Source organism: Stenella coeruleoalba (assembly GCF_951394435.1).
Source record: "Stenella coeruleoalba genome assembly, chromosome: 20".
NCBI classification, from domain to species: domain Eukaryota; kingdom Metazoa; phylum Chordata; class Mammalia; order Artiodactyla; family Delphinidae; genus Stenella; species Stenella coeruleoalba.
Genome location: NC_137166.1, coordinates 38,041,982 through 38,114,070, shown reverse-complemented (window position 1 = coordinate 38,114,070; position 72,089 = coordinate 38,041,982). Strand labels below are relative to the sequence as shown.

At 40.2% G+C, this 72,089-nt stretch overlaps 1 protein-coding gene across 1 annotated transcript; it reads left to right on the top strand.

Moving 5' to 3' along the window:
- Positions 1-42,069: 42,069 nt before the first annotated feature.
- On the top strand, positions 42,070-50,912 carry UQCRFS1 (ubiquinol-cytochrome c reductase, Rieske iron-sulfur polypeptide 1). Its single transcript, XM_079908021.1, has 2 exons — positions 42,070-42,361; positions 46,181-50,912. The coding sequence occupies exons 1-2, from the start codon at positions 42,148-42,150 to the stop codon at positions 46,789-46,791; spliced, it is 825 nt and encodes a 274-aa protein (XP_079764147.1). The 5' UTR covers positions 42,070-42,147; the 3' UTR covers positions 46,792-50,912.
- Positions 50,913-72,089: the final 21,177 nt, after the last annotated feature.

The window sequence follows — 72,089 nt, the reverse complement described above, 5'->3', positions numbered from 1 at the left end:
TAAACATGGTATCATAAAAATGTTTCTGAAGAATATACAGATAGGGGAATGCTTATGAAATAATGTTAAGAGAAAAAAATTGGGGAATAAAATTACATAAAAAAGTGTTTATAACTAAAAATTATCCTTAAATATAGAAAAAAATGGACAGGAAAATTGGTAAAATGTTAATAGTGGTTGTACTGGATGGTAAAATTATGGCGTTTTTTTCTTTCTACTTATATACATACCCCCAAATTTTCTGTAATGAGCAAGAAATACTTTAGTTCCAAAATCTGCTTTTCTATATTTGTGACTTGGCGGAGGAAGACAGTGGCTCAGTGCCAGGACCCTTGGGTTCTCATGCTGGTGTACACTGGTGGTGTTGCCCAGAGAGAGTGACTTAAAGTTTTGCAGCCTCAGTTTTCTCATCCGTTAAATGAGAGAAATGGGCACACCAGCCCATATAGCCCCAAATTGCTCTATGATTCTCTTATTCTTCTCTCTCTTTTTTTTTTTGTTTTCTCTTTGCTCCTTTCTTCTTTCTCTTAACTTCCCCCTCCTTTCCTTTTTCCTTTGTCTCTTGTCTTTCCCGTTCTCTGACCTGCCTCAATGTCAAAACTCTTAACACGAAAACATCAAACAACAGCAAAATTCCAACCAGCCTATAAAACAGACAAGATTTTTTTCCTCCTGGAATAACTTTCTGGAATTCAAGGAAAGCATGGCTTCAGGAATGGCATGATCAGGACGCTGTATTTCCCTGAAGTTCTCTCTGGGCCCTTCTCTGTTGGCTTTGTCCCTGAGTTAGTGCCACCTCAGTGGTTCCCATGATGCTGGGTTTCTTGCCTGTACACCACCCAGTCCTGATGGTGAGAATGTTTCTGTCTCTACATTCCAGAAGAGCCCTGAGATTTGTTTTGATTAATAGGCCTAGTTCACATGCTACCTCTGAACTAACGACCAGGACTGGGGAGTGAAATGTCTGTATTTCTTTAAGCCACTCAAGGCTCAATCTGGAATTGTGGGTGCGGTCACTAGCTGCAGTGTTAGCAAGTGGACAGAAAAAGAATTCTGGGTTGACACCTGTCAAATGCTCACTGCATCAACTGGCAGGTGTCTTGAAGGGTCAGCCAATCTCCCAGCACAATGCTAGGCTCTGGGATCACTTGGGGAGAGACCAGATAACCACCCTCTTCAGTGGCACTTCTGCTCAGCGGCCCAGAGCAAATGTTGAAGCACAGGATGGGAGAAGGCAGAGTTTAGGCCATTACTGTGTTCTTGAATCACATTTGGGTCTATGTGTCTGGACTCTCCGGGCAGACAGAGACTGGCATTGTCTGACTGGCTTTGTGTGGTTCTAGCATGATGGACTGGGCTATAAATGAATAGGGATAAGTGTGGGTGCAAAGAACACTTCCTTCCTCTCCTCACACTTGAGCTGCACTGCCCTGTTCTTAAGGCTGCACACTCAGAAAAGGGCCATGTTCTTTCCCCCTCCCCTTCCTTTATTCTTCCGTCTCTCTAATTTATAAAGTTCTTCTTAAAAAACAGTCCACGTTTCCCCACTGAGACTTTGCCTAATGAAGTATTTTATAGAATTCTATATTTTAAAAAGAATGAGGGGGGCTTCCCTGGTGGCGCAGTGGTTGAGAGTCCGCCTGCCGATGCAGGGGACACGGGTTTGTGCCCCGGTCTGGGAAGATCCCACATGCCACGGAGTTGCTGGGCCCGTGAGCCATGGCCACTGAGCCTGTGCTCCGCAACGGGAGAGGCCGCAGCAGTGAGAGGCCCGCGTACTGCAAAAAAAAAAAAAAAAAAAAAAAAAAAAAATGAGGTTGAATGTTTATTAAATTAATTTTTGCTTTAATATATTTCCTCAATATTTCAAACTGTGGATACAACTGTTTCTGCAAATGACTTTTTCCAAGACTCCTAATTTATTTTTAATTGCCTCTGTCCCTCAGTTTAGTTCCAAGCTACACGTATTATTTCTATTTGTTTAGTAGTTAAAGCCTAGAGATATCACAGGTAAAGTTTTCCCCCTTTGGTGAGGTGAGGCTGTGACTCAGAAGGGTGAGGACATACCCATCTTGAATAGGAGGGACAAAGCACAAGTTACTTTCCTGTGGCTTCCAGAATTGAAATACAAATAACATTTTTTCCCATTTGTAAAACATTCTTCAATATAGAAAACCTGTCTACGTGTACTATCTCCAGTGCTCCGCATTATGGTAAGGTTTCCCACCACAATTTATAAGTTCACTAAATCAGGTATTATTCCCATTTTTAAGGCTAAAAGACTTGCTAAATGGAAGGCCTAAATAGACCTTCTTTCTCCAACGAAGACATACAGATGGCCAACAAGCATATGAAAAGATGCTCAACATCACTAATCATTAGAGAAATGCAAATCAAAACTACAATGAGGTATCACCTTACACTGGTCGGAATAGTCATCATTAAAAAATCCACAAATAGATGCTGGAGAGGGTGTGGAGAAAAGGGAACCCTCCTACACTGTTGGTGGGAATGTAAATTGGTATAGCCACTATGGAAAACAGTATGGAGCTTCCTCAAAAAACTAAAATAGAGTTTCCATATGATCCAGCAATCCCACTCCTGGTTATATATCCAGGCAAAACTATCAATATAATTCAAAAAGATACATGCACCCCTATGTTCATAGCAGCACTATCCACAATAGCGAAGAGATGGAAACAACCTAAATGTCCATCAACAGATGAGTGGATAAAGGTGATGTGGTACATATATACAATGGAATACTACTCAGCCATAAAAAAGAATGAAATAATGTCATTTGCAGCAACATGGACGGACATAGAGATTCTCATACTAAGTGAAGTAAGTCAGAAAGAGAAAGACCAATACCATATGTATGACACAAATGAACTTATCTACAAAACAGAAACAAACAGACATAGAGAACAGAGTTGTGGTTGCCAAGGAGGAGGAGGATTGGAGGAGGGAAGGATTGGGATTTGGGGATTAGCAGATGCAAACTATTATATACAGAATGGATAAAAAACAAGGTCCTACTGTATAGCACAGGGAACTATATTTAATATCCTGTGATAAACTAAAATGGAAAAAACATGAAAAAGAATGTATATATAACTGAATCACTTTGCTGTACAGCAGAAATTAACACAACATTGTAAATCAACTATACTTCAATAAAATAAAATTTTTTAAAAAATGCAAAAAAAAATACTTGCTAAATGTTTCACAAGTGGCAGGAACACCAGTGGCGTATACATTTCTGATAAAGATAAGTATTTTAAAGATAAGTATTTTTGCACTATGTTACTCTAAGAAAAAAAGTCCAACCCCTAAATGTTTTTGTCTTAAATATTTGTGCTTTTTAAAGAAAATATTTATACAGAAATAATTTGTATATCCATTGTGAAAAAAAGGAAAACACAGAGAAGGGGTGTGTGTGTGTGTGTGTGTGTGTGTGTGTGTGTGTGTGTGTGCACTCTTGTATACACATTCACTCATAAACCTCCATCTGGAGGTGACCACTGCTTGGAAGGCCAGGAGGGCTTGAGCTAGATTGTGCGGTAAGTCCTGCCCTGCTGGAGCTTCATCTCGCTCAGGACCTTACACTCCCCTACCCACCTCCCTCACTACCATCTTTAAGCCCAGTGTCTGCAGGGTGGACACGTCTGTTGTCACTGCCTGTCCAGCACTCATTACCTTTTTTTTTTTTTTTTTTTTTTGCGGTACGCGGACCTCTCACTGTTGTGGCCTCTCCCGTTGCGGAGCACAGGCTCCGGACACGCAGGCTCAGCGGCCATGGCTCACGGGCCTAGCCGCTCCGCGGCATGTGGGATCCTCCCGGACCGGGGCACGAATCCGTGTCCCCTGTATCGGCAGGCGAACTCTCAACCACTGCGCCACCAGAGAAGCCCTAACATAGTTTATTTTTAAAATATATTTTTAAAAGGAGAAAATATTAAATATGGTCTTTTATATTTACTTACATACCTACTATTTCCAGAATATCTATTTCTTCAGCTTAAGGAACTTTCTTTAGTATTTCTTATAGTGCAGGTCTGTGGGTGACAATTTATCACAGTTTTTGTTTTCCAAAAATGTCTTTATTTTACCTTCACTTTTGAAGAATATTTTCCTCTGGATGTAATATCCTTGGTTGGCAGTTCTTTTCTCCTTTTGGTACTTGAGTTATGTTGTTCCTATTTCCTTTGGCTTCCATTGTTTATGATAAGAAATGAGATATTATTCTTACTGTTTTTCCCCAGTATGTTACCTATCAGTTTTGCTGACTGCCTTCAAGATTTTCTTTCTTTGGCTTTCATAGCTTTGGATACGCTATGTCTAGGAGAGTTTTTTTTAGTTCTATTATATTTGGGGTTCATTGAGTTCTTGGAACTGTATGTTAATACTTTCAACCAAAATTAAGAATTTTGGGGGCCATTATTTTTTTGAATATTTTCTTTCTTTCTTTATTTTAGTCTTACCATTCTAGGATTCAAATAACATATATGTTGGACCGCAAACTACTATTGTCTCACACATCTCTGAGGTTCTTTTCATTTTCTTCAATCTTTTTTTCTATATACCTCAGATTGAGTAACTTCTATTGATCTAGCTTCAAGTTTACTGATTACTTTCTCTCATTTAAATTTTGCTATTAAGCCTTATTCAGTGGATTTTTAATTTTAGTTATGTTTTTTAGCTCTAGAATTTCCTTTTTTATTGTCTCAATTTATATGTTAAGATTAATTTTCTGTTCATTTATTCCATATTTCTCTTTAATTTTTTTAATATATTTTAAACTATTTCCTTAGATGTATAATAGCTGCTTTGAAGTCTTTATCTGCTGAGTCAAACATCTGAGTTCACACGAAGTCACTTTCTTTTTTCTTTGTTTTAAAATAAAAATTGTTTATCTCTAAGGTGTACAACATGATGTTTAATATACATATACATAGTGAAATGATCACTACAGTCAAGCTAATTATCATCTTATCTCACCGGATCAGTTTCTATTTCCTGCTTTTTCTTCCTTTTTTTTTCTCCAATGTCTTTTTTTTTTTTTTTTTTTTTTTTTTCGGTACGCGGGCCTCTCACTGTTGTGGCCTCTCCCGCTGTTGTGGCCTCTCCCGCTGCGGAGCACAGGCTCCGGATGCACAGGCTCAGCAGCCATGGCTCACGGGCCCAGCTGCTCCGCGGCATGTGGGATCTTCCCGGACCGGGGCACGAACCCGTGTCCCCTGCATCAGCAGGCGGACTCTCAACCACTGCGCCACCAGGGAAGCCCTCTCCAATGTCTTTTAAGTTTTAAATGAAAACTAAACATTGCAGATAAATTTTAGTGAATATAGTTCTGTCTTCTTTTGGATTCTTTCCCATACTTTAAATATTGTTTTGTTTAAATTATTTTATCAAGTTTTTGTTGTTGTTTCCTGTGGGAGGGCTCATGTGACTATTTCAGTCCCTTGTCATTACTCAAAGTAGTTCCTAGACTTTAAAAAAAATCTCCTGAGAATAGTCTATTGTCCATTCAGGTTTGAAACCAAGAAACCAATGTACGACTTTGCCTCAGTGAAAAACTGACTTTATTCTTACTCTATTCTTGTTCCACATGCTGTAGAATTAAGTCAAGATTTCTCTACCAGTGGAGTTTGAATAAAAGAATGCTGGCAGCTTTGGTGAAAGGATTTGTAAAGTTTCCCTCAATTACAAAAGGCACCTTTGTAAGTTGGAGATCTGGGGCTCAGAGCTTGAAAGGATCTCCTAGAACTAGGGACAGTTAGGCCCAGGGATACTGGCAGCCCTGTTTTCAATCAGATGCAGCGGATCACCCTTGCCCCAGGAGGGGAGTCTTGAGGACTTAGTCTTTGCTGTCTTCAAAACTGTTAAAGATGACATACTCTCAGCCCTGCTTCTTCTTCATAAGACAGCTTCTTGGGTGAGGCTGTGCTCTCTGAGGCTCACTTAGATGTATGTGGAGTCATGTGCATTCTCTGTCTTAGCTTAAAGCAGACACTGTGGCATCACTACCAAGAGTCTGGATAGCTACTCATTCCTTTCTTTACTCAGCCAACACTTCCTGAGTTTTTGCTCTGTGACAGAATCTAGCCAAAGTCTGTGGATGAGGGAACGAATGAATCACAGTCACTGTCCTTGAAGGCACTCATTCACTGCAGACCACAGAAACAGTATGTTGTGAATGTTTGTGATGTTTTAACATAGAAACATGTTTTGTTTGGTTTGAAAGGCAGTAGCAGGATGAATCGGAGAGGATTCTAGTCCCAGGAAGCTGTCTGGGTTTGCCTTTCGGCCTGGTTACTGACCATGACCTTGGAAAAGTCATTTAACCTCTCTGTACCTTGTTTCCTAGGAGTAATCATAGTAACTACTTCAAGGAGCTGTTAAACAGGTAAATGAGTTAACGTAAGTGTAGCTCTCAGCCAGTGCTTGACAAATAGTGCATGCCATACAAGTGTCATTTTCTTCGCTTTCTTTGTTGGACTAGGTGTTTGCAATATAAAATGTTCTCCCACTCCCTGGAAGGATATAGTAAGTAAGCTACCTTTGCTTTCCCATTGCTAATAATTAGGGTCAAGGGATAACGAGGCATTAATGTTCATTGTGAAAGAAAAAAGGAGAATAGGATTTGAAGCAATGGTAGAAAGAAGGACTAAAGTATCTCTCAGGAAAGCAGAGAGGAAGAAAAGTTCTCCTAAGACAAAAAAGACAATGGATAATGAGAGAGGAGGGGTATTACTGGAGATAGTGGAGTGTTAAGGCTTCTGCACAAATTGTCTAAGAAGGACACTTACTAGGAAATGCCAGGCTCTCTGATCTGGTACAGATCTGCAAGAGACCTCATGTGAGTTCCTGAGAATGGCAAGGCAGCTGATTTCTCCACAGACCACCCAGCTGAGAACTTGCCCTGAGACTGCACCAAATTTTCTGTGTGTGTTCTCTGGTTTGGAAGTCAGTACTGCATAGAGATAACTACTTCATGTTGTCAGTATCCAGCACCTTGCCCTTTGGTCACCTGGCAAGGGTGATACCCACACCTGTCCCAGGACTCCATCTGTCCCAGATTATTTTCTTATGTGATACCCCACTCCCTTCACAAAGCTCCAGGACACTGTGAACCCAGGAGAAGGATGCCCCTGCCTATCCTTGGTGGGATGGTGCTGAGCTTGAACTTGAGGACCCCTACCACTGGGACAGTTTTTACTAGCCTCTCCTTAGACTCAAGGACTCATGTTGAGTCCTTATTCCAGGTAGATCACTGTGCCCCGGTGATGACACTCCTTCAGGTGAAGCTTCTCGTAGCAACCTGGAGAGGTGGGTGTTGCTCCCATTATAGGGAGGAGAAGCAGAAGCTCAGAGTGTTGAAGGCCTTGTCTTGCTGCCAGTAGGGAGATGAACCCAGGAAGTTTGGCTACAGGGCTTGTACATTTAACCATTATGCTTTTCGCCTGCAATGGAAGGACTCAGTATAGGTTTTCCAAAGCAATTCAGACTTTGTATTTTGCTTTGTTTTTAAATGTTGATTCAAAGCTGCAGCTACGACCCAGCATGACGTCAGACATACTCATAATTTACCTGAATACCTAGAGATGCCTGACTGAGCTACCCAGGGGCACAAGTGTGCAGTCTGGGCAGTTTTTTTTTCCCAGGGCTGGGGGTGGGAATGGAGGGAAGAAAGGAACCAGTCCAATAGTATTACCCTGGAGTCCCCAGTGGCACCTAGGGATGCTGTTAAACCTACTTGAGAGGAGCCGGCTCCAAGAATGCACAGTCTGACTTGGGCCTTCAGGCCACAGGTGTGGGATTGAGGCCAGTAGTTGGGATGTGACCTGCCTGATGAGCTATTGGCAGATCTAGGCCTGCAACATAGGTCTCTGTTCATCCATGCATGCATGCATCCATCCAATGGATTCTCATTGAGTTACTATGTGCCAGGCACTGTCTTAGAAGCTAGGGATTCAGGGACTTCCCTGGTGGTCCAGTGGTTAAGACCCTGTGCTTCCACTGCAAGGGGCATGGGTTCGATCGCTGGTCAGGGAACTAAGATCCCACATGCTGCAGCATGGCCAAAAAAATAAAAATTTTAAAAAATTAAAAAAAGAAGCTAGGGATTCAGCAGGAGACAAGCCAGACACTGTGACTGTCCTCATGAAGTTGATGTTTGGGAGAAAAACCAACCCAGAGCTATGTCCCCAGTATCCTTCACCTGTCATTTCTTCTATAAATGTTATTTCCTGTAAGCAGGACCAGGGCTCATACCTCTCCCACTTCTGATGTAGTGAGAGCTGTGTCATGGTGAAGAGAGCCCAGGCTTGGTGAGCAAAGATAACAATATCTCCCATGTAGGGTTGTCATGAGGACCAGAAACACTCAACTCATATGGTTGGACCAGCTACTACGTGCTGGGCCCTGAGGCATTCGTGATGAGCAACACACACATGGACGTACCCCCTTGGAGCACAACTTACTGAGAGGTAGGGATGCACAGTGCCTGGCATCCAGTAGTGCTCCACACACGTGGGCTCTTTTCTATCACACTGGGCAGATTCCGCTGGCAGCTGCTCCAAGAGACATGAATGGCTGCCTTTTCTTGGCTGAGAATGAGTGGCCTTTGCCATTCTGGCATTTGCTGCTGACGATATTCACATAGGAGTCTCTCCTCTGCTCTGCCTGACTTTTCTTTTCTTTTTTTTTAATAGATCTTTATTGGATTATAATTTCTTCACAATACTGTGTTAGTTTCTGTTGTACAACAAAGTGAATCAGCCATATGCATACATATATCCCCCTATCCCCTCCCTCTTGAGCCTCCCTCCCATGCTTCCTATCCCACCCCTCTAGGTCATCGCAAAGCACTGACCTGATCTCCCCGTGCTATGCTGCTGCTTCCCACTAGCTATCTATTTTACATTCGGTAGTGTGTATATGTTGATGCCACTCTCTCACTTCGCCCCAGCTTCCCCCTCCCCACCCCATGTCCTCAAGTCCATTCTCTATGTCTATGTCTTTATTCCTGTCCTGCCCCTAGGTTCGTCAGAACCATTTTCTTCCCATATATATGTGTGTGTGTGTGTGTGTGTGTGTGTGTGTGAGTGTGTGTGTGTGTGTGTGTGTGAGTCAGCATACAGTATTTGTTTTTCTCTTTCTGACTTACTTCACTCTGTATGACAGACTCTAGGTCCATCCACTTCACTACAAATAGCTCAGTTTCATTTCTTTTTATGGCTAATATTCCATTGTATATGCCTGACTTTTAAGGGATCACATTACATCAGTTTCACTTGGTCTGCTTTCCTCAGGTGGGCAGCTGAGAGCCTCGGCAAGGTAGAGGAGACTGCAGACAACCCTTGAGCCACTTGGACTGGGTTTTCCAAAGTTATTGACCTTAAACTACTTTTTACATTGAGACCCAGTATGTTTGTGTGCATGTATAACTAAAACTGAAAGTATTTATGAAACAATAGTTACCATTGCTACAAGTGATGCATTCATATTTTATTTACTATTCTCTTCTATTTTATTTTTTAAAATGGTGGTTGATCCCCACAGAATTGATCTTATAACCTAATGATGGGTCATCACTCACAGTTTGAAAAATACTTCCCTACTAGTTGGTATGCCTGCTGGCCCATTCTTTCCCCTTCCTTGTCCTCTTTTCCCCTTTCGCTTTATCTCTGTTCTCCCAATCTTGACCTCAGCTGCCCCACCCAACCTCCAGAGTGAAGGCATGAATGACTGACCAGTGACACATCTCAATGGAAGACAGTGTCTAGAAGGTTTTGGTGGGTGTGGGGCAGCAGTAACCACATAACAGCAGGGTGCGGAGCTGAAACTCAGAGGTCTTGACAAAGAGCAGAGTTGGTCAGAGGGCAAGAAGCCAGGAAGAAAACTGGCTGTGGTATAACAGCAGGCCCTGGAGAAGCAGCACAGGGACCTGCTTGGCCTCAGCAGTGAGACTGAGGCAGGAGGCCGGGAGCCCTCTGAAAGCAGGTGCATGAAGCAGTCAATAGAAATCAGGGTCGCTGTAGCCTCTCCTGTTTGACTGCGGGCTTCTCACTGACGTGGGCCCCCAGTCCAGGTGATGACTTGGAACAAACAGGAGCTCAGGATAGTCTTAAAATAATGAATAATGGTAAGTCAGAATCTTCTTTTTCATATCATTTGCTCATTTATTAGGTTGTCTTTTTCTTTTTTTTCTTTTCCATTATAGTTTATTACAGGATACTGAATATAGTTCCCTGTGCTATACAGTAGGACTTTGTTGTTTATCCATCCTATATATAATAGTTTGCATCTGCTAATCCCAAACTCCTAATGCAACCCTCCCCTGCCCCCTCCTCCTTGGCAACCACAAGTTCATTTTCTATGTCTGTGAGTCTGTTTCTGTTTCATATATAAGCTCATTTATGTCATATTTTATTTTATTTTATTTTATTTATTTATTTTTTTGGCCACGCAGCATGACATGCAGGATCTTAGTTCCCCGACCAGGGATTGAACCCGTGTCCCCTGCAGTGGAAGCGTGGAGTCTCAACCACTGGACTGCCAGGGAAGTCTCTCATTTGTGTCATATTTTAGATTCCACATGTAAGTGATATCATGGTATTTGTCTTTCTGGTAAGTCAGAATCTTTACCTCTGAAACTTCTACCCATTGATCATTCATTTATTCATTCATATTCCAGCTCTGGGCCAGGCCCAGCACTGAGATTTGGGAATTAGAGAAGGATAAGACTGTCCCAGGCCTGAGGGCTTTGCATTCTGAGGGGGAACTGACAGAGGCACAGAGCACAGAGAGCTGTGGACTCCCCAGAGGCTCCCAAGGGAGGCCCTTCCCAATTTGTTGTTCTCACCTTCACTTGTTCATTAGACAAATACCTGTGTAACACCTGCTATATGCCAGGCTGCTATACGTACAGCAGAGAACAAGACAAAGTTGACAACGTTGAGGGTCTTCCTTCAAGGAGCTTATCTTCCGGGCAGGAAGCAGGCAATGGCAAGGAACTGTCCACAGTGGGTTGGGTGTCTGTGATATGGCAGGCAGGGTGCTCTAAGTGCCCCTGATCTTACTGCCCTCCCCTCACAGAATTTCCTTATACCACACTGTCTCTGGGTGGGTTACCAGGATGCTGTCTTATCCAAGCCCCAAATCTCCACCCTGTCACTCAAACCTCACCTCCATTTTCACTGGCTGTGGCCTCTCCACAGACCTCCACAAGCACCTTCCACACCCTGTGGGGTCAAGAGCAGATTGGGCTGCCCAGCCCAGGCCAGGGAGATCAGGGACAGATTGAAGTTTGGTGTCATCTGTGGCTTTCAATTCTAAAAACAGCTAATTTCCCATTTATATTAAATATGAAGTTATTCAAAGATGGAGGGAGAGCCAACCTAAATTATAACTGACACAGTTATTGATTCTTCCCAGCCATGCCCATTCATCAAAGTTGCTCCCTTTGGGCATGGACAGCCGGGCTCACTCATGAGTTTATGAATGGTGGTGGTGGTAGTTGGAGTAGCTATGGAACTCTGGACAGCTTTATTTACTCATGATTATTTCTTTCTGGTTCAGGGAACCTCACTGAGGGACCTTGATCAAAGTCCTTTTAGAAAGGGTGGGACGAAGTAGAAGGAATGACTGTAGACACCTCTTTCAATAAGTGGTAGAGAAATAGCAGCCATTACTAGAGAGAGATTGGACTCAATGGAGGTTTGTGTCCCCCCCAACCCCACAGCTTTATTGAGATATAATTGATAAACAAAATTGTATATAGTTAAAGTATACACTGTGATAATTTGATACTTGTATACTTTTGGTGAGTATGTTTAAGATCTACTCTCTCAGCAAATTTCAAGTATACAATTCAGATTATTAACTATAGTCAACATGTATGTTAGAGCCTCAGCTCAGAACTGATTCAGCTTATAAATGGAAGTGTGTACCCTTTGACCAACAGCTCCCCATTTCCCCCACACCCCAGCCCCCGGCAACTACCATTCTACTCCCTGTTTCTGAGTTCAGTTTTTTTTTATTTTATTTTTTAGATTGCACATGTAAATGATACCATATAGTATTTATCTGTCTGGCTTATTTCACTTAGCATAATGCCCTCCACATTCATCCATGTTGCTGCAAATGACAGGATTTCCTTCTTTTTTATGGCTAAATAATATTAAGTAAATATAAAATAATATTTATATATATGTATATATAACACATCTTCTTTATCCATTCATCCATTGACAAGACACTTAGGTTGTTTCCAAATCTTGGCAATGAACATGGGAGTGCAGATATCTCTGAGTTTACTGATTTTGCTTCCTTAAGCTATATTCCCAAAAGTGAGTTGCTGGATCCTATGGTAGTTCTCTTTTCATATTTTGAGGAACCTCCATACTGTTTTCCATAATGGTTCTACACATCCACCAACAGTATACAAGGGTTCCCTTTTCTGCACAACCTTGCTAATATTTGTTATCCCTTGTCTCTTTGATAATAGCCATCTTAAAATGTATGAGGTGATATTTCATTGTGGTTTTGATTTACACTTCTCTGATTATTATAATGTTGAGGACTTTTCCATGTACCTATTGGCCATTTGGATATCTTCACTGGAAAATATCTGTTTAGGTCCTCTGTCCATTTTTTAATTCCATTATTTGGGGTTCTGTGTTATTGAGTTGTAAGAATTCCATATATTTTTGGATATTAATCCCCTATTAGATAAATGTTTTGCGAATATCTTCTCCCATCCCTTTTCATTCTATTGAGTGTTTCTTTCCTGTGCAGAACCCTTTTAGTCTGATATGGTTCCACTTGTCTATTTTGCTTTTGTTTTTGTTGCCTTTGCTTTTTGTGTCATATCTAAAATATCATTGCCAATATCAATATCAAGGAGCTTTTTTCTTATGTTTTATTCTCAGAGTTTTATGGATTTCAGGTCTTACACTTAAGTCTTTAATCCATTTTGAGTTAATTTTTGTGAGTGGTATAAGATAAGGGTCCAATTTCATTCTTTTCTATGTGAATATCCAGTTTTCTCAATACCATTTTTTGAAGAGACTATCCTTTCCCCATTGAGAATTCTTGGCTCTCTTGTGAAATATTAGTTTATATGTGGGTTTATTAGTACAGTATATATATTTTTATATGTTATATTAGAAATATTAGTATATTGTTGGTTTATTTCTGGGCACTTGACTCTGTTCCATTAGTCAATTGATTGACAATACCATACTGTTTTGATTATTACAGCTTTTTAATATAGTTTGAAACCAGGAAGTGTAATGCCTCCACCTTCCCCCACACACACACTCAGGACTCTTTGGCTATTAGGAGTATTCTGTGCTTACATATGAATTTTAGGATTATTTTTTCTATTTCTGTGAAAAAAATGGAATTTTGATAGGTATTGCATTGAATCTATAGATGGCTTTAGGTAGTTATGGACATTTTAACAATATTAACACTTCTGATCCATGAACATTGGATATCTTTGTATTTATTTGTGTCTTCTTCAATTTCTTTCATCAAAGTCTTGTATGTTTCAATGTAAAGATCTTTCACTTCCTTGGTTAAATTTATTCCTAAGTATTTTATTGTTTTTGATGCTATGGTAAATGGAATTGTTTTCTTTATTTCTCTTTCAGATAGTTCATTGCTAGTGTATAGCGATACAACTGATTTTTGTATGTTGATTTTGTATCCTGAATCTTTACTGAATTTGTTGATTAGTTCTAACATTTTTTGGTGGAGTCTTTAGAAATTTCTGTATGTAAGATCATATTATCTGCAAACAGAGAAAATTTCACATCTTCCTTTCCAATTTGGATGCCTTTTCTTTCTTTCTCTTGTTCTGTCTAGGACTTCCAGTACTGTGCTGAATAGGAGTGGTGAGAGTGGGCTTCCTTATCTTGTTCCTGATCTTAGAAAAAATGTTTTCAACCTTTCACTGTTGAGTAGGATGTTAACTGTGGGCAAGTCATATATGGCCTTTATCATGCTGAGGTATGTTCCTTCTATACATAGGTTGCTGAGAGTTTTTAATCATAAAATGATGTTGAATTCTGTCAAATGGCTTTTCTGCCTCTATTGTGATGATCATATGATTTTTATTTTTCATTCTATTAATGAGGGTATCACGTTTATTGATTTCTATGTGTTGAACCATCTTTGCATCCCAGGGATAAATTCCACTTGATCATGGTGATGATCCTTTCAGTGTGATGTTTAATTTGGTTTGCTAGTATTTTGTTGAGAATTTTTGCGTCTATATTCATCAGGGATAATGGTCTGTATTTTTCTTTTCTTGAAGTGTGCTTATCTGGCCTTAGTATCAGGGTAATGTTGGCCTCATAAGATGAGTTTGAGAGTGTACCTTCCTCTTCAGTTTTTTGGAAGAGTTTGACAAGAATTGGCATTAATTATTCTTTAAGTGTTTGGTAGAATTCTCCAGTGAAACCATCTTGTCCAGGGATTTCTGTGTTGGGAGGTTTTAGATTATGTATTCAATCTCTTTACTCATTATTGGTCTGTTCAGGTTTTCTGTTCCTTCATGATTCAGACTTGACAGGTTGTATGTTTTTAGGAGTTTATCCATGTTTTCTAGGTTATCCTGAACTTTTTTTTATTTTTAAAGATGACATGTTAGAGCATATATGCATGGGGGTAGTATGGCCAAAGGTAGAGGGAGAAACTGATGAGGCAGAAAGAGGAAGTGAGAGGAAATGGGACCCTTTGACTGCACAGAGATATATCAACTTTATTAGCAGGAGAGAAAGCAGAGTATGAGTGCAAATAAAAGGAGGTTGGTGGATTTGTTGTAGGGAAGATCAGGGGGTTTGCATCATGCTATTACTATAGTGGGCCTCTTTTGATACCATTTCACATCCTCTCAGCCCCACCCCTTGTTTCAGCAGTTGATGTAGAGCAGAGTTTCATGCTGGCTCTGACCACCGTTGCATGGAAACAATCTAACAATGCCTCACCCAGCTGTATCTCTTGTTCGTGCACCAGGATTCCTCTAATCTTGAGATGTTAGATACCTAGGAATATGCTCGACAGCTGTGCATATTAAATCCAGATATTCCGAGAAGTTACTGCCTGTGGGGCCACACTTGATCTATGGGGAATGCAAGCCAATGAATAAATGCTTTCCTCTTTTATCCTCTATGTTGACAGCTCTGAGGCACATTTGATAAGGCTCCTTATCCCTACAATAGGGACCCACTCAATGCATCTTTGTATTTTTCTTCCTTCCTTATTTCAGTCCCTTCTCCCTCATTCTAGATCCCTGGGATCTTATTCTCAACTCAAGGACCTGCACACAAATGTCTGTTTAGGCTCTGCTCTTGGGGGAATTTAGGCTGATGATGCCCCTGCCTGACCACTTTTCTGTTCTCATTTTGTGCTTGATCGCTAAAGCCCACCACCCTGGCCTTCTTGTAAAGCCTATAATATGTCAACATGATTCCCATCTCAAGCCCTTTGAACATACTCTGAATCCCTGCCCTAGTTCTTCCTGTACCACCTCATCTGGTCTCTGCTTACATGCCATCATCAGAGAAACCCTTGCTGATCATCCAATGTGAGCAGACCTCACTCCCACCAGCTCTCCCTCCCATTTCCCTATTTATTTTTCAATAGCACCTACCATGCTCTGAAATGCTCTTCCTTTTGTGAATTGTCTGTGGGTGATTGGTTTACTCTCCAGAATCCTGCCTCCCTGGACTTAACAGTGCCTGGGGTCACCCCCTGGTCCATGGAGGTGCAGTCCCGTCCTCTCATAAAATGTCCCTTGCAGCTATAAGAGACAGGCAGGTAACACAAACATTTCAAATAGGTCCAGTGTAAGGTGACAAATGACAACCAGCACTTAACCTTTGTTGCTGGAGGCCAACAGGAACTGGTGGGGACCATGCGGAAGCCCTAGAGTTCAGGCCTGTCTAAAGAGGGGCCTCCACACAGCTCCTTGTGGTTGCCACTTAGGAATGCAGCTAATACTTCTCAACTTTCTGGTTTATCAAGATATAGCGATACCTGGTTGTGTGTGTGTGTGAAATCTCCAAATTTTAAAATATTTGCCAACAATTCCATTTTTCAACACTTTCTGGGCCAAAGAAACCCAGAGCCCATGATCTGCCCCAGATTTGGCAGGGTTGGGGCTGGATTTGGCCTTCCTGGCTCACCTTGATTGTCCCATGCTCACTCACAGGCAAGGCAATGAGAGTTGGATGGCCTAAGCTGTAGATGTTTCTTCACCAGAATCAGAAACAGAGACCCACCAAGTACTAACAGAAACAAGAGGAGAAGGGCCCTGCTGGGGTGTGGAAGGGAAGAAAACTGGACTGATTAACTTTACAACATTTGCAAATACATAAATCCAAGATGCCAAAGAAGTAGAATATATCGCCTTTAGATAAGGTACCACAAACCTGTCTTGGATAATTAACATTTTTAAGAAGCATGCATGTTCAGCACTTATTATCCAGAAAGGTATAACATAGCAAGAATAAGCTATAAATAAAAGAGATGGAAAGCACAGTTGCATTTTCCCAAGTCATTATGGTGGGTTATAGCTAATTAATTCATAATGATGCTGAATTCATACTGTGTTATTTGTGTTCATGCAAATTACCTTTTAACTCACATTAAAAGATGAACACGTTGAGCCAGTTGAACTTTCAAAAAAGCAAACATTAATAGAAGACAAAATAATAATAGTGGGACTTCCCTGGTGGCACAGTGGTTAAGAATCTGCCTGCCAATGCAGGGGACACGAGTTCGAGCCCTGGTCCGGGAAGATCCCACATGCTGCGGAGCAACTAAGCTTGTGTGCCACAACTACTGAGCCTGCGCCCTAGAGCCCGCGAGCCACATCTACTGAGCCCACGTGCCTAGAGCCTGTGCTCCGCAACGAGAGAAGCCACTGCAATGAGAAACCTGCGCACCGCAAGGAAGGGTAGCCCCTGCTCACTGCAACTAAAGAAAGTCTGTGCGCAGCAACAAAGACCCAACGCAGCCATAAATAAATAAATAAATAAATCTTAAAAATTAAAAAAATAATAATGGTTATGTTTGGTTATTCATGTTGCTATAGGTAAAATTATTATGTCAACATTTCCATTTGAAACTTTTATTTTCAACAATTTATAACTCAGTCATAAAAAATAAATTATTCTGTGCTGTGCTAGTGTTGTGGTACTAGTGGGAAAGGATTATTTTTTCTCTTCCATGTTTAAAAATAGTTTTACTTAACATGTTGATAAATTAAAATTTCCCCAGGTTTAGAAAATGGCTTTTAGTGCTTGGGGTGGGTGGTGCCAGGCCATTGCCAGGGACGGTTGCTCTCTGAGCTGGCTGTTCCAGGGGTCCACCTTGGGGTGATTCCCACTCTGTTGGAGGCTGGGTGTTTCTTCTCACTGCCACAAACCTGTTATTATTTTTACCTGCCCGGTAGTCTGAGACCCTTTCCTCTCTGAGGTAACCCTCTTCTGCCTTCCCTTTCCTTTCCAAGGCTCAGGAGACATGCACTCATTTTTACCTGTTCATTCATTCAATATGTATTCACTGAACATAGTGTGACAAGCCATATATTGTTGTGGGAACACCATGGTGAACAGAGAAGATATGGTAAAATTGAGGAACCACTGGAATTCCTGATATTAAATTGTGGTGTTGCTTTTATTTTGGATCATGAAGGAGGGCAGGCCAGAGTCCATATTTTTAAATGTCCAGTTATTTTAAATGTCCTAATCTGGCCATCGCAGACACCATTAGTTGCCCACAGTAGTGAACAAAATAGATTATAAATGCGAAGACAAAGAAATAAGCATTGTCATTTCAGATGGTGATGAGTACAACCAAGAAATAAAAAGGATGGAGTGACTGAGTGTGACAAGGGGTGTGGAGGGTGAGAAGACCAGTTTAAACTGGGTACTGATGGAAGACTTCAAGTGGTGGTGGCATTTAACCTGAGAATAATGTGACAAAAAGGGCCTAGTTGTGTGAAGACCTGAGGAGTGAAGTGTATCAGGCAGAGGGACAGCTGGAGCAAAGGCCCTGAGGCTGGAGTGAGTTTGGATGTTAGAGGACAGCAAGGTGCCCAGGAAAGCTGGAGCACCAAGGACAGGGGTGGACGAGCAGGAGGAGGTAAGTCAGAGCGGTGAGCGGGGCCTGGAAGTGCAGGGGAAGAAGCTGAACCAGACTTCTCAGCCACTTCCCTCTTTGTCCATAGGATTCCTTCCTATCCTCTTGTCCTCATGCAGTTGAAACGGCAAGTGAAATTTACCTTTTATCACTTTCCAATGGTAGTTAGATTTATTTATTTATATTTTTATAAAAATAATAATATAGTAATAAAAACTCAATGTAAACAAATCAGATAATATAGAAAAAATAAGAGAAAGTTTAAAATATATAAATATAATATAAAATATACAATGTATTATATATAAGTATATGATTATATATATTACATATAATATAAAAATATGAAAAAATTCCCCCATCCAAAGGTGATAACTAACATTTGATGTGCACCTTGCTAGACATTTTTGGTTCACAAAAATGGACATTTACAGACACATACTCACCCACACACATTTAACAAAAACCTGGCTACGTACATCCTGATTTATATGCTGCTTTTTTCACTTAACACACTGAATATAATTTACCATGTCATTGAACATAGATCAATTGTGTAACTTTTTTTTTCATTTTTTCTTTTACTTTTGGCTGCGTTGGGTCTTCGTTGCTACACACGGGCTTTCTCTAGTTGCAGTGAGCAGGGGCTACTCTTCGTTGCAGTGTGTGGGCTTCTCATTGCGGTAGCTTCCCTTGTTGTGGAGCATGGGCTCTAGGTACACGGGCTTCAGTAGTTGTGGCACGTGGGCTCAGTAGTTGTGGCTCACAGGCTCAGTAGTTGTGGCTCGCAGGCTCTAGAGAGCAGGCTCAGTAGTTGTGGCACACGGGCTTAGTTGCTCTGCGGCATGTGGGGTCTTCCCAGACCAGGGCTCGAACCCGTGTCCCCTGCATTGGCAGGCAGATTCTTAACCACTGCACCACCAGGGAAGCCCCAATGATGTAACTTTTAAAGCCACTTTATAAATGTACCCCAGTCTAATCAATTCTGCATTAAGTCTAGGGATACTTTTTCATTGCTATAAACAACACCTCAACAATACCGTTACATATCATGCACATGCAGGGTCACATTCCTGCAAACAGGAGTGGGTGGGGCAAAGTCTTCAGGTTGTGAGTGCAATTGTAGAGCCCCACCCACGGAGGATCTGAGGGTCCAGGGACAGGCCTCCCAGAGAGGCGACGGAGCTGCCCTCACTCCCCAAGTGGGCAGAGCTCCACGGCCATGTCTTCTGGTGTCACCAGCAAGTCAGGCCAGGTTCTTTTAGGATCTGGGTTTTCTTTTCACAGAAGTGCTGGGAAAAGGTTAGTGTCTGGCAGAGTATTTGGCCTCACCATGTTACAGGGAAAGGCGGTAGAGAGCCCCAGCTGGGGCCTGGGTGGAGGGAACATAAGATCTGATCTCCAGAACCACACCCCACTCCTGGGAAGAGGTCTATGAGAGCACCTGTCTCTTCCAGGGCAAACCAGGAATACTTCTTGCTTCAGAAGGTGACAGGGGAACCAGTGTTCCCTGGACAGAGGCCTCTGTCCAGTGCTTGGCTGCCAGGCATGTTTCCTCCACCCTGTCGGCAATTAGACGCGCTGGCCTCAGAGCCTGCCATATCTTCGCGTAAGAGTTCCCATGTGGTCTCTCTTGCCCTCCTTCCCTTCCCTGTTGCTCCCACCCTTGGGCACCTTGGGGCTCCCTCTTCCCCCAGGTGTCAGGTTCTGTCTCCAATCATTGTAATCACTGGCTGCACTCCTCTGTCTCTGGAGCTCAAGAAAATAAGCACTTGCGACTTCCCTTCAACCAGCACAAATTTCTTGGGCTCCATCTGTGTCCATAAAGTGCCATTATAGATTGAATAGAAGGAATCTGGTCATTCTTCTGCAGCTGTGGACACAGCAATACTTCTGTGGGGGAACAAAAAAAGTGCAAGACTCTATTTGCACCCTGAGGAGCTTATTAAGTGGAGTCAGTGCAGAGGAGAATGTAAGGCTAGTGTCTTGGAACCTGGTGAGGGCATCAACCATACCTCCCCCAGGAGCCCAGAGTAGGAAAAGTGGTGGTAAAACACTAATCAGCACACAGTCAGCACTGCCAGAGGCTGAACTGGGTGAGTGCTCTCCCCTTCTTTCTGTGATATACTCACTTTTCTAACCCCCATTTTGCTTGAGAAAACTGCAGCAAGGGGACATAAACATGGAATGGGAGGTGGAGGCTGGACGTCTCCCCAGGTCTGCCTGAGCCCCCAGCGCTTCGGCTCTTGGAGCTTGTGCAGGGAGAGAAATGAGTGGGAGGACAAAGGGCCCTCCACTTGAGCATACACAGAGGTCCAGGCAGGGGGATTAGAGGAGCTCAGGCCTTTGGGTCCGTGGTTCTAGCCTTTCATCCTTCATCATTCCGTCCCTTCCAGTTCTACCATTACTAGCACTGATTATCAGTTATTTGGACTCAAATTTGACAAATCAGATTACCAAGAATTATATAATTGTAGATCAATACTATCTGAATGATCAATTAATCATCCCTTACAATTAAAACTACCAATTCTTACTACCTTTCAGTTATATTTTATTGCACAATTTCTAATTTAGACCTTTTAGGCAATTGTATTGATGCAGGTACACTTATACTTGGTAATCAAATAATCTATTAATCATCACATGTTATTATGGGATATCTGATTTAATTATCATCACCTGGATGGAGAAGGTGGTTTAATTCACCTTGGGCTTTTCTTAAGATGCTGGAGGTTTGCCATTTCATTCTGTTGTGTGGCTCTACATGGCACAGAAAGTTCTTTCTTTTGTGAAAAAGAATTGTAACAAAAATAGGTGAGTGTATTTGCAAAGCAGGTGAATGGACAAACTCAAGTGGGGCTCCAAAATCATGGAACATGCTTAATTTTTTTCATGGAAGTTTTATAACTTATTTATTCCTGGTATGCTTGGAAAAGTGCTTTTAAGATTCAGGGATAAAAGGACCTTTGGAATTACAAATGGGTGCTGCCTTGATTACCTTGGAATACAAATTAAGTACCAAGCAGTTTATAATCTGCTTCCCTGTGTCCATCAATTTTGAAATAAGTACAAATAAATTTTTTTATTTAACCTATACATTTATTATTCCAGTAGCAATGCTGGACAAACTGGTCATTGGATTTAACTTCCCTTAATGTTTTCTGAGCATCAATATGAAAGGGAAATAAGACCAATTGTGTGTGCAGATCCTGCAGGGATCCTGGGCGGGCCAGAGCCTCCTTCCTGTTTTCATATTCAAGCCCTCAGAGATTCCCAGGGATGTCTTGGAGACTCAAGGAGCCTAGTACTCCCCAGGACGAAGGGGCCTCTGCTGAGTCTCTCTCTGCAAACATGGGATCCACGCAGCAGCTTCTCCTGAGTAATGGGCAAAGCTTCACAGAGGTTTTGAGTTGAGTCCAAGCTGAGTAGGTTGAACTTCATGCTTGGGAACAAGATGACCAGAAGTACAGAGCTGTGATACCACTGGGGCAGAGGGAGGAGGACAAGGGAGGAGGAAGGTTCTCTACAGGAGCATCCTCTCTGCCCTCCACAGACTGCCCAAAGTTTTTCAGAGGTGCACCCCTTCGACTTACCCCACCTCTTTGAATACTCTCTTCCCTCCAGAAAATGTGCAATTCTCCAACAAAACTGCTTATCCTAGGCCCACCTCTCCCAAGGTTCTCTCCAGTCTGCAGGGAGTAGAGAGGAAACCCTAGCATGATGGAAAAATCATGGTTGTTTGGAAGACAAAGTGGACCACGTGTCAAGTGCTCCCATGTGGGAACATGTTTGCTCACTTTCCACACTGTGTTCCCCCGGAGTCACTGCAGAGCTCCAAACAAGCAGATGGGCAATGGGACGGCACTATCTCCTTGCTGCTTCCCCGCTTACTGGCTCTCATGGCTCCCATTCCTGGAGAAAGCAAGCCCAAGCTTCTTAAGGCAGTGTGCAATGCTCTTCACGGTGAGGCGCTAGGGTAGGCAGAATTCTAAGATGGCTCCCAAGATTTCCACCCCTGGTGTTAAATTCCCTGTACAGAGCCCTCCCCTTGGGTGTGGGTGGGCCTGACCTAATCAGTGGAGCCCATGTCAAAGAAGGTCTAGAGGTCAGAGACAAGAAGTCAGAGAGATCCGAGGAGGGAAATTCTCCTCTTGGGATTGAAGGAACTGCTGCTGTGCCGCGGAGAGGGCCGCACGGCAGGAAACTGCAGTGGCCTCCAGTTGCTAATGGCCTCAGTCCTACAACTACAGGGTTCTGGGTTCTGCCAACACTGTGAGCCTGGAAGAGGACTCTGGACCTCAGGTGAGATCCAGACACCTTGATTGCACCTGGTGGGAACCTAAGCAGAGGGCCCAAGTGAGCACCGCCCAGACTCCTGCCCCATTGAAACAGAAAGGTAATAAACGGGCATTATTTGAGTGGCTAAGTCTATGGTATTTGTTACACAGTAGAAGAAAAATAAAGGCCCCAATCTCCACATCCAAAAGCCTCTCCTTTCCCACCTAGTTTCTATTCTGCCCACTCGCAACCACCCTCACTCTGGGCATGAGATGCCCTCTGCCTTCCCCCTTCCCACAGAAGCAGAGCCCAAGACAACAAGCAGAAAACAAGTCGCTTGTCTGGGAGGTGGAGAGAACACCAACAGAGGAGGGAGGAAGTGAGATGAGGAGGGAAGGCATCCAGGAAGCGGGGTGTGGTCATGCAGTTACCACACCATGAGAGCTGGGAGGCGGGGCTAAGGGGGTGGGGGTAAATCCTGCTGGGGAACACTGGGGGGCAGTGTAGAACACACCCTCAGAGGCACCCTTCCAATGGAAGGCAGTGAGGGGCTGTCAGTCATTGTTGGAGGGCTGGGGTGGGCTGGGCTTGTTTTTCTCTTGCAGTTCTGGCTTGCAGGGAGAGCCTTTGGGCTGAGAGAGTCAGGGGCTGGCACCTGAAGGTCCGAGAAGGGCATACAGGCAGGACCACAGAAGCACCTGCTGCACCTGCTCTTCTACCTTCTGCTGTCCCCTTGCATCTTCGTGGCCAGGCTCACACCCCCTCTCTCAGGGAAGCACTCTCTGAGTCTTCCTGCTTCATCGTGCTTCACCGTGGAGCCTCTGCTCCTTTACCACTCGGTCTTGGTCTGGCATTTTCTCATAGTGTGTCACACACCTGGGCACACAACATGGCTGTCTCCCCTGCAAGCCACAGGGTCCCACCAGGTCAGGGCCTGGCACCTATTAGGTTCTCAGCATTTATTTGGTGGATACATGAAGCATATTTTTCTGGATGTATATCTTTCCCTTAATATGGTTGAACTGAGTGATCTCTGCAATCCCTTCGACGCTCTCCCACCATTTCGGTACTCCCTTCCCCTAGTCCTGCTTTCTTATCTCCATAGAACCATCTGGCATATTATATATGTTTATTTGTTGTTTATCTTCCCCAGTAGAATGTAAGGTCCTAAAGGACACATTTATTTATTTTGTTCACTGCTGTATTGCCAGCAATGGGCACACAGCACTGCCTGGCATATAGAAGTCACTGGATAAAATCTTTTGAATGAATGAATGAATAATACTCCAAGGGTCCTTAATTACAATAATAGTAAGTTACTGAGCAGTTTGCAAGCCGTATTTCATCTTGACAACAAACCTCTGAAATAGGTATTCTTACTTCCATTCTCAGATGAGGAAACTGGGGCTCAGAGAGGTTCAGTAACTTGTCCAAGAGACTCAGGCAGCAAGTGGAGGAATTGGGACCAAACCTTGGCAGTCTGACTCAGGAGCCCGGAATCTTTGCTAGTATTCTACACAAGTGAGTTCAATTAACCCAACACATTTTTCAGGGGGCACTAATACAATCAGGGTGTAAAAATCGGGGAGTATTTGGTGCCACTGCAGCAGCTTGCTTGGCAAGAGATGGACGTGTGCCTGATAGGGAAACTGATATGGTTTTCAACAAAGCCTGAAAATTAACCATATTTAATGAACGTGACTAATGTGTTAAAGGAATGAGCGATTAAAATATTACCATGTCGGAACTTCTCCTCCCTGGCTAATTTCTTCTCCTCCCTAGGGTTACCATCTTTCAGAGAGGTAGGGGCACAAAATTATGGAAACAGATTTTATGGAACAGAAATGCATTTTAAATGGCTTAAATCGGGGACAGCCTGTGCAGTTCTCTAGTGGCTGTCAGTCTTCATGTCTCACTGCTCAAGCGAGAGATGTGGGCTGAGAGGAGAGGCTGAAACTGACACAGCGACTGGAGCTGGAAATGGGGAGCCAGGCATTTTCCAGAGTAATGGTGTGGAAACAGGAGACAGTGGGGGGGGGGGCACTGAAGCAGGGAGGCTGATTGCCTTGCAATTAGGCACAAGGTGAGATGAAAGTGGCTGAGGAGGCATGTCCCCTGAGGCAGGGCCAAAGGCATCTCGCTGGCTTTGCACATTATCCGGGATCATATACGGAATTGCTGTGTTACGAATGTGTCTGAGGACAATCTTTGGAGGATCCTAGCACAGTCTCCTTAGAACACACTCCCCTCTCTGGCTCCAAACACACACCCATTGCCTAGATGGAAGGATCAAAACTGTAGGGAACAAGTTTTTCAGAATAAATCTCACAGACTTGGGACTGGGAGAGCACACTGCTCATTGGCAAACTACTACTATTGGCAACAGATCAGGTTTGTTCATGGAACTGTGTGAACCTGAGGTCCCCCACTCAGAGGCCTCAGCAGAAAGCTGCCCAGTGTAACTGAACCAAGTGAGCAGGATGGGAAAGAACCCAGATCAGCAATTGAGGACTTACCCAGACTTTTTCTACATGAGGATCCAGGCCTAATGTGGTTAGATGTTCCAGTTTTTAGAGAAAAGACAAACGTGTGTGTGTGTGTGTGTGTGTGTGTGTGTGTATTAGTTTCCTATTGCTGCTGTAGCAAATTACCACAAATTCAGCAGCTTAAAACAACACAAATTTATTTTTTTACGATTCTGGAAGTCAAAAATCAAAAGTGGGTCTGTAGACCTGTGTTACTTCTGGAGACTTTAGGGGAGAATCTGTTTCCTTGCCTTTTCCAGCTTCTAGAGACTGCCCACATTCCCTGGCTCCAGGCCCCATTCCTGCATCTTCAAAGTCAGTGGCATACATCTTCTGCCCTCTCTTATCTCCTGCTTTTCTCTGGTAAGAACCATGTGACTACATTGGGCCCAAGCAGACAATTCAGGTAATTTCCCCATCTCAAGATCCTTAATCACATCTGCAAAGTCCCTTTGCCAAATAAGGTATGTTCCTAGGTTCCAGGGATTAGGACACAGGCATCTTTAGGGGGCCATTATTCTGTCTACAACACTATGTATGTGGGACTATTCACAATTTGTAAATGCTAGCAAATAATTTTGAGGTTTATATTACTGAGTATGCCATACCAGTAGTTCTCTGGGCAGAACTGACTGAGTCAGGAGAGAGTGTGTCTCCAGTCTATGACCTCTGACCTCTGATTTAAACAAACCATCCATTTGTTAAAAGGGAGGCTTTGTGTCATGCCTCCTCCTGCCTTATTCTTTTTTTTTTTTTCTTTAGTGTTCAGAAAGTTTTACATAATGAGTTTGGAGATGAGACTATACCTGTGAAACCATCACCACAATCTATGCCATAAACATATCCATCACCTTCAAAACTTTCCTCCCCCGTCTTTATTATTATTACTTTTGTAAAAACACTTGACAAAAGTTCTACACTCTGCAAAATTTTAAGTATACAATGCAGTATTGTTAACTATGGGCACTTTTTTTTTCTTTTTTTTTTTCACAACTCACACACACTGTATTTTATTTTTACAAGAGATAAATAAACTGACACCAAGCATTGTAAATGGATGACCACAACAAAAGCAACAATGATTGAAATTACCAAACACGAAACACACTCATACTATGTCATAATATTGACATTCAGTCCAGGAATCCTCCACTGTAACAGCTCCTTTACTTTGCAGTGAAAATTGATTTGTATATTTTTTGCCTCTGCGTCATTGTGGGATTCTTTTTTATTATTATTAAAACAGAAAGTCACAAAAATTATAATCATCCTCATCAGTTCACTTAGTCCCATGTAATTAATTTTTTTATCTGCATCTTTTGTTAGCACTTTTTTTTTTTTTTTTTTTTTTTTTTTTGTGGTACGCGGGCCTCTCACTGTTGTGGCCTCTCCCGTTGCGGAGCACAGGTTCCGGATGCGCAGGCTCAGCGGCCACGGCTCACGGGCCCAGGCGCTCCGCGGCATGTGGGATCTTCCCGGACTGGGGCACGAACCCGTGTCCCCTGCATCGGCAGGCGGACTCTCAACAACTGCGCCACCAGGGAAGCCCTGTTAGCACTTTTATGAATTCATCAGTTTTCCATTAGAGTTCTGAAAATGCTTATTCACTCAGTTCAGCAGTATAGTCAGTTACCAGAAACCTGTACTTGTCAGAGTCTTTTCCATGAATTCCTTGAAAATGAAACCCTTTTATAGGAACATTTTTGTGAAAGCATCAGAGTATACCCAGAACTGTCTGTAAATGACAAAAGACTTAAAAATGACCACAGTTAATGATTTGATAAAAGTTCATAATAATGCAATTGACAAGGAAATTTAGTTATTTCTGAGATATACATTTTAAAGTAATAACTAGAATTATGACTTATAACATTATACCAGAACATATAAGATTTTTAGAAATTTCATGTAATGTCTGAAACATTTATATTAACATATTTCCATACAAATAACCCAAAGAAAGTTTAGTATTAGGTTTTTTTTTTGTTGTTTGTTTGTTTGTTTATAGTGCAGGTTCTTATTAGTCATCAATTTTATACACATCAGTGTATACATGTCAATCCCAATCGCCCAATTCAGCACACCACCATCCCCACCCCACCGCGATTTTCCCTCCTTGGTGTTCATACGTTTGTTTTCTACATCTGTGTCTCAACTTCTGCCCTGCAAAACCGGTTCATCTGTACCATTTTGCTAGGTTCCACATACATGCGTTAATATACGGTATTTGTTTTTCTCTTTCTGACTTACTTCATTCTGTATGACACTCTCTAGATCCATCCACGACTCAACAAATGACTCAATTTCATTCCTTTTTATGGCTAATATTCCATTGTATATATGTACCACACCTTCTTTATCCATTTGTCTGTCGATGGGCATTTAGGTTGCTTCCATGACCTGGCTCTTGTAAATGGTGCTGCAATGAACATTGGGGCGCATGTGTCTTTTTGAATTATGGTTTTCTCTGGGTATATGCCCAGTAGTGGGATTGCTGGATCATATGGTAATTCTATTTTTAGTTTTTCAAGGAACCTCCGTACTGTTCTCCATAGTGGCTGTATCAATTTACATTCCCACCAAGAATGTAAGAGGGTTCCCTTTTCTCCATACCCTCTCCAGCATTTGTTATTTGTAGATTTTCTGATGATGCCTATTCTAACTGGTGTGAGGTGATACCTCATTGTAGTTTTGATTTGCATTTCTCTAATAATTAGTGCTGTTGAGCAGCTTTTCATGTGCTTCTTGCCCATCTCTATGTCTTCTTTGGAGAAATGTCTATTTGGGTATTCTGCCATTTTTGGATTGGGTTGTTTGTTTCTTTAATATTGAGCTGCATGAGCTGTTTATATATTTTGGAGATTAATCCTTTGTCCGTTGATTCGTTTGCTAATATTTTCTCCCATTGTGAGGGTTGTCTTTTCGTCTTGCTTATGGCTTCCTTTGCTGTGCAAAAGCTTTGAAGTTTCGGTAGGTCCCATTTGTTTATATTTGTTTTTATTTCCATTACTCTAGGAGGTGGATCAAAAAAGATCTTGCTGTGATTTATGTCAAAGAGTGTTCTTCCTATGTTTTCCTTTAAGAATTTTATAGTGCCCGCTCTTACATTTAGGTCTCGAATCCATTTTGAGTTTATTTTTGTGTATGGTGTTAGGGAGTGTTCTAATTTCATTCTTTTACATGTAGCTGTCCAGTTTTCCCAGCGCAACTTATTGAAGGACTGTCTTTTCTCCATTGTATATCTTTGCCTCCTTTGTCATAGATTAGTTGACCATAGGTGTGTGGGTTTATCTCTCGGCTTTCTATCTTATTCCATTGATCCATGTTTCTGTTTTTTGCCAGTACCATACTGTCTTGATTACTGTAGCTTTGTAGTAAAGTCTGAAGTCAGGGAGTCTGATTCCTCCAGCTCCGTTTTTTCCCTCAAGACTGCTTTGGCTATTTGGGGTCTTTTGTGTCTCCATACAAACTTTTTTTTTGCGGTATGTGGGCCTCTCACTGTTATGGCCTCTCCCGTTGCGGAGCACAGGCTCCGGACGCGCAGGCTCAGTGGCCATGGCTCACGGGCCCAGCTGCTCCGTGGCATGTGGGATCTTCCCAGACCGGGGCACGGACCCGTGTCCCCTGCATCGGCAGGTGGACTCTCAACCACTGCGCCACCAGGGAAGCCCTCCATACAAATTTTAAGATGATTTGTTCTAGTTCCATAAAAAATGCCATTGGTAATTTGATAGAGATTGCATTGAATCTGTAGATTGCTCTGGGTAGTACAGTCATTTTCACAATATTGATTCTTCCAATCCAAGAACATGGTATATCTCTCCATCTGTTGGTATCATCTTTAATTTCTTTCATCAGTGTCTTATAGTTTTCTGCATACAGGTCTTTTGTTTCCCTAGGTAGGTTTATTCCTAGGTATTTTATTCTTTTTGTTGGAATGGTAAATGGGAGTGTTTCCATAATTTCTCTTTCCAATGTTTCATCATTAGTGTATAGGAATGCAAGAGATTTCTGTGCATTAATTTTGTATCCTGCAACTTTGCCAAATTCATTGATTAGCTCTAGTAGTTTTCTGGTGGCACTTTTAGGATTCTCTATGTATAGTATCATGTCATCTGCAAACAGTGACAGTTTTACTTCTTCTTTTCCAATTTGTATTCCTTTTATTTCTTTTTCTTCTCTGATTGCCATGGCTGGGGCTTCCAAAACTATGTTGAATAATAGTGGTGAGAGTGGACATCCTTGTCTCATTCCTGATCTTAGAGGATATGCGTTCAGTTTTTCACCATTGAGAATGATGTTTGCTGTGGGTTTGTCATATATGGCCTTTATTATGTTGAGGTAGGTTCCCTCTATGCCCACTTTCTGGAGAGTTTTTACCATAAATGGGTGTTGAATTTTGTCAAAAGCTTTTTCTGCATCTATTGAGATGCTCATATGATTTTTATTCTTCAATTTGTTAATATGGTGTATCACATTGATTGATTTGAGTATATTGAAGAATCCTTGCATCCCTGGAATAAATCCCACTTGATCATGGTGTATGATCCTTTTAGTATGTTGTTGGATTCTGTTTGCTAGTATTTTGTTGAGGATTTTTGATCTACATTCATCAGTGATATTGGTCTGTAATTTTCTGTTTTTTTAGTATCTTTGTCTGGTTTTGGTATCAGGGTGATGGTGGCCTCATAGAATGAGTTTGGGAGTGTTCCTTCCTCCCCAATTTTTGGGAAGAGTTTGAGAAGGATGGGTGTTAGCTCTTCTCTGATTGTTTGATAGAATTCATCTGTGAAGCCGTCTGGTCCTGGGCTTTTCTTTGTTGGAAAATTTTTAATCACAGTTTCAATTTCATTACTTGTGATTGGTCCCTTCATATTTTCTGTTTCTTCCTGGTTCAGTCTTGGAAGGTTATACCTCTTTAAGAATTTGTCCATTTCTTCCAGGTTGTCCATTTTATTGGCATAGAGTTGCTTGTAGTAGTCCCTTAGGATGCTATGTATTTCTGCAGTGTCTGTTGTAACTTCTCCTTTTTCATTTCTAATTTTATTGAATTGAGTCCTCTCCCTCTTTTTCTTGATGAGTTTGGCTAATGGTTTATCACTTTTGTTTATCTTCTCAAAGAACCAGCTTTTAGTTTTATTAATCTTTGCTATTGTTTTCTTTGCTCCTATTTCATTTACTTCTGCTCTGATCTTTATGACTTCTTTCCTTCTGCTAACTTTGGGGTTTGTTTGTTCTTCTTTCTCTAGTTCCTTTAGGTGTAAGGTTAGATTGCTTACTTGAGATTTTTCTTGTTTCTTGAGGTAGGCTTGTATAGCTATAAACTTCCCTCTTAGAACTGCTTTTGCTGCATCCCATAGGTTTTGGATCATCGTGTTTTCATTGTCATTTGTCTCTAGGCATTTTTTGATTTCCTCTTTGATTTCTTCAGTGATTTCTTGGTTATTTAGTAACATATTGTTTAGCCTGCATGTGTTTGTGTTTTTTACATTTTTTTCCCCTGTAATTCATTTCTAATCTCATAGTGTTGTGGTCAGAAAAGATGCTTGATATGATTTCAATTTTCTTAAATTTACTGAGGCTTGATTTGTGACCCAAGATGTGATCTATCCTGGAGAATGTTCCATGTGCACTTGAGAAGAAAGTGTAATCTGCTGTTTTTGGATGGAATGTCCTATAAATATCAATTAAATCTATCTGGTCTGTTGTGTCATTTAAAGCTTCTGTTTCCTTGTTTGTTTTCAATTTGGATAAATCTGTCCATGGGCATAAGTGAGGTGTTAAAGTCCCCCACTATTATTGTGTTACTGTCAATTTCCTCTTTTATAGCTATTAGCAGTTGCCTTATGTATTGAGGTGCTCCTATGTTGGGTGCATATATAATTGTTATATCTTCTTGTTGGATTGATCCCTTGATCATTATGTAGTGTCCTTCCTTGTCTCTTGTAACATTCTTTAAAGTCTATTTTATCTGACATGAGTATAGCTACTCCAGCTTTCTTTTGATTTCCATTTGCATGGAATATCTTTTTCCATCGCTTCACTTTCAGTCTGTATGTGTCCCTAGGTCTGAAGTGGGTCTCTTGTAGACAGTATATATATGGGTCTTGTTTTTGTGTCCATTCAGCAAGCCTGTGTCTTTTGATTGGAGCATTTAATCTGTTCATGTTTAAGGTAATTATCGATATGTATGTTCCTATGACCATTTTCTTAATTGTTTTGGGTTTGTTTTTGTAGATCCTTTTCTTCTCTGTGTTTCCCACTTAGAGAAGTTCTTTTAGAATTTTTTATAGAGCTGGTTTGGTGGTGCTGAATTCTCTTAGCTTTTGCTTGTCTGTAAAGCTTTTGATTTCTCCAACGAATCTGAATGAGATCCTTGCCGGGTAGAGTAATCTTGGTTGCAGTTTCTTCCCTTTCATCACTTTAAGTATATCGTGCCAGTCCTTTCTGGCTTGTAGAGTTTCTGCTGAGAAATCAGCTGTTAACCTTATGGGAGTTCCCTTGTATGTTATTTGTCATTTTTCCCTTGCTGCTTTCAATAATCTTTCTTTGTCTTTAATTTTGCCAATTTGATTACTATGTGTCTCAGCATGTTTCTCCTTGGGTTTATCCTGTATGGGACTCGCTGCACTTCCTGGACTTGGGTGGCTATTTCCTTTCCCATGTTAGGGAAGTTTTCAACTATAATCTCTTCAAATACTTTCTGTGGTCCTTTCTCTCTCTCTTCTCTTTCTGGGACCCCTATAATGCAAATGTTGTTGCAGTTTTAATGTTGTCCCAGAGGTCTCTTAGGCTGTCTTCATTTCTTTTCATTCTTTTTTCTTTATTCTGTTCTGCAGCAGTGAATTCCACCATTCTGTCTTCCAGGTCACTTATCCGTTCTTCTGCCTCAGTTATTCTGCTATTGATTCCTTCTAGTGTAGTTTTCATTTTAGTTATTGTATTGTTCATCTCTGTTTGTTTGTTCTTTAATTCTTCTAGGTCTTTATTAAACATTTCTTGCATCTTCTCGATCTTTGCCTCCATTGTTTTTCCAAGGTCCTGGATCATCATCACTATCATTATTCTGAATCCTTTTTCTGGAAGGTTGCTTATCTCCATTTCATTTAGTTGTTTTTCTGGGGTTCTATCTTTTTCCTTCATCTGGTACATAGCCCTCTGCCTTTTCATCTTGTCTATCTTTCTGTGAATGTGGTTTTTGTTCCACAGGCTGTAGGATTGTAGTTCTTCTTGCTTCTGCTCTCTGCCCTCTGGTGGATAAGGCTATCTAAGAGGATTGATGGGAGGGACTGGTGGTGGGTAGAGCTGACTGTTGCTCTGGTGGGCAGAGCTCAGTAAAACTTTAATCCACTTGACTGTTTATAGGTGGGGCTGGGTTCCCTCCCTGTTGGTTGTTTGGCCTGAGGCAACCCAACACTGGAGCCTACCTGGGCTCTTTGGTGGGGCTAATGACAGACTCTGGGAGGGCTCATGCCAAGGATTACTTCCCAGAACTTCTGCTGCCAGTGTCCTTGTCCCCACGGTGAGCCACAGCCCCACCCCCCCACCTCTGCAAGAGACCCTCCAACAGTAGCAGGTAGGTCTGGTCCAGTCTCCCCTGGGGTAACTGCTCCTTCCCCTGGATCCCAATGCGCACACTACTTTGTGTGTGCCCTCCAAGAGTGGAGTCTCTGTTTCCTCCAGTATTGTCGAAGTCCTGCAATCAATTCCCACTTGTCTTAAAGGTCTGATTCTCTAGGAATTCCTCCTCCCGTTGCCAGACCCCCAGGTTGGGAAGCCTGACATGGGGCTCAGAACCTTCACTCCAGTGGGTGGACTTCTGTGGTATAAGTGTTCTCCAGTCTGTGAGTCATCCACCCAGCAGTTATGGGATTTGATTTTACTGTGATTGCACCCCTCCTACCATCTCATTGTGGCTTCTCCTTTGTCTTTGGATGTGGGATATCTTTTTTGGTGAGTTCCAGTGTCTTCCTGTTGATGATTGTCCAGCAGCTAGTTGTGATTCTGGTGTTCTCACAAGAGGGAGTGAGAGCACGTCCTTCTACTCCGCCATCTTGGTTCCTCCAGCCCTGCCTTATTCTTATATACACTTTGCTTTTCAGAATTCCTGGGAATTGAGAAGCTTCCCAAACATTTATGTTCCCAAGCCCATGGCTATTCCTCTGCCCCTCTCAGTTTACAAAAATAACACCTCTGCCCCTCTCAGTTTACAAAAATAACAACATTTATTATGTTCCTGCTGTGTACCAAATAGTAAGTACTTTAGTGCATTTTCTTTTAATCCTCACAGCAATCTCATTTTTATCCTCATTTTATAGCTGAAGAACTTTTAAAAATTTATTTATTTATTTATTTATTTTATTCTTGGCTGTGTTGGGTCTTAGTTGTGGCATGCGGGCTTCTCTCTAGTTGTGGTGTGCAGGTTTTTTCTCTCTAGTTGTGGTGCGCATGCTCCAGGACACATGGGCTCTGTAGTTTGCGGCCCACAGGCTCTCCAGTTGAGGTGCACAGGCTCAGTAGTTGTGGCGCGTGGGCTTAGTTGCCCCGTGGCAAGTGGGATCTTAGTTTCCCGGCCAGGGATTAATCCCGCATCCCCTGCATTGCAAGGCAGATTCTTTACACTGGACCACCAGGGAAATCCCTGTAGCTGAGGAATTCGAAGCTCAGTGCTGCCTAAAGTCACACAGCAATGGGGGCAGAGGTGGTATGTAAACCAGGTTGAGTGCCCCCAGAGCCTATCAAGATGTAGTGTTCAAGGAAAGAGAGGTGAAGCCTGAAAGATAATAGCCTCTTCAGTTAAAAAACAAACAAACAAACAAAGAAAAAACAACTCCAAAGTAGAATTCAGATTGGTCTACATAGATTCAACTTCCTGCCTGCCACTCCTGGATTCTAGCTTCCATCTTCTAGGAGAGGACAGATATTCAACCACAGAGTTACCCTTCTCCCTGCTGCAACACTGGACTGGAACCCAGAACAAATAAATGGCTTTTACTTATCACTGAAATGCCTTTGGAAAAGTGATGTCATCAAAATGGCAACACAGGAGACTCAGTCTCTATCCCCCTACCAAAGATCAGCAATTAGATCATGATCTGCAAACTAATACAGCTCTGGGAGAGCTCCAGAGTCCATGTGAGAAACTTTAGCAAGACAGTGGAACAAAAACCTGAGAAGAACCTCACAAGAAAAGAAGAAAGAAAGCTTCGTTTTACCTACATCAACCCATCCCTCAAGCCAACACTGCTCAGTGCCAAGAGGGGACATCCCACCTAGAAAGGATTCTTTCTAGGAAAGGAAGGGCAGGGTGAACCACTAGCTTCCTCAGTCTTTTGGGAGCACTGCAAAAAGGTCCTGCTTCAGTTTTACCACACTCAGACTGGCAAAGTGGAAAAATCAAAGATGGTTAGGAATAGGGAAGAAAAGTAGGGGGTACCAGTATCAGCCATGCAGCAGAAGTGATCATGGTTCATAGTGACCTGCTGTGCAGACAACCCCAGCAGATTTCACCACTGAAGGAACAAATGGCCAGCACAGCTGCCATGGACGCCCTGCAGATTTCACCAGCTTTTGCCTCACATCTATTCACATTTGATGATGCCAGCTGCCTGAGTCTCCTCTCCCCCACTGGAGCCCAGGAACTGCACAGGCAGCCAGCTCAGGTCTCTGAGGCTTCACAAGTGCAAGATGCCAGCCCAGTGGCTGACCTCTACCACTGTGCATGTGCTTGGGGCAAGCCCCTCCAGCTGTGCACTGCACACCAGTGGCCTGATGCCCATCATCAGCCTCTCTGCAGTGTGCATGCGTAGGGGGAGACTATGCAGCCACAGAAGAGTGTGCTAACAGCCAGGGCCCTGGTAGCTGTCAATGAGCCCATACTTGGCTCTGGCCTTTCTGCCTGACTTGGGCCCCATCACTATGTGTGTATCTGCAACTGACCCCTGCCACTATGGAGGTACCTAAAGCTGGCCACTGCAGACCAGTGTGTGCACACCACTGGCTCTGGGCATCACCACTGCCTGCCAAGGTGCCTAGCTACTAGACCTGGAGGATCCAGGTCTAGCTGCTAGACTGAGGAGGACCCCAACAGCCTTTGCAGCCACTGTGACCCCCCACAGTGTTCACCAAGGACCACACAGTTGTTGATGCTTTTGGACCCCTGAGTCAAAGAGACAAGACACACCTCCAGATCCAGTGCTATCACATGCCCCCACAGTTGATGCCCTGCACCACTAGACCCAGGGTCACAGCATGACCCAGTGTGCCTCACCCACAGATAAAAAAGACTTCCTGGGCTTCCCTGGTGGCGCATTGGTTGAGAGTCCGCCTGCCGATGCAGAGGATACGGGTTCATGCCCCAGTCCGGGAGGATCCCACATGCCGCGGAGCAGCTGGGCTCGTGAGCCATGGCTGCTGAGCCTGCGCGTCCGGAGCCTGTGCTCCGCAATGGGAGAGGCCACAACAGTGCAGGGCCCACGTACCGCAAAAAAATAAAAAATAAAAAAAAAGACTTCCTTTACTGAAGTCAAACTAGAAAGTCTGGAAGAGGGGACTGCTTCTACAAATGCACAGACACCTATGCAAGGCAACAGGGATCAAAAGTCAGGGAAACAACTCCACAAAGGAATATAGTAAACCTCCAGTAACTGGCCCCAAAGAAATGGAGATCCAGGAATTGCCCAACAAAGTATTCAATATAATTGTCTTACAGATGCCCAGAGAGCTACAAGAGAACATAAACAAACAATTTAGTGATATCAGGAAAACAATACCAGAATAAAATGAGAAGTTCAACAAAGAGATAGAAAACATAAAAAGGAACCAAACAAAAACTGTGTCGCTAAAGAATAAAATGACTGAAGAATTGAACAGAGAGCTTCAACAGCAGACTTGACCAAAAAGAAGAGTCAATGAGCTAGAAGACAGATCAATTGAAATTATCCAATCAGAGGAGAAAAAATTAAAAAGGGTGAAGGAATGAAGAAAGCCTATAGAACTATGGGACACCATAAAAAGGAACAATGTATGAGTCACTGGAGTCCCAAAAGGAGATGAGAGGGAGAAAGGGGTAGAAAGTTTACTTAAAGAAATAATGGCTGAGAACTTCCCAAATCTGGGGAGAGCTTTAGACTTCCAAATTCATGAAGCTAATACGTCAGCCCCAAAATCAATCCAAAATGATCTTCTCCAAAACACATAATAAAATTGTTTAAGATCAAAGACAAAGAGAGAATTTCAAAAGCAGCAAGAGAGAAAAAATTATCCATACATGGGAACTTCCATAAAGCTATTAGTGGATTTCTCAGCAGAAACCTTTCAGCCAGGAGAGAATGGGATGATATATTTAAAGTGCTGAAAGAAACTGCCAACCAAGAATAATATATTCAGCAAAGTTGTCCTTCAGAAATGAAGGTGAGATAAAGGCTTTCCCTGATAAACAAAAGATGAAGAAATTTATTCCCACTAGACCTGCCCTACAAGAAATGCTGAAAGGAGTTCTTCAAGCTGAAATGAAAGGATACTAACTTGTAATGTGAAAACATACAACACATTGGTAAAGGTAAGTATATAGTCAGAATATAGTCAGATTCAGAATACTCTAAACTGGGACTTCCCCAGTGGCACAGCGGTTAAGAACCTGCCTGCCAATGCAGGGGACATGGGTTTGATCCCTGGTCCGGGAAGATGCCACATGCTGCAGAGCAACTAAGCCCATGCACCACAACTACTGAGCCTGCACTCTAGAGCCTGTGAGCCATAACAACTGAAGCCCGTGCACCTAGAGCCTGTGCTCTGCAACAAGAGAAGCGACTGCAATGAGAAGCCCACGCACCACAACAAATAGTAGCCCCCACTCGCCACAACTAGAGAAAGCCTGTGTGCAGCAAGGAAGACCCATAACAGCCAAAAATAAATAAATAAATTAATTAATTAATTTAAAAAAATAACATAACCCCCAATAAAGAACACTCTAAACTGTAATATGGTGGTTTGTTAAACACTTTCTACAAAAGTTAAAAAACAAAAGTATAAAAAAAGCCCAGCTATAGCTATAATAATTTGTTAATGGATACACAATATAAAAAGATGCAAATCGTGGCATCAAAAACATAAAAGGAAAGAGTAAAAGGGTAGAGCTTTTGTAGGCGATTGAAGTTAAATTGTTACAAGCATAAAATTGACTGTATTTTATAAATAAATAGGGCTTCCCTGGTGGCGCAGTGGTTGAGAGTCCTCCTGCTGATGCAGGGGACACGGGTTCGTGCCCCAGTCTGGGAAGATCCCACATGCCGCGGAGCGGCTAGGCCCGTGAGCCATGGCCGCTGAGCCTGCGCGTCTGGAGCCTGTGCTCCGCAACGGGAGACGCCACAACGGTGAGAGGCCCACGTACCACAAAAAAATAAAAATAAATAAATAAATAAAAAATAATAATAAATAAATAAATAAATAAATAAATAAATAAATATATATATATATATATATATATATATATGCATGCCCCATGGTAACCACAAAGCAAAAACCACAGCAAATTCACACAAGATAAAGAGAAGGTAATTAAAACATAACACTACAGAAAATCATCAGTTCAAAAAGGAAGGCAGCAAGACAGAAGAAAGGAATAAGGGAACTATGAAACAGATAGAAAACAATTAATAAAATGATGTTAGTAAGTTCTTACCTATCAATAATTACTCAAAATGTAAATGGATTGAATTCCTCAATCAAAAGACATAGAGTGGCTGGATGGATTAAAAACAACAACAACAAAAACAAGGTCCAAATATATGCTGCCCACTAGAGGCTCACTTCAGCTAAAAGGCACACATAGGCTCAAGCGAAGGGATGGAAAAAGATATTCCATGAAAATGGGAACCTAAAGAGAGAAGGTACCAACAAAATAGACTTTAAGCCAAAAATGGTAACAAGAGACAAAAAGGTCATTATATAATAATAAAGGGGTCAATTCATCAAGAAGATATAACAATCATAAATATATATGCAGCCAGCATCAGAGCAATGAAATATATTAAGCAAAACTAACAGATCTAAAGGGAGAGATAGACAATAGTACAATAATAGTAGGGGAATTCAATACTTCTTTTTCAACAATGGATAGATTGAAAAACAGACAGAAAAACAACAAGGAGATGTTGGACTTGAACAAAACTTTAGACCAAAAGAACCTAACAAACATATATAGAACATTCCATCCAACAGCAGGAGAATATATATTCTTCTCAAGTGCACATGGAACATTCTTCAGCTTAGATCATATAAAAGGTCACTAAACAAGTCTTAGGAAATTTAAGACGACTGAAACAGAATTGAGAGCCAAGAAATAAACGCTTGCCTATACAGTCAACTAATATTTGACAAGGGAGTTGAGAATACTAAATGAAGGAAAGGATAGTGTCTTCAATATATGGTGTTGGGAAAACTGGATAACCACAGGGAGTAAAATGAAATTGGACTCCTATCTTAGACCACTCACAAAAATTAACTCAAAATGGGCTAAAGACTTAAACATAGAAACAAAACTGATAAAAGTCCTAGGAGAAAACATAGGGAAAATTTCCTTGACGTTGGTCTTGGCAACAGTTTTTCAGCTATGACACTGAAAGCAACAAAAGCAAAATTAACAAGTGAGACTATGTCAAACTAAAAAGGTTTTGCATAGCAAAAACACCATCAACAAAATGAAAAGGCAACCATCAGAATGGGAGAAGACATTTGCAAATCATATATCTGATAGGGGATTAATATTCAAAATATATGAAGAACTCATACAACTAAAGAGTAATAAAATAAACAACCCAATTAAAAATGGGCAGAGGTTCTGAATAGACATTTTTTTCAAAGAAGACACACAAATGGTCAACAAGTACATGAAAACATGTTTGACATCACTAATAGGGAAATGCATATCAATGCTACAATGAGATGTCACAGTTAAAATGGCTGTCATCAAAAAGACAAGACGTAAGTGTTGGTGAAGATGTGGAGAAAAGGGAAACCTGTTCACTCTTGATGGGAATGTAAATTTGTGCAGCAACTATGGAAAACATGTATGGAGATTTGGCAATAAATAAAAAATAGAACTACCATATCATCCAGCAATCCCACTTCCGGGTACATATCGAAAAGAAATGAAAACTGTATCTTGAGTTTCTGTATAACACTGGAATGATCATGAACTGTATCATGTTCATCCAGCGTTATTCACACTAGTCAAGATATGGAAACAACCTAAGTTTCTGTCAATGGGTGAATGGATAAAGATGATGTGGTACAAATACACAATAGAATATTATTCAGCCATGAGAAAGAAGGAACTCCTACAATTTGGGACAACCTGGATAAACCTTGAAGGTGTGATGCTCAGTGAAATAATTCAGATAGAGAAAGACAAACACTGTATGATCTCACTTTATGTGGAATCTAAAAAAACAGAACTCATAGAAACAGAGTAGAGTGGTGGCTACCAGGGGCTAGGGATTTATGGAAATGGGGAGATGTTGGTCAAAGAGTACAGACTTCTAGTTATAGGATGAACCAGTTCTGGGGATCTAATGTACAGCATGATGATATAGTTAATAATAGCATATTATATACCTGAAAGTTGCTAAGAGAGTAGATCTTAAGTGTTCTTACCACAAAAGATATGGTAATAATTATATGAGGTGACTTAGATATTAGCTCACTATAGTGGTGGTAGTCATGTTGCAACATATAAGTGTATCAAATCAACAAGTTGTACTCCTTAAACTTACACATGTTATATGTCAATCATATCTCAATAAAACTAAAAAAAATATGATGTGTCTTTGGGTAAGTCATTTGTCTTCTCTGAATCTCAGTTTCTTCATCTAAAAAATTTAAAGAGTTATTTTTATTATTATTATGGACATTTACATAGCACTTGCCAGGCACAGTTTCTATTCACTTTATATATATTAATCCATCTAATCCTTAAAATAACCCTTTGGGGGATAGATACTATTATTATTCTCATTTTATAGAAGAACTGAGGCATACACAGAGGTTATATATAAATCATCTTAGGATATAGCTTGTGAATAGCAGAACTGGGATTGAACCCTGAGAGTCTAGTGATAACAATTCCTACTCCGCTCACCTTATGAAGCTCCTTCCTTTTTTCACCATTCATCCTTCACTTACTCTTACACACCTCAGAGGGATATTGTGATATTAAGTGTGTTATTTTATGTAAAGCACTCCAACTATGCATGGCGTGTACTAGCTTCTCTGGGAGGGTCTGCTTTTATCATTCGGGTTGTTGCTGGGGTGAACCCAGTGCCCGCCCTGTGGCTAGCCGAGCCAGGGTGGCCCCTGAGGAGGCCAGTTCCAATCTTGAGAGTACAACACAGTCCCTGGGGCAATAAGCAAGGCCAAGACCTAGGCCCTGAGGAGGGTCCAGGCAGAAGTGGTCAGTGTGCTGTGGACCTAGAGAGGAATATCATTGAGTCATCAGGAATCAAATGAAGGCTTCTCAGAGTAGGTAGATGATATGTCAGATAAAAACAATACCAGCAAACCCTCACCCGGAGCTTAGTATGTACAAGGCCCCTTGGGTGCTTTATACATGTTAATACATTTATTCCTCACAGACGGTATCATCACCATCTCCATTTTAGGTGAGGAAACTGAGGCAGAGAGGGGTTAGGAAACTTGCCTAGGTCACAGAGCCCATGCAAGCACACAGAGAAACTTCATTGGTTCATACACCCACCACCATCACAACCCTGCCAAATCTGTGCACTGCTTGTATTAATATTTACTTAATATTTAAATTAACTCACTTTTTTTTTTTTTTTTTTTGTGGTACGCGGGCCTCTCGCTGTTGTGGCCTCTCCAGTTGTGAAGCACAGGCTCCGGATGCGCAGGCTCAGCGGCCATGGCTCACAGGCCCAGGTGCGCGGCATGTGGGATCTTCCCAGACCGGGGCACGAGCCCGCGTCCCCTGCATTGGCAGGCAGACTCTCAACTACTGCGCCACCAGGGAAGCCCAAATTAACTCACTTTTGACTAAATAAATGTAAAAAAAACTTTATCTCACTACAGTCTTTGGAAAATCAGTATAGTTAGAAAATGTATACCACGAAAATAAACTATTATTAAATCCTCTCTAGATTCAACTACCTAACGGCTTTGAATTTAAGACCTATTCTGTTAAAGGAGAGATTTAGTAAGTCTTGAGAAGAATTAAAGATATACTAACACCAAACTGGGACTTTCTCATTGGTGTAATCAGAAGAATTTAAAGAGAAGTAAAAAGGGAATAACATTCTCACCATGTGATAGAAACTGATTTAGGGATGTATCTCTGCATTCCCTGAAATCTCACTTAGGGAAACTGTGACAATAGGTAAGAGCACAGACTAAGAAGACAGATTTCCCCACTTTAGAGCTTACTGGGTTATCCTGTCCTGGGCACATAATTCCTCTAAACCTCTGTTTCCTCACTGGTAAAATAGTAGCTATAGGGATCTTGATTATAAATGAAAGAATGAAGGTAAAGCACAAAATCTTATACATAGTAAACGCTTAATAAACATAAGCCACCATCATCATCATCATTATTAAGCTTTGCACATAAGTCTCTGGACTTTTAAAAATGCTTTTAAGGATTTAGTTAGATAACGATAATAATCATTATAGTAAACACAGAGTAATTACTACATATTAAGTTCTGCTCTGGGTTTTCTATGTATACCCAACCATATTTTACACATATGGTTGGGTATATATATAAACATTTGCAAACATGTTAAGAATTATTATTATCCCTATTTAAACTATTATGATAACTTATTTTTATCCCTAGGTTCCCATAAATGAGACTTTTGCCCCCAACGGACGCAAAATCGATCCATGGGACATTCCTGGGGGCCTCCATTGCCCCCTTTCTTGGGGCAGATCCCTGAATTGAGGCCGCTAGACACCCGGGGCTAACACAGGTGGCCGCACGGCCTCCTACCTGCCGGTCTCGCATCGCCTCTGACTCTGCGGCACTCCAGGCTCGCCCCGCCCTGTGTGGGGGCGGGGCTCCTCTTCTGCCTGCGCGCTGACGTCACGGGTCCCGCGCCTTTCGCGCCTGCGCCGCGGGAGGTTGGTCGTCCCTGTGACCGGCTTAGCTTTTGGAGCTGCCGTCGCCATGTTTTCGGTCGCCGTTCGCTCGGGCCCTTTTGCGCCCGTCCTGTCGGCCACGTCCCGCGGCGTGGCGGGCGCGCTGCGGCCCCTGGTGCAGGCCGCGGTGCCCGCCACTTCGGAGTCGCCAATACTGGATGTGAAGCGGTCCTTTCTGTGCCGGGAGTCGCTGAGTGGCCAGGCCGCGGCCCGGCCTTTGGTCGCTTCCGTGGGCCTCAATGGTGAGCCGGGCTGAGGAGAACGACCGGGGATTGAGGGGTCCCTCTTTTCTTGCTCCCTCCGGCCCTGGACCCAGGGAGCAGCCGAGAAGGGCGGGGAGGTCTGCCGGAAGATGGAGCGGAGCCCTGTTTGTGGATGGGGTTGCCTGCCTGGGTGGGTCGACCTTGGGCAGGCCTCTGTACCTCCGCGAGCCTCGGTGTCCTTACCTATGCGGGGTCGCTGCTCCGTTGGGCGGTCTCAGGTGACCTCCATCTCTGACATTCTGGGCCTCTGTGGCTGTGTATAGGCTTCCCAACCACAGGCTAATTTTTCTACTTCGTCGGTTAAGTTCAAGAACTATGGAGCCCGACTGCTTCTAGCGAAGTCTGACAAGAGATTTTGCTGCTTACAGGTCGTTTGCCTTTGGGCAAATTCCTAAACGTGTTCCCTCACCAGTGAAATGGATTATTATACCAATTTCGTAGGTTATATCGTAAGGTTCAGATGGAAAAAGTATACGTTAAGCCATTAACACATTCTGGGGGCACTTTATAAATTCTCAAAAAATAGGAATTGCTTTTAATATTTGAAAAGTTGTCCCGCTCGCTACCTCCCATCCTTTAGTGTCATTCCGTGTCACCACCTCAGATCCGAAGAAAAAGAAACGAGCCGCAAGGTCGTTTATAGTGTAGACTATACTACAGAGTATCAGCAGTGTTTTCAGGCACTGGGCCAAAGGGTTTTCACACCGTAATGAATTTCATTCTCAAGAAGAGCAGACGGCAGAGAGTGATGATACTCCCATTTTACAGATGAGAAAACGGACTACAAGATACACGTTGTGTACGTGATAGTGCGTGGATTTGAAAGACTGATTTAACCATAAGCTCTCACCAGGAGTGTGTTTTACACCCTCTGTCAGCAGAGCCTAGTTTATCTTTGGTGCCTTGTTTTCTGTTTTTCTTTTTATGCTCTGTTTGGAGATCCTGAATTGGCAGCTTGTGAGCCAGGTGCCTGAGGTATGCCCAACTTGCATAGTTTTAAAAAACAGACTATTTCTGGCATCTCTGGAAATGTTGAAAGTTGGCAGCACTGGGCTTTAGTTCCATGTCTAGTGTGCTCTGCATTGGCTGCACCCTTGGTCGGAACAAGTGCTTTTCCAGTTCATCACAGCCCTCATCAGGTCTACTTGATTCATTGTGCTACCTGCCTGGCCTCATTGACAGTTGTATTGGTGACCTTTGCCCTACACCAGGTTGCCCCCACCTTCTTTATTCTGCCTTCATTCACCCTTTTCTCTTTACTTTAAATGGTCCTCCCACTCAGTTTTCCACATTTCCAAGTCTTACCCATCCTTTCAATCTCAACTCAGGATCAGGTCAATAAAAATTTACATTTGCTGATTCCTTTACATTTTATAGCACATAACACTTTCCACTCTGTATTGCAGTTATTGGTGATTCCTCTGACCTTGAGCTTCAGTGTGTAGAGAATATCTCCTTTATTTTTCTGTCTTCCACAATCTCAAGTTTTGCATATAGTTGGTGCAGAGTATTTGTGAATGAATAAAGTGGCAATTTTTTTTAGCAGGCACCAGTGGGTTTTAGAGAAGTTGCCCAAGCCAGTTCTTTGGACCTTGAGGTGAGAAACACTAAGGGAGGAGAAAATTTCAGTAACAAAGGTGAAAAGTGTCTTGGAATTTGTCAAATAGCTAAAGAGTTTCTTCTAAAAATCAGGGGCTTACCTGACTTCTCCAAGAAGTGGTAAAGTAGACCCATAAGGCAAACCTCTTTTCTGCAATCATGCCTTCAACTTGAAGCTTAAATTCATATTAAAATCTCCTGTATAGATGGTTTGTGGAAAGATGGTTAGTAGAGGATGTGGGAAGGGGTGGTTGGGTCAGGAGAAGATCCCTGAGTTGGGACACATTAGAGCTCACCTTAAACAAAACAAAACAAATCAAAAAACCCTGTTTTGTTATAATGGCTTAAGTTTTCTCCATTTCTAGATGATGTTTCTATAAGTGTCTGATTTTATTTTAGTTTAGAGCTAAATCTAGCTAGGATTTTTGCTAAGTCACACCTAATACAATTTATATAGATTATTTAGAGAATGATTTTTGCGATATGGCAGTTTATGTTCTTGATGGTGGAGCTCAGTATAAAATGTAACCTACTAGATAGAATGGGAATGGATTTCTTTTGCCACCAAATCTCTGGATGATAGTGACAAAGCCATTCTATTTAGTGTCCCTGTGACAAAGCCATTCTATTTAGCGTCCCTGTACATTTCCTTGTGTGGAAGGGTTGTAAATAGGGCTTTTAACGTAGAAGTATGAACTTTGGTTTCTTCATCTTTTAAGTATGATACACATCTTTCCTGTGTAATCCCAGACAGTGCTAAGGGAAAGTGATTAAGTAGGGTAATATGTGATATGTCACTTTGCCATAGTTGTGGATCTCAAGTAGTCACTACTTGTGTCCTGGTCCCCTACAGAAAATGCTGAGTTAGAAAAGTACATAGAGTGCTTTTGATAGGTTTCACCATTGTCTGTGAATAATTAACGGTTTCCATAAAATTACTGACCTTGAGAACCATGTGAAATGTATTATTGTAATGTTTGCTCAAGGAAGTATGTTAGGATGAGACAGCCTAGTAGGTCAAGTAGAATTGCAACTTATATGAAAATGCATTTTAAAAGTGCATATTTCTTTTGGAAACATTTTCTAAAAGTAAGGAATTTTTAGTGTCCCTTTTCTAAAAAGGAAACCTGTAGCAGATTTCCTTAAATGAGTATAGAGTTTACAAAGAGATTTACTTCCTAAAACATACTTAAAAGTGATACTGTAAGTTAATTTTTTGTCAGACAGTTAAAAATGGTATGGGACAGAAGGACATACCTGTTTTTTCAAAAAATAAACTGCTTGCATCCAGAATACTGCATAAACAGTAATTATTTGTTTATTTAATATTCATTTGTTGTAAACATCTGGCCTTTTTATGGCCTGCAGTGGTAGTGTCCCAGTTGAGAGATCCTCAGCAGTAAAAAAAGAAAGATAATGCCCCTACTCTTATAGATGTTTTGCCCTTCACTGAAGAGCCGGATACATGAAAAATTTGCTCTTTTTTTTATATTAAATTGAAATAATTGGTTCTTTTGGAGATTTCATTTGATTTTGATAGCTCCGTATCCTGATAAGGATATCCTTTTCTGCCCATTGGTGGTTTTACTTGAATTTATACCCCAAAATCTAGAATAGAAATTAAGTTTTCTGCAACTAAAGTTATACTGTTTACAGAATGTTTATTATCTTATAATTAGTGTTTTATGAATTTTTAGCAGTTCTTTCAGAGAGCAGGTAGATAGGAAAATAAAGTTAGACATTTGGTTTAATAAGATGATCACACATCAATTTAATGAGTGGACTAGATGAGTTTTAGGGTCTCTTCTAATCCAGAAAATATGGGTGATACTTATGTCTTAGATTGAATTTTGGGGGACTTAAAATATTGCTGTTTACAGTGCTATTTAACTTTTTTAACTTGATACACTGAATTGTTATGAATTCTGAATCGCAGTGTTCAATCAAGAGGAACACAATTATACCTATTATCTAATGATTTCATACCAATATGATAGGTAGTGGTTGACTTCATTTTGTTTTCAGTATTTTATATGCTGGCATTGCCAACTTGACCATTTCTGAGACCAGTGAGTGCCATATTTCACATTTTTATAATTTGATTTTTGCTCGTGAATCCATAAAGGTCCATTATCTGATGTATACCCCTTTCAGAGTCCTTATCTAATTGTGTTTTTTAACCTTCTGTTTATCTTGCAGTCCCTGCTTCTGTTCGTTATTCCCATACGGACATCAAAGTGCCTGACTTCTCTGACTATCGTCGTGCTGAAGTGTTAGATAGTACAAAGTCTTCAAAAGAGAGCAGTGAGGCTAGAAGAGGTTTCTCCTATTTGATAACTGCAACAACTACTGTGGGTGTTGCGTATGCTGCCAAGAATGTCATCTCTCAGTTTGTTTCCAGCATGAGTGCTTCTGCTGATGTGTTGGCCATGTCGAAAATCGAAATCAAGTTATCCGATATTCCAGAGGGCAAGAACATGGCTTTCAAATGGAGAGGCAAACCCCTGTTTGTGCGCCATAGAACCAAGAAGGAAATTGACCAGGAATCTGCAGTTGAAGTGTCCCAGTTGAGGGACCCACAGCATGATTTAGAACGAGTAAAGAAACCTGAATGGGTTATCTTGATAGGTGTTTGCACTCATCTTGGTTGTGTACCCATTGCAAATGCAGGAGATTTTGGTGGTTATTACTGCCCTTGCCATGGGTCACACTATGATGCATCTGGCAGGATCAGGAAGGGGCCTGCACCTCTCAACCTAGAAGTTCCCTCATATGAGTTCACCAGTGATGATGTAGTAGTTGTTGGCTAGAGACCAGGACTCAAGTTATAGGCTTCTTTCAGTCTTCGTGTCACCTCAGAAGAGTTATTTGCAAACAAACCTTCTGTACTTCGAATTAGTTGGTTTGAAATAGTTAAGAATTGCTAATGATGTGTTTGCAAACATGTGAAGTAAATTGAATTTAATGTTGAATACTTTCAAGCATTCACCTAATAAAGCCACTGTTAAACATTGTTATGCTCAAAGACTTCAAAGGTGCAGTGTCTTTGATAGTTGATTCTAATTAAAAATTACAGACTGGTGTACAAGATATTTGTGAAATCTATAATTGACTTTCTTGTTTATTTACCTTCTTTGTGTCAGGGACAGAGATTCTAGAGAGCTCATGGTTAGGATGAGGTAGAATTAGCTGGTTGTCTCCGAGACCTGGGAGATGTTTTTTGGCATTGGCAGAAACAATAGTATCCAAGTTTCCTTTATTTTGCACACCTGGCTATGTGTGGGATACCCCTCCACTCCCCCCTGTATGACGGGCCAAGAAATTTTATTCATCATTTATGGGAGTAACTTAGAATTCTTCAGTTTTAAGAGGCAGTGGCATAGGATATTATCTGAGGGAAGCTTTCCAAAAGGGGAGTGCTCCTCTGTTATTTCCTTCATCTGGTGTGGGTATTCATGTCTCCCAAAGCTCCTGCATCCATCCTATCAAGAGGAAGAAAGGGGGTAGTGCATCTGAAATTTAATACTATCTTTGTGTGAAAATGATCCTGCTGGTTTTGTTTCTTTGATGATGACATTTTGAGGTGTTTCTTCCAGTTGGATTTGCAGTCACCACTTTTCACTGTGAAGTGAGGGTGGGCGTAGGGAGACATACCAGAATTAACACCCTCTTCTTTCTGCCTCGTGCCTCCAGTTACACAGGTGAAACAAGACCAAGGTCTGATATTCTCCCTGGAAACTGGGAGTGGACTTTACCCTTTGCTGAGAATCACAGCCATCTTGATATATTTGTCTTGTCTTTTCCATTTGGAGGTGCGTTAGTAAAGTACTTCCCTGGGTCCACCTTGTGATCACATGTGCATTTGTAAAATAGCAAATGAGATTCAGTGATTAGGTCTTCCATAAGGGAACTGGCCTTCCAGGGTTCTAGTCCTTAAAATCAGTAGCTAAGTGTATCAAAAAAGAAAAATGTCAGAGTTTCCAGGCTTATGAGCAGATACTAATCTTTGGTTCATTTTCACCATTCTAGAAAGACAATTAGCAGGTATGGTAAATGGGGCACTTAATATTTTGTTCTAGGTCTCCATATAATGACATTTAGGTTCAAGTATTTAGGTATAAATATGAGACAAAAAAATGCCAAACATTGGTAACTTACTACCTTTTGACATGTTCTCTTTTAAATGGAGGGCTTTCTGATCTTTTGTGCATATGTAGATTACCATGGAAATGTTTGTATTGTTTAAAAGTAGAGAAATTGTATCATTATGTCTGAGCAATATATTTTGTAGTATTTGGTGTTAATATTTGGATCATCTCACATGAAGTTTTTTTCCCCCTGATTTTATTATGAGGCCAAGAGAAGTCGGTATATATTTGTTGGATATTTTGCTTGTTTATCGTTGTGGTGAAGATTCTGTTTTTCTGATATTCATGGAAAATCATCCTACACTTTTTTCTCTACTCATGCTACTTTTTAATGGTACCAATTGCCCACAACGTATTGTTTAATACTACACCAATACATCTAGTAAAAGCTGCCGAATTTTGAGGCTGTTTTCTTTTTTTCTTTGTGGTACGCGGCCCTCTCACTGTTGTGGCCTCTCCCGTTGCGGAGCACAGGCTCTGGACGCACAGGCCCAGCGGCCATGGCTCACGGGCCTAGCCGCTCCGCGGCATGTGGGATCTTTCCGGACTGGGGCATGAACCCATGTCCCCTGCATCGGCAGGCAGACTCTGCGCCACCAGGGAAGCCCTGTTTTCTTTTTTAAAATGGCACCAGGAGCTATTAACTTCTTCAGGATATACTAATATAGGAACTTTGCTGGCATATATTTTACATTCATAAAATTATTACTTGGAGGAACTTAGTGGGATGATAAAGTTTCAACTTTTAATTTGAAGATGAATTAAACCTGGAGTAGAGACCTTGAGGCATTGCATCAGTCCTTAGAACCAGCAAATCTGTGTGACTGTTCCTTTGTCATCCTATGTCAACAAGTAATTTTTTTTGTACATAATTGAAGCTGCTGAGTTTCCAGTATATCCAGGAGTTAGTTGCTAGTTGTTAGTTTCGTGAGTTGGGGGCATTGTGTAGTGGAAGAAGTACTAGACAATAATTTAGGATTTTCTGGCTTTGCCATTTCCTGAACATGGAAACATGGACTTGTCACTCAATCTCCTTAGGACAGTTGTTCTCTTAGAGTCCTTCCAACTAAGATTTTATGAGCCCCTTAATCCTACTCCCGTAATAATGGGAATTGGTTTTCTTAGATAAGCATTTGTTGTGTTTGCAGTATTTGGTTTTATGATAAAGAGATCCAAACTCAGAGGTAGCATTATTGTAATCAACAGAGCCATCGTTTCATAACAATAGTGTTCAACCAGGGGCAGCACTGCTGCTCTATGGGGCATTTGTGGCCATCATTTGATTGTCACAATGATTGGAGGGTGCTTTTGGTATTGGGGGTGTTTGTGGGGTGGGGTGACAGGAATGCAATATGTTCAGTTGAGGGAGCACAGGTCCACACACTGAAAATAAAATTGTGCTGCCAAAAATGTCAACAGCACCACTTTTCTGTAGAGAAATAACATATTTCCTCCCACCCTGAAATGATACCTCAGTAGTTAATATTTTCATATTTGAAATGCCAAAAGACTGCTGCATTAGAGGCTACATGGCAGTGGAGGACAAAAATAGGAAGTTTGCTGATCACAAGGTGCATCATAGGTGTTCTGTGCTGGAATTGCTGTATTTGGTGGACTGCTCATGTCTTTCATGATATTTTGACTGATGATAAACTGTTAAATCCCAGTATCCCATTTAGTTTTTAAAAGAAGGCTTTGTTCCACAAGTGCCTGGACAGGTAAAATTACTTGATGATACTATGCTAAATGGGTAGATAGAGCAGCCCTATGATAGCTTTTCGATTATTTTGCTGAAATAAAATCCTAGATATTAGGGAGAAATGACTTAAGAAAAATGAAGGAAACCTGACCAGTTGGCACCCTGACATGAGATCATTAACATAACAGTTCTTTATACTGGGAATTGGGACAATCTTGAGGTCCATGCCTTATGCTCTTAAAAGAGTGACCATAGGAAAGAGTATTTTTTTAAAATGTTTGTTAGAGATAACACCAAATTTACCATGGTCTTTCTGAGCACACCTTTGGAAAATACAGCTGTCTTTGACTCAGTCTGAGTCCTTATTTGATATCTGTGGCTTGGGATAAAAATGTGCTATTAGTACTCGTTCTAAACAATGAGAACATACTGTTATCTGGATGTCAGAAATCATTCTTCATTCTCACAGTGCTGAAACTGTCATCTTTCTGTATTTTCATGTCATTCGAATATCATTGCATTTTGTATATTAACCCAAAATAAATGTCCATGTTTTTCAGGATGATATCCTTGGCCCACTGTTCTAACACACTCTCATCAGTATTTGCTAATGACTCCCCTAGCTCACTTCTCTGAACTTCATACTCATGTTCAGCTGCTTAGTTGGCACCTGTGCATGGATGTTGCATTAACACCTAAAACTCAAAATGTCCAAAAGGAAAGGAAATCCTGTCTTTCTCCAAAGCCATCTTCATAGCAGTTGGCAAGCTTAAAACCTCTAGCCTCTCTTGCCTCCTTTTCCATTACAATTAACACCCAAACCCTGCTAATTGTGTCTCTTAATAAAACAGATCCATTACTGTCTCTGCAATCTGTAGCATTCTAAAAATAACGGCAAACTTTTAGAGCACTGACTCCTAGTCACTAGGCTGAGTGTATGTATATGATCTCATTTAAAACTCAAAAAATTCTATCAGGTAGGTAATGTTGCTATTCCTAGATTGTAGAGAAACAGGCACATAGAAGTCCCTTGTCTACAATCAGAGAGCTGGTATGTTTTATTTTAACCCAGGGAGTCTTGAGTCCAGAGCCTGTATTTCTGATGACCTTTATATATATATATATATATATATATATATATTTAATTGAAAAAGTCTTAAATTTAAGCACTGTACCAATTCCTTGTCAGTTCTTGCCTGGTCTACTGCAGCAAGATTCCAAACAGGTCTTTCCTATTTCCTCCAATCCTGTCCCCTAAAAAACCATCCTGCATATAGTTATGGGAAGAGTATGGGCATGGTTCCTGGGTTCAAATCTTGGCTCTGCTGTTTCCTAGGTGTGTGATCTGACATAAATCACTTAATCTTTTTGTGCTTCCCTTCCTCATCTGAAAAATAATACCCCCTCAGTTTTTCTTTTATGGATGAATGCATTAATGTAGGTCAAGAGATGACTTCAAAACTCCTTAACGTGGAACCTCTATTAAGGTCCTACTTGCGTGCATACCATCAGTAAAGACTTTGCTCCTGTAATACAACTTGCTTGTTGTCACCTATATTCTTTTAATCTCTTCCCACATATTTTCAACACTTTTAAATGCAGTTGACATCATTTCATTACTTTATACCATTTCATCTCTTATTCACTTTCCATCCTGGGATTTAGGAAGGGAACATTTTGCTTAGAGAGGAAGAATACTATCAAATGGTGAATTGATGAATTCTTTGAGGTAGGAAGGATTGCAGACTATTTTCTCTTTTTTAATAGCACTACTTATTGGGGTTAAAAATGTCCTAAACATAGTCCTGCCAGGAGTGCGAGGTTAAGATGGTTTCTACTTTAGCTACTTAAAGGAGACCTAAATACAACACAAAAGAAAGACTATTCAAGTGTTTGCTTATGTGAATGCTTATAAAAAGATTATTATAGAGATATGGGAACATATGTATATGTATAACTGATTCACTTTGTTATAAAGCAGAAACTAACGCACCATTGTAAAGCAATTATACCCCAATAAAGATGTTAAAAAAAAGATTATTATAGATTGGAAATCTCCAATTTGAGCACAAAATTAAAATTAATTTTGTGAACGGCTTCAGCAATATCTTTGTAACAATTTCTCCATAACAATCAACACAAGACTGGTCTGTCAGTGAACTGAAAATCCCAAATTTAATAAACTACACTTGATATTTTTTGTAGCTGTTATCCTAAACTTGAGCCAATTTGACTGCAAAAGCTTACAGTCATCTGGCTTTTGAAATTCTTAATCTGAATAGAACATTTGCAAAGGTAAGAAATGAAAGTGTATAAATAATAGGTTTTTCATACAGTTTTAAAAGGACAAACATCATTTTGACTCCTTAATTGAAGGGGGGGGAAAAAAAGCTACTGCATTTCACGTAATTGTCCAGTCTAGGGTGAATGGCTGAAATCTACCGTTTTCTTTATGTGTGGTAAAATTCCAACTCAGCCTCTCCCTGGATCTGAGGGAATGCATGCTTTCTTAACTCTCCCCAAAGACGCAGTCTCTCCTCTGGCCCAGTTGGTCCTTTGGAAGGACAGAGCATTCTGAGGGCCCCAGCTGGTCTCAGGATATGAAAATCAGGTTATGGACCATTTTCCCCTTAGCCAAGGATTATATATTAGATCCTTTTAAATATAAATCTCAAATGAGATAAAGGGTGTGAAAGGCATATAAACTCTAAAGCATGTACAAAAGCTTGAAGCATTATTCAGTGAGGTATACCAGTGAGGCCATAGATGACTTTATAATATGATTAGGTATGTAGAAAGGCAATTTAGGTGGAGGTATGTCCCTATTCAAGACTGTATTTTATTAATTGAAGTTTGGTATTAATCCTGCATTCTTCCCTAGAAGTTCAGATTTGCAAGTGTACATGTTTGGCGTTTTTAAACTATTTACCTATCTATCTATTTATGGCTGCGTTGGTTCTTCGTTGCTGCGCGCGGGCTTTCTCTAGTTGCGGCAAGCCGGGACTACTCTTCGTTGCGGTGCGCGGGCTTCTCATTGCGGTGGCGGCTTCTCTTGTTGCAGATCCTGGGCTCTAGAGTGCAGGCTCTGTAGTTGTGGTGCCCGGGCTTAGTTGCTCTGCGGCATGTGGGATCTTAGACCAGGGATCGAACCTGTGTCCCTTGCATTGGCAGGCGGATTCTTAATCACTGCGCCACCAGGGAAGTCCCGTCCGTGTACATGGTTTTGATGCTAATAGAGAGCAAAGCTAAACTCATTCATAGTAATGGTTCACATTGTAGGGTGCCTCCCACACACACCCATTTAACATCGAAGGATTATTACTAATTGAATCCAAAAGCTGGTTATTTGAAAATACCAAGAAAATAGATAAAATAAAGAAAAAATGAGACAGAGTAAAAATACATAAGATGAGGAAAAGAGCTGGCCATCATCCCTCGATGGAAGAGGTTAATAATAAAATAATGCAACTCTGCTGCAACAAAGTTATAAAGCTCTGGGGATACAGATGATTTACTAACAAAATGTAAAATACCAAAATTTACTCAAGAAGCGGATACCTTGAATACACCAATTAGCATAGATAAAGTTAAATATAAAGAGTTATCATGACTGGTTGTCTTCATCTGAGTTCTATATGACACTTTAAAGAAAAGTTAATTCTAATGCTGTTTAAAGTAGACTAGGTCAGAGCTTCTCCAATCTTACTGCACATATTCATCTGGGGATCTTGTTCATGATGCACATTCTGATTCTGTAGGTCTGGGTTAGGGCCTCAGATTCTGCATTTCTAACAAGTTCCAGGAAATGAGCTTGACATCCAGGTGATGTCCATGCCACTAGTCCATGAAGCATACTTGGGGTTAGCAAAATTCTGCATCATGGGGGTGTGGGGTGAGGTGGGAGATGGAAGCCCTACAATTCATTTTATGAATTTATCATACATTTAGTATTGAAACCTGACATGAAATATACAAAAATAAGATAATACATCAGTCTCATTTACTGAATAAATGGAAGTTTCTAAATAAAATACCAGAAACAGAAATCTGGGCTCTCTACTCCTCCCCTTTGACAGATAGCCACATCATCCCTGAGACATGATGGCAAAGGGTGGATTGAATGGATTTGGCTGTATTGGACATCTGGTCATTAGGGTTACTTTTAACTCTGTCAAAGTGGATATTGTTATTAATGACCCTTCACTGACATCAAATACTTGGTCCACATGTTCCAGTATAATTTCACCCATGGCAAGTTTAGTAGTACAGTCAAGGCTGAGAATGGGAAGCTTGTCATAAATGGAAAGGCCATCTCCAAGGCTGTAGGCAAGTTATCTCTGAGCTGAATGGTAAGCTCACTAGTATGGCTTTCCGTATTTCCACCCCCCTAGTGTGTTGGTTGTGGATCTGACCTGCCATCTAGAAAAAGCTGTTAAACATCATGACATCAAGAAGGTGGTGAAGCGGACATCAGAAGGCCCCCTAAAGGGTATCCTGGGCTGCACAGACAACCAGCTTGTCTCCTGCAACTTTTGCAGTGAAACCTACTTTTCCACCTTTGACGCTGGGGCTGGAAAATGCCCTCAGTGACCACTTTGTCAAGCTTATTTCCTGGTATGACAGTGTATTTGACTACAGCAACAGGGTGGTGGCCCTTATTGGTCCACATGGCCTCTAAGTAGTAAGAGCCCTGAACCACCAGACACAGTGAGAGGCCCTTGCCCCAGCTCAATCCCTCAACACACTGAGAATTTCCTGTGCTCAACACAGTTTCCAATCCAGACCCTCTGAAGAAGAGGAGGGGCTTAGGGAGCACTACCTTGTCATGTACTATCAGTAAAATACACAGTACCCAGCATTGCCCTCCTCCCCCCAAAATCAAACAATGTAGCAAAAGAACAATAAACTTTGACTACATAAAGTTTATTCTAGGAATGTGATGTGATTTGGTATCAACACTCTTTATTAAAGCAACAAAGAAGAAAAAACATATAAAGTTATCAATAGATGTGGAAAAGGCATTTCTAACACCAATCTAAATAAATAGGGAAGGAGAATCTTGAAATATGAGAAAGGCTATTTAGCAAAACTAATAGCAAACATTCTAAATTGTGAAACACTAGGATGACTCCAAAGATTAGGACTAGCTAGTGATACCCACTATCACTAGCATTATTTAACACTATTTTGGAGGTTCTAGAAAATGTAATAGGACAAGAAAATGAAATAATCAGTACAAATCCTTGAAAATAAGAGATAAAGCTACATTTTTTTTGTTGATAATGTAACATTTCCAGAAAACCTAGAGGCCCTAATTAAAACACAAGAATTAAGAATTTGGTAAGGTGTTGAGATGTGAGACAAGTATTCTAAATCAAAGCTTTTCACTACATCAGAAGTAAGTTCCTAAAAATGAAAATGGGGAAAAGCATTACCTTTATAATACGTAAGCTACTCTTGGGTAAAGACTTTTTAAGTCACTATTCTCAGGACCTAGAACAGTGCTTGCTGTATAGTAGACGCTAAATAAATATTTGTTAAATGTGTTTGTGACCAAAAAACCATAAAACATGTATGCATTTCATTAGAAATGTATAGGACTATAGAGAAAAGTTTAAATCAAGATCTAAATAAATGGAAAGACAGAAGCTCTTGAACGGGATAACTTAGTTTCATTAAAAAGTAAATTCTCTCCAGATTAACATATACATTTAATGAACTTCCAATTAAGATTGCTACAGCATTTTTTCTTTTCTGTTTTTTTTGTTTGTTTGTTTACTTTGTTTTATTTAGGGTAAAATGGTCATAAAATTTATATAGAAGAAGAAATATCCAGGAATGGCTAAGAAAAATATAAAAAAGAAGAATGAAAATTTGCTTCAGATACAAGAACCTACTATAAAATAATTGTAGTTAAATTAATATGATATCGACATGGGAACAGACAGGTTAGTGGAACAAAATAGACTATCAAGAACTAGATCTCAGGGTATATGAGAATTTAATACAAGAAAAGCAGGATTCAGTTCAGAGGAGAAAGAATGGTTTGTTTAATAAGTGGTGTTTGCAAAACCTACCATCCACCTCAAAGAAAACAGTTGGAGCATACCTCTTATTATGCATAAAAATAAATTCTAGGGAGATTACAATGCATGTAAGACAAAAAAAATTAAGAAAATCTCAGAAAATGTATATGTAATTTGAGGATGGAAAGACCTTCTTAATCATGAGAGAACATTTAAAACCTATAACAGAGGGCTTCCCTGGTGGTGCAGTGGTTGGTTGAGAGTCCGCCTGCCGATGCAGGGGACACAGGTTCGTGCCCCGGTCTGGGAGGATCCCACATGCCATGGAGCGGCTGGACCCGTGAGCCATGGCCACTGGGCCTCTGCGTCCAGAGCCTGTGCTCCGCAGCGGGAGAGGCCACAGCAGTGAGAGGCCCGCATACCACAAAAAAAAAAAAAAAAAAAAAAAAAAAAAAAAAACTATAGCAGAAAAGATAGACCTGTTTATGTAAAAAAATAAAATTTTGAATAACAAAAGATATTAGCCAAATCAAATGCCAAATAATAGATTTGTAAAAAAATTCTAATGAAAGTGAAAGGATTAGTTAATATCCATAATATAGAGATTTTATAAATTGACAAGAAAGGGACAAAACTCCAGAAAAAAAATAAGAAAAAGGAATGTATAAGCAAATAGAGGAAAAGTAAATATGAGTGACTAGTAAATAGATGAGAAGGTATAAAATCTCCTAGTTGTCAGATTAAGCATAATGGTAATGAGATATCATTTTACATCCATCACATGGGCAAAGCTTTCAAGAAAACTAGTATCTTTTGTTGTTGAGTAAGTGTGAGAAAAGGGTAAACTCATACATTCCTGGCAGAAATAGATAATTTTAATATATTTCTCCAGACTGCTTTCCCAAAACAAAAATAGACATACCCACTGGTGCAGCAGTTCCTCTTTTGAGACACTCCCCATAGAAATAAACACACAAATATGGGAAAATGAAGGTATAAGAATATTTGTTTTGGTGAATTTATAGTGGGCCGAAACTAAAAACAAAGTGACAATGACAAAAACAATAGAAGAATGTATAAAAGTTTCTGCATGTAATTTTATGAGTGTGGGAAAAGTGTGGGAGAATATCAGGTATTGTTAACATGGATTATCTGGGATTGAGGTTGTTTACTGAAAAAAACTCATAACATGAGAGCTGTGAGTTTCAGTTTTTTGAAGGGATTTACTGAGAGCTCTGAGGAACTGCTCCAAAGAAGTAGTGGGGGAGGTCAGTATATATATGATTTTGGCCAAGAGGTACATGCAATCAAGAACACATTTCGGTAGAGTGTTACTGCTAGTCACAAGGAAGAGATATCACTATTAATGATTTTAATGCTTTTCTAAGTATACTAAGGGAAATGCAAGAATTCAAGTTCATAAAAAATTTCTCCTGAAAATATCTAACTATCTGAGGGCCTGTTCTACCAGTTTTCCCAGAGCACAGAGTGCCTTATCCCAACCTTTGCCCTGAATTCCTTTCAAGGGTGTATTGTAGGTTAGCAGCTGCAGTGGCAATTGACTTGTTTCTTGTAGAAACTGGTGGCGAGCAACATTCCTTAGTTGGCAAGGTATGGATGTGGGGAGGGAAGAGGGGTTAGCAGAGGGTGTGTAGAAACAAGCTAACAAGGAAAAAGCAAGAAAATGCCACTAATTACCTGCTGCATGTCCCTGCCCAGCATAAATAGCCCATTTTGTAAAATTATATATATACATATATGTATATACATGAATATATATGTATATGCATAAATCTGTCTATATGCAGAAAGAGATTGGGAAAATTTGAGTTATAGCCATATCTATAGATACATAGGGATGTCTATGACATTTTGCTAAGTGAAAAGAACATTGCAAAGTAAACTGTATAACACGGTTTTCTTGGTAAAAGAACAAACAAAAAAACACTCTCTATATGTATATTGTTGCTTTGACATGTTTGCATGAGCAGAGAGGAGGGTGTGGAAGTGCCTGCTGGCTGGTAGGGCGGGTCACAGCTGAGGGCTTGGGAGAGGGAGATGGTTAGGTTCTTTCTTTACACAGTTTTTAGTATTATTTTACAGTAGGCCTGTTTTACTTTGTAATTTGAAAAACTTGAAATTACATTGCTTGACTATCTGGGTAGACATTTCTCTTGACTTATTATCTCACTTTGAAGATCAGTTTTGTCTCTCCTATTAATTAATATTAAACATTGACTAGTATTTGTCATTGGTCAATTTTTTTTGTATATTAGTCATTAGATATTTATAAAAGTCCTATAAAGATACAGCTCTGGGTAGAGTAATTTTTGCATTTAGTCATTGTTTTCTAGAAAGATTAAAAACAATATGTTTACCACTTATTTATTTGTATCACTCATGAATCCTAAATCATAGGTTTTCGTTCATTCAAATATGAAGTGAAGAAGGAAGGAGAGTAATTGCAGAAAATTCATTTGCATCCTGTCACATAATTATGGAGTATTATCTAGACCAGAGCTGTCATTTGGAACTCTCTGCAATGAAGGAAATGTTCTGAAATCTGTGCTAATGTTGTAGCCACTAGCCACATGCGGTTACTGAGCACTGGAAATGTGACTAGTATATCTAGAATTGAATTTTAAATTTTATTTAATTTTAGTTTTAATTAAAATGTGATATATGTGATCTTAAAAAAAGTCAATTTCATAGAGACACAGAGTAGAATGGGCTGGGGGACAGGGAAATGGGATAATGTAGGTCGAAGGATCCAAATTTTCAGTTAGAAGGGTAAGTTCTGAGGATCTAATGTACAGCATGGTGTCTACAGTTAATAATAAGATATTGTATATTTTGAAAGTTCCTGAGAGTAGATCTTAAGTATTCTCACTGCCCCCCCAAACAAAGTTAACTATGTGAGGTGATGGATGTGTTAATTATCTTTACCTTGATAATCATTTGACAGTGTATAAGTATATCAAATCATCATGTTGTATACTTTAAATATATACAATTATATTTGTCAATTATTCCTCAAAGTTAAAAAAATTATTAACGAAGAATTAAATTCAATGGGCTTTATGGGAAGAATGGACATTCCCCAATATGTAGGGAAAGTGGTCCAAGGGAAGGAGTCAATTTTTCTATTGTGAGGGAAACCACTAGGAGGTTTTCCTATACTTTTCATGAAAGGATTTGCCTAGGGAAGTGGTTCTCAAAATTGTTTGCTCATTAGAATCATCTGAGAACTTTAAAAACCACTGACGTCTGGTCCACTCCCAGAGACGGTAACTTCATTGGCTTCGGGGATTCCTGTTGAGCAAATTCCTTCACATAGATCTTGGTAATGATATTTTTAATCTGAACCAAAAGCAAAAGCAACAAAAGCAAAAATAAAATAACTGGGATTACATCACACTAAAAAACTTCTGCACAGCAAAGGAAACCACCAAAAAAAATGAAAAGGCAACCTATTGAATAGGAGAAAACATTTGCAAATCATATATCTGATAAGGGGCTAATATCCAAAATGTATAAAGAACTCATACAACTCAAAAGATCTGAATAAACATCTTTCCAAAAGAGACATACAGATGGCCAACAGGTCTATGAAAAGATGCTCAAAATCATTAACCATCAGGGAAATGCAAATCAAAACCACAAAGAGATATCATTTCACACTTATTAGAATGGTTATTATCAAAAAGACAGGATCTCTAAAATAAAGAAACCTCAGTGGGGGAAGGCAACGGGCCTGGCTCTTTATCTAGTCGTATATTTATTTGAGATTGCCTGCTTTGTAGTGGATTCCTCTTTGAAATGGATACCTTGGCAATCAAAGCTTAAGTCAAGCACTTGCATTCTGGAAAAACAAACAAACTAACTAAGAAACAAAAAAAAAACCCCACAACTGTCAGGGCTTACATTACATACACACGTGCTAAAAACAAAAAAATAAAAACAACAACAACAAAAAAAAAAGCTTTTGGACTCATTAAAAAAATGGTATGGAAATAACTTAGGCATTGGGATTATTTAAGCCCCCAACAAAATGGATTAAATGCTTCAACCAAAAGACATAGACTGGCTGAATGGATACAAAAACAAGACCCATATATATGCTGTCTACAAGAGACACACTTCAGACCTAGGGACACATACAGACTGAAAATAGGGGGATGGAAAAAGATATTCCATGCAAGTGGAAATCAAAAGAAAGCTGGAGGATCAATTCTCATATCAGACAAAAGAGATTTTAAAATAAAGACTATTACAAGAGACAAAGAAGGACACTACAAGGGATCAAGGGATTAACCCAAGAAGAAGATATAACAATTGTAAATATTTATGCACCCAACATAGGAGCACCACAATACATAAGGCAAATGCTAACAGCCATAAAAGGGGATATCGACATAGAACAATCATATTAGGGGACTTTAACACCCTACTTTCACCAATGGGCAGATCATCCAAAATGAAAATAAATAAGGAAACACAAGCTTTCAATGATACACTAAACAAGATGGACTTAATTGATATATATAGGACATTCCAACCAAAAACAACAGAATACACTTTCTTCTCAAGTGCTCATGGAACATTCTCCAGGTTAGATCATATCTTGGGTCACAAATCAAGCCTTGGTAAACTTAAGAAAATTGAAATCATATCAAGTATCTTTTCCGACCACAACACTACAAGACTAGATATGAATTACAAGAAAAAATCTGTAAAAAATACAAACACATAGAGGCTAAGCAATACACTACTAAATAACCAAGAGATCACTGAAGAAATCAAAGAGGAAGTCAAAAAATACCTAGAAAGAAATGACAATAAAAACACGATGACACAAAACCTATGGGATGTAGCAAAAGCAGTTCTAAGAGGGAGTTGATAGCAATACAATCCTACCTCAAGAAATAAGAAACATCTCAAATAAACAACCTAACCTTACACCTAAAGCAATTAGAGAAAGAAGAACAAAAAAAACCCCCAAAGTTAGCAGAGGGGAAGATATCGTAAAGATCAGATCAGAAATAAATGAAAAAGAAATGAAGAAAACAATAGCAAAGATCAGTAAAACTAAAAGCCAGTTCTTTGAGAAGATAAACAAAATTGATAAAACATTAGCCAGACTCATCAAGGAAAAAGGGAGGAAAACTCATATCAATAGAAATGAAAAGGGAGAAGTAACAACTGACACTACAGAAATACAAAGGATCATGAGAGATTACTACAAGCAACTCTATGCCAATAAAATGGACACCTGGAAGAAATGAGCAAATTCTTAGAAAAGCACAACCTTCTGAGACTGAACCAGAAAAAAATAGAAAATATAAACAGACCAAGCACTGAAATTAAAACTCTGATCAAAAATCTTCCAGCAAATAAAAGCCCAGGACAAGATGCCTTCACAGGCGAATTCTATCAAACATTTAGAGAGGAGCTAACATCAATCCTTCTCAAACTCTTCCAAAATATAGCAGAGGGAGGAGCACTCCCAAACTCATTCTATGAGGCCACCATCACCCTGATACCAAAACCAGACAAAGATGTCACAAAAGAAAGCTACAGGCCAATATCACTGAGGAATATACATGCAAAAATCCTCAACAAAATACTAGCAAATATGATCCAACAGCACATTAAAAGGATCATACAACATGATCAAGTGGGGTTTACCCCAAGAATGAAAGGATTCTTCAATATATGCAAATCAATCAATGTGATAAACCATATTAACAAATAGAAGGAGAAAAACCATATGATCTTCTCAATAGATACAGAAAAAGCTTTTGACAATATTCAACACACATTTTTGATAAAAACCCTCCAGAAAGTAGGCATAGACGGAACTTACCTCAACATAAGAAAGGCCATATATGACAAACACACAGCCAACATTGTTCTCAATGGTGAAACCATTTCCACTAAGATCAGGAACAAGACAAGGTTGCCCACTGTCACCACTGTTACTCAACATAGTTTTAGAAGTTTCAGCCACAGCAATGAGAGAAGAAAAAGAAACAAAATGAATCCAAATCAGAAAAGAAGAAGTAAAACTGTCACTGTTTGCAGACGACATGATACTCTACATAGAGGATCCTAAAGATGCTACCAGAAAACTACTAGAGCTAATCAATGAACTTGGTAGAGTAGCAGGATACAAAATTAATGCACAGAAATTTCTTGCATTCCTGTACACTAATGAAGAAAACTCTGAAAGAGAAATTAAGGAAACACTCCCATTTACCACTGCAACAAAGAGAATAAAATACCTAGGAATAAACATACCTATGGAGGTAAAAGACCTGTACTCAGAAAATTATGAGACACTGATGAAATAAATTAAAGATGATACACACAGATGGAGACATATACCATGTCCTTGGATTGGAAGGACCAACATTATGAAAATGGCTATACTACCCAAAGCAATCTACAGATTCAATGCAGTCCCTACCAATGGCATTTTTCACAGAACTAGAACAAAAATTTCACAATTTGTATGGAAACACAAAAGATCCCAAATAGCCAAAGCAATCTTGAGAAAGAAAAATGGAGCTGGAGGAATCAGGCTCCCTGACTTCTGACTATACTACAAAGCTACAGTAATCAAGACAGCATGGTACTGGCACAAAACCAGGAATACAGATAATGGAATAGGATAGAAAACCCAGAGATAAACCCACGCACATATGGTCACCTTATCTTTGATAAAGGAGGCAAGAATATACAATGGAGAAAAGACAGCCTTTTCAATAAGTGGTGCTGGGAAAACTGGACAGCTACATGTAGAAGAATGAAATCAGAACACTCCCTAACACCATACCCAAAATAGGCTCAAAATGGATTAAAGACCTAAATGTAAGGCCAGACACTATCAAACTCTTAGAGGAAAACATAGGCAGAACACTCTATGACATAAATCACAGCAAGATCCTTTTTGACCCACCTCCTAGAGAAATGGAAATAAAAACAAAAATAAACAAATTGGACCTAATGAAACTTAAAAGCTTTTCCACAGCAAAGGAAACCATAAACAAGACAAAAAGACAACCCTCAGAATGGGAGAAAATATTTGCAAATGAAGCAACTGACAAAGGCTTAACCTCAAAAATTTACAAGCAGCTCATGCAGCTCAATATCAAAAAACAAATAACCCAATTCCAAAATGGGCAGAAGACCTAAATAGACATGTCTCCATAGAAGGTATACAGACTGGCAACAAACATATGAAAGGTTGCACATCACAACTAATCATTAGGGAAATGCACATCAAGACTATAATGAGGTATCACTGCACACCGGTCAGAATGGCCATCATCAAAAAATCTACAAACAACAAATGCTGGAGAGGGTGTGTAGAGAAGGGAACACTCTTGCACTGTTGGTGGGAATGTAAATTGATACAGCCACTATGGAGAACAGTATGGAGGTTCCTTAAAAAACTAAAAATAGAACTACCATATGACCCTGCAATCCCACTACTGGGCATATATCCTGCGAAAACCATAATTCAAAAAGTCAAGTACCACAATGTTCATTGCAGCTCTATTTACAATAGCCAGGACATGGAATCAACCTAAGTGTCCATCAACAGATGAATGGATAAAGAAGATGTGATGCATATATACAATGGAATATTACTCAGCCATAAAAAGAAATGAAATTGAGTTATTTGTTGTGAGGTGGATGGACCTCGTGACTGTCATACAGAGTGAAGTAAGTCAGAAAGAGAAAAACATATACCGTATGCTAATACATATATATGGAACCTAAAAAAAAAAAAAAAGGTTCTGAAGAACCTAGGGGCAGGATGGGAATAAAGACGCAGACGTAGAGAGTGGACATGAGGACACAGGGAGGGGAAAGTGTAAGCTGGGATGAAGTGAGAGAGTGGCATGGACATATATACACTACCAAATGTAAAATAGAGAGCTAGTGGGAAGCAGCTGCATTGCACAGGGAAATCAGCTCCGTGCTTTATGTCCACCTAGAGCGGTAGGATAGGGAGGGTGAGAGGGAGACGCAAGAGGGAGGAGATATGGGGATATATGTATATGTATAGCTGATTCACTTTGTTATACAGCAGAAACGAATACACCATTGTAAAGCAATTATACTCCAATAAAGATGTTAAAAAAAAAAAAACCCCAACGAATTCTAATGTGAGGCTAAATTTGTGACTCTCTGGCCTAAGGGCAGCCTATGTTTTCAGGAAAGAATTAGATCAAAGAAACTGAAATGAATTTAGAGCTCTATTTCTGGCTTCCATATGCTGGATTCATTCTAGAGTTGCCATATAATTGGCAAATTAGGTGCAAGGAAATAAAATACAGCAACCTCCAGGCCCTGTTTTGCCTCTAGTCAACCAGTGCCTGTATATCTGATCCAAAACACTTGGAAACACACAATTTCATCTAGTGGCCAGTGGGGACTCTCCAACAGAGTCTGAAATACAGAAGGACTTTGGGATCTGGCCTTTTGAAACACAGAAGTCACTCTGAGGTTACAAGAAAGAAAAAGATTGCAGGTTGTTTGACTGAAAAAGGAAGGATTACAAGTATATGAGAATGAGGAGGCAGAGGGCCAAAGGGAAGTGCTGTTTCTCCAGCCACCACATCACTTCTGTGTTCCAGGAATGGGTGATACTCAGTGCGAAGGCCAGTATAAATCTTACTATCTAAGGAAAAATGTGTATTTGTCACTTGCCCTCACCACTTAACTTTACTTGGCTGAAATGGTTGTTCCTGGAATAGATAGTTCACTGTTGGGTTGAGTGAGTGGGTAGATACAACATCAATAATAAATAGAGTTTGGCTTTTGTAGCCAAATGAGATGAGGAATCTGTGCAGAACTGTCAGGGAAAAAATGCAGGGCTATGCCCAGGAGTTAATGCTTTCTGAGGGAGGAAATGGAAGCAATAAGAGGTGGATTAATAAGAAAATGAAAAATCCCAACAGTAAATGCTGTAGATGCAGATCGTGGGTTTTATACCTTTGGACAGTTTCCTTTTATTTATTGGACTCAAAGAGAAGGAGCTGGGGAATTGATCTTTGATTGACTTGAAAGTGGAACAGGGGAAGATCATTTAAGATCTAATATTTTTATTTTATTGATAATGAAACTTTTCATGGGAAGAAAACAGTTATAGTATAAAGTGTAAAACATTCTTATATATTACCTGAAAAGTTAAAGACAGCATTTTATTTATGTTTTTTTTCTAATACAAAATAAGGAAACCTTGAAAGCAGAGAAAAGCAAAATCACCAAAATATTACCCAAAGATAAACACTCTTAATATTTGCATGTGTGTTATTCCAGCATTTGTTCATACAAATGAATCTATGTGCTTTTCTTAATACAAATTATATCCCCTCTGCAGAGTAATTTAGCATAAGGATATTCTTGATATACTAATGGAGAGAAAGCTGCCTACAAAACAGTCTGCACAACCTATCACAGGCACAACTCAACTGGGTCATCCCTCGTGGTTCCTCTAAGGCATATGATTATTTTTTCTCCTTAAAATTTTTTTCCTTTTTTTCTCTTTTTTAAAAAATATTTATTGGAGTGTAGTTGATTTACAATGTTGTGTTAGTTTCAGGGGTAGAGCAAAGTGAATCAGTTATATATATACATATATCCACTCTTTTTAAGATTCTTTTCCCAAATATTGTAGGTCATCACAGGGTATTGGGTAGAGTTCCCTGTGCTATGGAGCAGGTCCTTATTAGTTATCTATTTTATATATAGTAGTGCGTATATGTCAATCCTAATCTCCTAATTTATCCCTCACCCCCCTTTCCCCCCAGTAACCATAGGTTTGTTTTCTACATCTGTGACTCTATTTCTGTTTTGTAAATAAGTTCATTTGTATCATTTTTTAGATTCCACATATAAGTGATATCATATAATATTTATTTTTCTTTGTCTGACTTACTTCACTCAGTATGGCATTTGATTTTGAAGGAAAAAATTGAAGTGACCAACAGAAAATACCAAAGCTTGGTCCTAGGAAACCACAGGGTTAGATTCTGGTTCTGAAAGTTCTAAAATTTGTCTTCAGCCAGACCTCCTAAAGTGAAATGAGAATTTAATATGGCTAGCTGCCATTTTGCACTTTGTTCCTCTGCCACTTTGTATTTAGTCCAGGGACTATCCTGTCCTATCACTTTTTTGTTTTTGTTTTTTAACATCTTTTTTGGGTATATTTGCTTTACAATGGTGTGCTAGTTTCTGCTTTAAGACAAAGAGAATCATACATATGTATATGTATACCATGTACATATACATATATCCCCATCTCTTCCCTCTTGCGTCTCCCTCCCCCCCACACTCCCTATTCCATCCCTCTAGGTGGTCACAAAGCACCGAGCTGATCTCCCTGTGCTATGTGGCTGCTTCCCACTAGCTCTCTATTTTACATTTGGTAGTGTATATATGTCCATGCCACTCTCTCACTTGGTCCCAGCTTACCCTTCCCCCTCCACAAGTCCTCAAGTCAATTCTCTGGTAGGTCTGCATCTTTATTCCCATTCTGCCCCTAGTTCTTCATAACATTTTTTTTTCTTTCTTTCTTTAGATTCCATATATATATGTTAGCATACAGTATTTGTTTTTCTCTTTCTGACTTACTTCACTCTGTATGACAGACTCTAGGTCCATCCACCTCACAACAAATAACTCAATTTCGTTTCTTTTTATGCCTGAGTAGTAAATGTTCCACTATATATACGTGTGACATCTTCTTTATCCATTCATCTGTCAATGGACACTTAGGTTTCTTCCATGTCCTGGCTATTGTAAATAGAGGTGCAATGAACATTGTGGTACATGACTCTTTTTGAATTATGGTTTTCTCAGGATATATGCCCAGTAGTGGGATTGCTGGGTCATACGGTAGTTCTATTTTTAGATTTTAAGGAACTTCCATGCTGTTCTCCATAGTGGCTGTGTAAATTTATATTCCCACCAACAGTGCAAGAGTGCTCCCTTTTCTCCACACCCTCTCCAGCGTTTGTTGTTTGTACATATTTTTATGATGGCCATTCTCACTGGTGTGAGATGATATCTCATTGTAGTTTTGATTTGCATTTCTCTAATGATTAGTGATGTTGAGCATCCTTTCATGTGTTTGTTGCCAATCTGTATATCTTCTCTGGAGACATGTCTATTTAGGTCTTCTGCCCATTTTTGGATTGGGTTGTTTGTTTTTTTGATATTGAGCTGCATGAGCTGCTTGTAAATTTTTGAGATTAAGCCTTTGTCAGTTGCTTCATTTGCAAATATTTTCTCCCATTCTGAGGGTTGTCTTTTTGTCTTGATTATGGTTTCCTTTGCTATGGAAAAGCTTTTAAGTTTCATTAGGTCCCATTTGTTTATTTTTGTTTTTATTTCCATTTCTCTAGGAGGTGGGTCAAAAAGGATCTTGCTGTGATTTATGTCATGGACTGTTCTGCCTGTTTTCCTCCAAGAGTTTGATAGTGTCTGGCCTTACATTTAGGTCTTTATAATCTATTTGGGGTTTATTTTTGTGTATGGTGTTAGGGAGTGTTCTAATTTCATCCTTTTACATGTACCTGTCCAGTTTTCTCAGCACCACTTATTGAAAAGGCTGTCTTTTCTCCATTGTATATTCTTGCCTCCTTTATCAAAGATAAGGTGACCATATGTGCGTGGGTTTATCTCTGGGTTTTCTATCCTGTTCCATTATCTGTATTTCTGGTTTTGTGCCAGTACCATGCTGTCTTGATTACTGTAGCTTTGTAGTATAGTCAGAAGTCAGGGAGCCTGATTCCTCCAGCTCCATTTTTCTTTCTCAAGATTGCTTTTGTTATTTGGGGTCTTTTGTGTTTCCATACAAATTGTGAAATTTTTGTTCTAGTTCTGTGAAAAATGCCATTGGTAGTTTGATAGGGACTTCATTGAATCTGTAGATTGCTTTGGGTAGTATAGCCATTTTCATAATGTTGGTCCTTCCAATCCAAGAACATGGTATATATCTCCATCTGTGTGTATCATCTTTAATTTATTTCATCAGTGTCTCATAATTTTCTGAGTACAGGTCTTTTACTTCCATAGGTATGTTTATTCCTAGGTATTTTATTCTCTTTGTTGCAGTGGTAAATGGGAGTGTTTCCTTAATTTCTCTTTCAGAGTTTTCTTCATTAGTGTACAGGAATGCAAGAAATTTCTGTGCATTAATTTTGTATCCTGCTACTCTACCAAGTTCATTGATTAGCTCTAGTAGTTTTCTGGTAGCATCTTTAGGATCTTCTATGTAGAGTATCATGTCGTCTGCAAACAGTGACAGTTTTACTTCTTCTTTTCTGATTTGGATTCATTTTGTTTCTTTTTCTTCTCTCATTGCTGTGGCTGAAACTTCTAAAACTATGTTGAGTAACAGTGGTGACAGTGGGCAACCTTGTCTTGTTCCTGATCTTAGTGGAAATGGTTTCACCATTGAGAACAATGTTGGCTGTGTGTTTGTCATATATGACCTTGTTATGTTGAGGTAAGTTCCGTCTATGCCTACTTTCTGGAGGGTTTTTATCAAAAATGGGTGTTGAATATTGTCAAAAGCTTTTTCTGTATCTATTGAGATGATCATATGGTTTTTCTCCTTCTATTTGTTAATATGGTTTATCACATTGATTGATTTGCATATATCGAAGAATCCTTCCATTCCTGGGGTAAACCCCACTTGATCATGTTGTATGATCCCTTTAATGTGCTGTTGGATCATATTTGCTAGTATTTTGTTGAGGATTTTTGCATGTATATTCCTCAGTGATATTGGCCTGTAGTTTTCTTTCTTTGTGACATCTTTGTCTGCTTTTGGTATCAGGGTGATGGTGACCTCATAGAATGAGTTTGGGAGTGTTCCTCCCTCTGCTATATTTTGGAAGAGTTTGAGAAGGATTGGTGTTAGCTCCTCTCTAAATGTTTGATAGAATTCGCCTGTGAAGGCATCTTGTCCTGGGCTTTTATTTGCTGGAAGATTTTTGATCAGAGTTTTAATTTCAGTGCTTGTGATTGGTCTGTTTATATTTTCTATTTTTTTCTGGTTCAGTCTCAGAAGGTTGTGCTTTTCTAAGAATTTGCTCATTTCTTCCAGGTGTCCATTTTATTGGCATAGAGTTGCTTGTAGTAATCTCTCATGATCCTTTGTATTTCTGTAGTGTCAGTTGTTACTTCTCCCTTTTCATTTTTAATTCTATTGATATGAGTCTTCCCCCCTTTTTTCTTGATGAGTCTGGCTAATGTTTTATCAATTTTGTTTATCTTCTCAAAGAACTAGTTTTTAGTTTTATTGATCTTTATTTAAAAATTTTTTTGCAGTACGCGGGCCTCTCATTGTTGTGACCTCTCGTGCTGTGGAGCACAGGCTCTGGACGTGCAGGCCCAGTGACCATGGCTCATGGGACCAGCCACTCCATGGCATGTGGGATCCTCCCCGACTGGGGTACGAACCCGTTTCCCCTGCATCAGCAGGCAGACTCTCAACCACTGCATCACGAGGAAAGCCCAGTTTTATTGAACTTTGCTATCATTTCCTTCATTTCTTTTTCATTTATTTCTGATCTGATCTTTACGATATCTTCCCCTCTGCTAACTTTAGGGTATTTTTTTCCTTCTTTCTCTAAGTGCTTTAGGTGTAAGTTTAGGTTGTTTATTTGAGATATTTTTTTGTTTTGTGAGGTAGGATTGTATTGCTATCAACTCCCTCTTAGAACTGCTTTTGCTACATCCCATAGTTTTTGTGTCATCGTGTTTTTATTGTCATTTGTTTCTAGTTATTTTTTGACTTCCTCTTTGATTTCTTCAGTGATCTCTTGGTTACTTAGTAATGTATTGTTTAGCCTCTATGTGTTTGTATTTTTTACAGATTTTTTCATGTAATTGATATCTAGTCTTGTAGTGTTGTGGTCAGCAAAGATACTTGATATGATTTCAATTTTCTTAAATTTACCAAGGCTTGATTTGTGACCCAAGATATGATCTATCCTGGAGAATGTTCCATGAGCACTTGAGGAGAATGTGTATTCTGTTGTTTTTGGATGGAATGTCCTATAAATATCAATTAAGTCCATCTTGTTTAATGTATCATTGAAAGCTTGTGTTTCCTTATTTATTTTCATTTTGGATGATCTGTTCATTGGTGAAAGTAGGGTGTTAAAGTCCCCTACTATGAATTTGTTACTGTCGATTTCTCCTTTTATGGCTGGTAGTATTTGCCTTATGTATTGAGGTGCTCCTATGTTGGGTGCATAAATATTTACAATTGTTATATCTTCTTCTTGGATCAATCCCTTGATCATTATGTAGTGTCCTTCTTTGTCTGTTGTAATAGTCTCTATTTTAAAGTCTATTTTATCTGATATGAGAATTGCTATGCCAGCTTTCTTTTGGTTTCCATTTGCATGGAATATCTTTTTCCATCCCCTTACTTTCAGTCTGTATGTGTCTCTAGGTCTGAAGTGGGTCTCTTGTAGACAGCATATGCACAGGTCTTGTTTTTGTATCCATTCAGCCAGTGTATGTCTTTTGGTTGGAGCATTTAATCCATTTAAATTTAAGGTAATTATCGATATGTATGTTCCTATTCCCATTTTCTTAATTGTTTTGGGTTTGTTATTGTAGGTCTTTTACTTCTCTTGTGTTTCCTACGTAGAGAAGTTCCTTTAGCATTTGTTGTAAAGCTGGTTTGGTGTTGCTGAATTCTCTTAGCTTTTGCTTGTCTGTAAAGGTTTTAATTTCTCCATCAAATTTGAATGAGATCCTTTCTTGGTAGAGTAATCTTGGTTTTAGGTTTTTCCCTTTCATCACTTTAAATATGTCCTGCCACTCCCTTCAGGCTTGCAGTTTCTGGTGAAAGATTACCTGTTCCCCATATGGGATTCCCTTGTATGTCATTTGTTGCTTTTCCCTTGCTGCTTTTAATATTTATTCTTTGTATTTAATTTTTGATAATTTGATTAATATGTGTTTTGGCATGTTTTTCCTAGGATTTATCCTGTATGGGACTCTCTGCCCTTCCTGGACTTGTATATTTCCCTTCCCATATTAGGGAAGTTTTCAACTATAATCTCTTCAAATATTTTCTCAGTCCCTTTCTTTTTCTCTTCTTCTTCTGGGACCCCTATAGTTCGAATGTTGATGTGTTTAATGTTGTCCCAGAGGTCTCTGTGACTGTCCTCAATTCTCTATCACATTTTTTACTCAGCTGTCAAATTATCTTATGGTCAAGACCATTAGCAATCAGTAATTTGACTTGATGAAGGCTGTGAGGAGTTATTGGCATAAATTATCAGCACAATTACCTACTAGTTCATGCCACAAGTGTGTTCCATTTTTCACTCTCTCTCTCTTTCTTTTTTTTACAAACTACTTAGTATAATTATGCTATTTTAATAATCACTCTAGCAACATTGATTATGACATTACCCAACAGTCTATTAATTGGTGTTGGAAAGCTCTTTTTCAGTCCTGGATGTCTCAATTTTGGTTACACTTCTCAAACAGAACTATTGCTATATTAGCAATAATCCTGCTAAAGATTTCTATACTATTTTTATTTGTTTATTTGTTTATTTATTTATTTAAAATGCAATGGCACCCATTGAGCCCAATTGCAATTGTCCACATGACACCTGGTGTGGCATATTTATGGAGGTTTTTTTTTTTTAGTATTTAATTTTTTGGCTGCATTTGATCTTAGCTGCGGCATGCAGTATCTTTATCGCTGCACACGGGCTTCTCTAGTGGCCAAATGCAGGCACTGTAGTTGTGACATGTGGGCTCCAGAGCATGCGGACTTAGTTGCCCCATGGCATGTGGGATCTTAGTTCCCTAAACGAAGGATTGAGCCTGCATCCCCTGCATTGGAAGGTGGATTCTTAACCACTGGACTACCAGAGAAGTGCCTATACTATTTTTAATCACCACAAAGCAAAGGAACCCCCCAGGTGATGTCATCCTCCTCAGATGTTAGTTTTCACCTATCTGTTCATAGACCTGTGCAAGGTGCTGTGTTTGAAGGCTCTAAGTGTCAAGCAGAGAAACCAAAGCTAGGCTGACTCTATGCAGTTGACTTTAGAGTCTTCTGCTGCTGGGATCCTCCTCGAGTCCAGACAGATGCTGTAGGTTCTTGACTCTTTCCTGGCTGGTGATCACAACCCCGGGCACCCTAAAATGCAAACAATTGGTCTAACCCAGCTTTC

Excerpts from the sequence above, each read along its gene's own strand:
- UQCRFS1 (XM_079908021.1), top strand. The coding sequence starts at position 42,148 with ATGTTTTCGGTCGCCGTTCGCTCGGGCCCTTTTGCGCCCGTCCTGTCG. Across the intron at positions 42,362-46,180 it reads CGCTTCCGTGGGCCTCAATG|TCCCTGCTTCTGTTCGTTAT; the intron begins GTGAGCCGGGCT and ends TTTATCTTGCAG.